The 67,943-nt window shown below is 36.0% G+C and overlaps 8 protein-coding genes and 1 long non-coding RNA gene across 14 annotated transcripts in view; 6 read left to right on the top strand and 3 right to left on the bottom strand.

The window, feature by feature from the left end:
* The first annotated feature begins 10,178 nt into the window (after window positions 1-10,178).
* Window positions 10,179-14,689, top strand: LOC137745848 (CDK5RAP3 protein homolog). The gene is made up of 10 exons (XM_068485879.2): window positions 10,179-10,350; window positions 10,433-10,567; window positions 10,687-10,781; window positions 10,882-10,976; window positions 11,126-11,261; window positions 11,367-11,516; window positions 11,617-12,153; window positions 12,349-12,557; window positions 13,193-13,325; window positions 14,318-14,689. The coding sequence occupies exons 1-10, from the start codon at window positions 10,290-10,292 to the stop codon at window positions 14,447-14,449; spliced, it is 1,683 nt and encodes a 560-aa protein (XP_068341980.2). The 5' UTR covers window positions 10,179-10,289; the 3' UTR covers window positions 14,450-14,689.
* LOC137744226 (protein STRUBBELIG-RECEPTOR FAMILY 2-like) lies at window positions 14,657-19,869 on the bottom strand. The gene is made up of 16 exons (XM_068484086.2): window positions 19,714-19,869; window positions 19,032-19,164; window positions 18,875-18,946; window positions 18,714-18,779; window positions 18,532-18,603; window positions 18,374-18,445; window positions 18,008-18,079; window positions 17,851-17,916; window positions 17,696-17,761; window positions 17,278-17,615; window positions 16,639-16,907; window positions 16,270-16,535; window positions 15,941-16,088; window positions 15,664-15,803; window positions 15,385-15,541; window positions 14,657-15,164 (listed from the first exon to the last, which is right to left on the bottom strand). The coding sequence occupies exons 1-16, from the start codon at window positions 19,808-19,810 to the stop codon at window positions 14,988-14,990; spliced, it is 2,211 nt and encodes a 736-aa protein (XP_068340187.2). The 5' UTR covers window positions 19,811-19,869; the 3' UTR covers window positions 14,657-14,987.
* A 3,582-nt stretch (window positions 19,870-23,451) lies between these two features.
* On the bottom strand, window positions 23,452-23,972 carry LOC148692466 (uncharacterized). Its single transcript, XR_015954111.1, has 2 exons — window positions 23,834-23,972; window positions 23,452-23,730 (listed from the first exon to the last, which is right to left on the bottom strand). It is a non-coding gene; the product is annotated as an uncharacterized LOC148692466 (long non-coding RNA).
* A 4,325-nt stretch (window positions 23,973-28,297) lies between these two features.
* Window positions 28,298-31,816, top strand: LOC148692464 (uncharacterized). The gene is made up of 3 exons (XM_088681077.1): window positions 28,298-28,343; window positions 30,740-31,059; window positions 31,138-31,816. Exons 2-3 carry the CDS (start codon window positions 30,745-30,747, stop codon window positions 31,648-31,650), a joined length of 828 nt encoding a protein of 275 aa, XP_088537203.1. The 5' UTR covers window positions 28,298-28,343; window positions 30,740-30,744; the 3' UTR covers window positions 31,651-31,816.
* On the top strand, window positions 28,495-30,328 carry LOC148692465 (protein ANTAGONIST OF LIKE HETEROCHROMATIN PROTEIN 1-like). Its single transcript, XM_088681076.1, has 3 exons — window positions 28,495-29,341; window positions 29,418-29,643; window positions 29,720-30,328. The coding sequence occupies exons 1-3, from the start codon at window positions 28,781-28,783 to the stop codon at window positions 30,184-30,186; spliced, it is 1,254 nt and encodes a 417-aa protein (XP_088537202.1). The 5' UTR covers window positions 28,495-28,780; the 3' UTR covers window positions 30,187-30,328.
* Window positions 31,817-40,016: 8,200 nt separating the features above from the next.
* On the top strand, window positions 40,017-43,355 carry LOC137745666 (outer envelope pore protein 16-3, chloroplastic/mitochondrial). Its single transcript, XM_068485661.2, has 3 exons — window positions 40,017-40,154; window positions 40,693-41,062; window positions 42,955-43,355. The coding sequence occupies exons 2-3, from the start codon at window positions 40,723-40,725 to the stop codon at window positions 43,101-43,103; spliced, it is 489 nt and encodes a 162-aa protein (XP_068341762.2). The 5' UTR covers window positions 40,017-40,154; window positions 40,693-40,722; the 3' UTR covers window positions 43,104-43,355.
* A 3,653-nt stretch (window positions 43,356-47,008) lies between these two features.
* Window positions 47,009-49,109, top strand: LOC137744816 (rhodanese-like domain-containing protein 9, chloroplastic). Its single transcript, XM_068484619.2, has 6 exons — window positions 47,009-47,168; window positions 47,808-48,067; window positions 48,232-48,382; window positions 48,491-48,576; window positions 48,668-48,772; window positions 48,857-49,109. Exons 1-6 carry the CDS (start codon window positions 47,125-47,127, stop codon window positions 48,925-48,927), a joined length of 717 nt encoding a protein of 238 aa, XP_068340720.2. The 5' UTR covers window positions 47,009-47,124; the 3' UTR covers window positions 48,928-49,109.
* Window positions 49,110-49,284: 175 nt separating this feature from the next.
* On the bottom strand, window positions 49,285-57,288 carry LOC137744815 (uncharacterized). Of its 6 annotated transcripts, none has more exons than XR_015954056.1 (10): window positions 56,449-57,050; window positions 54,924-55,064; window positions 53,967-54,347; window positions 53,147-53,251; window positions 51,718-51,858; window positions 50,771-50,974; window positions 50,590-50,671; window positions 50,384-50,476; window positions 50,133-50,244; window positions 49,285-49,714 (listed from the first exon to the last, which is right to left on the bottom strand). XR_015954056.1 is itself a non-coding variant. In XM_068484618.2 (9 exons), the coding sequence occupies exons 1-9, from the start codon at window positions 56,923-56,925 to the stop codon at window positions 49,671-49,673; spliced, it is 1,695 nt and encodes a 564-aa protein (XP_068340719.2). In that variant the 5' UTR covers window positions 56,926-57,288; the 3' UTR covers window positions 49,285-49,670. The 6 variants fall into 6 exon arrangements, 2 of the variants coding, with proteins under 2 accessions (XP_068340719.2, XP_068340718.2); XR_015954057.1 differs by having other exon boundaries at window positions 50,133-50,241; XR_015954055.1 differs by lacking the exon at window positions 50,590-50,671 and having other exon boundaries at window positions 49,285-49,941; window positions 49,990-50,241.
* Window positions 57,289-65,932: 8,644 nt separating this feature from the next.
* The window catches only part of LOC137745091 (FT-interacting protein 3), a 3,987-nt gene continuing 1,976 nt past the window's right edge, over window positions 65,933-67,943 (top strand). Inside the window, exons 1-3 of the mRNA XM_088681086.1 lie at window positions 65,933-66,436; window positions 66,830-66,863; window positions 67,134-67,943. The exon at window positions 67,134-67,943 is cut by the window's right edge and continues 1,976 nt beyond it. Coding sequence (XP_088537212.1) covers window positions 67,251-67,943 — 693 coding nt within the window. The 5' untranslated portion in view covers window positions 65,933-66,436; window positions 66,830-66,863; window positions 67,134-67,250. The remainder of the gene's footprint in view (window positions 66,437-66,829; window positions 66,864-67,133) is intronic.

Raw genomic sequence — 67,943 nt, 5'->3', positions numbered from 1 at the left:
GCTTTTGGAGAAACAATTGGGCTCGAAAAGTAACTTTTCCATCATCATTAACGGGATCATCGCCATCACCTTCCGGGAAAACTCTCACCACTTTGGATTGATTTATCTCTTGCATGAAATCAAAACCTATGAGAGGATAGTTTTCACAGCAACCCCATATGCGTTGTGGACGCCGTCTAGTATTGATTCCATACTAAATTGTTATGTTGCTGGATTCCATACTCGTATTGATTCCATATACTTGGTGGCAACATCAGCTTCCTCCTCCACCTGTGCAGTGCTATTCTGATTCTTAATTCGTAAAAAACAGCAAACCAAACCATTACTCCATCCCACTAACCTTAAAGGTTCATACCTCAAGCTTGTATAGTTGGGGAGGAACGACACATCCAAATTCAAAAGTGTTGTTTCTTCGTCAGCAAACAATGAGACTGCAAGGGTTTTATAATTATATTTCTCAGTGCTAATTCCCGAGACTAGGAGAGAACAAGGATTGTTTGCAGATCGAGAGCGACGAAGGTGTCTAGCAATGAAATAAGAACTTTTGGTAAGGGCATACCACCCTTTCGAGACACATGTAAACCTAATCACAGACTTGGCAGGTAGTTTTGAGACAATTCTACCAGGACCTCTTCGTGTAGCATACGGCCCTCGATCAAGGATTGTTTTTGACCTGTCTCTAACCATAGCAATTGATTGTTTCCTTTGTGAACCGCATCATGGACTGTGAATGATTCATCACGTTTCTTCATTGAAGCAGCTGGGAAAACTGATCGACAAAGGCAAATTGGTTTGCAGGTTATCCAATGCTCCAAAAACCTAGCCAAAACCCTTGTTTTGCAGGTTATCCAATGCTCCAAAAACCTAGCCAGCCAAAGGCAAATTGGTCTGCAGTACTGCACACATTAATATTTCAATAGGGGTCGTATTTTAACTAGGAACCAAATACAAACCATACTCGAGATAAATTCGGGAAGTAGGAATCCATATGTGAAAAGGAAATAGAAATTGATGGTAGGAGTAGGAATTTGAATGTGAAAAGGAAATGGAAATTGATAAAAAGGAAATACAAACCTTGCTGGAGACAAATTATGCATAAACTCAAAACTCAACAGAAGGCACTGTACATTAACAGTGTTTTGACGTAATTACCCTTCATTTGCTAACAATTCTCAACTTTTTTTTGTGTATTGTTTAGTAGAATCAGGAATTTACCATTTTGTACGCGTGTCCGTCATCGTAGAAAGGAAGGGGATGGGTGGCACTCTTCTTCTGCTTCTCTCGGGCGGATCTCTGGAATTCTCCTTAGGAGTTGAAGCTTTGGAAAATCAGCAACGAGCTCATATGGCTCTGCTGGAGGCTAAGAAGATTGCATCCCAGTATCAAAAGGAAGCAGACAAGTGCAATTCAGGGATGGAAACATGTGAAGAAGCAAGGGAGAAAGCTGAAGCAACATTAGAGGCACAACGGAAACAGACTGCACGTGCTGCCTCTTCCGTTTTAATTTGAAGAAGATTTCTCAAGCAGCTATAATTTCATGGCAGGTTGGTTTAAAGCAGTTCCAAAATTTGGCATCGTTTGGGATATATTTAGGTTTTTCTGATTCTTGAAAAAACCATATAATCTTAATATTCTTGAGGTGTTACATACAAATTTTTATCAACAAAATAGTGTTAGTTTTTACGTTGTTTCGAAAATTATGATCAAGTTTTTGCTACGCTTGCCTTAGATCAAGTTTTGTATGGTACTTTGGTCATTGAACAAAAAGTGCCACAAGTGTATGATCCTGCTGAGAATGAGAAGCTCTGCGTGTTTTTAATTGAGAAGGCGTTGGGTGCCTGTCCAGAAGGGAGCGCAGAAATACTAGGAATCTTCAATCTACATTGGGTCCAGCAAAGGTGATAGGCATACAAAAGATTTTTTTTTACTTACTTCGAAAATTATTTTTTAAGTAATGGATATGGACATTCTTTTAGATATTGAGGCTGCGGGTTTGTACTTACTCGAATCAGAGTCTCTAAGGAGGAGAAAGAGAAGGATCCGAATGGAAAGCAAGGCACAACATCGAACAAGCAATCTTCCATTTTGACATTTATTTAAACTTAACACGACTTCAATAGAAAAGTGAACTTTAATTAGAGAAAGTGGAAGAGGAAGCATAGGAGTTTGTCAGACCCAATTCTCAATTTTCAGTTTATTTATTTATTTTTTCCAGATCAATTAATTCTTTTTCACATCAATTAATTCCAGTAATGTTAGGGGTTGAATTTTTTAGGTTAGTGATTTGCGCACATAAATTTTCTTTCTAATCATTTTGGGTGAAATAAATAGATATGGGTCTTCAATAAGTTATTTTTATAGTATTATAGTTTTATTTCACAATTAAATGATATCTTGTTGTTTTTTGGTAGGTTTTTCTGTGAGTTTATTTGCATTGCATATTTTGTTTACAAATGTTCGGTTTAATGTGGTGGTAATATATGCTATGATTACCACCATGGTCCAACTGAGGGCTTATTAATTTGGTAAATTATTTCAAATTTAGTCTCTGCAAACCTCAGGAAGGCTAATATTAAAGGGATGTGCTATCCACATACCCCTTCTTACTTTTCACACACCTCTTGTTAATTTCTGTCTGTTGATCTTCTTTAATTCATCCGATCCGACGGCCGAAAACTGAAAAGGTGTGGGAGAAGTAAAGAATGATGTGTGGATATCATATCCCATATTAAATTGTGGAAGTTGGACTGTGGCTTAGTTGGTTCTATTTCTGCATTTCCTCTTCATTAAAGTGTTTATTTACCTGCTTTTAAGCGTTTTATTTATGTATCTATTTTTTAAAATTCAATTTATGTATCTATTTTTTAAAATGAATTTTAAAGATGTTATAGAAATTGGAAAGAGAAGCAGTTTGAGAACATAGTATGGGAACTTTGGGAAGGAATACTCGAAAGGAAGACCGACAATGTGTCAGCAGTAACTCTTTTTTTAAATCATATTCTATTCCGTAATATTAGACTTTAGTGTCTGGAATAGCAACATTTATTCGGTGTCATCTAGAAAGTTTGTTGATGTATCATGTCATGTTTTTTTTAAGTTGGAGATTTTGTAGGTAGCCAATTCGAGGAAATGGCCCTCAGTTTCTAATTACCGAGCTAAAGTTCATGCTCAATCACCAAAGTAGAAATGATTGCTTCTTTGTTCAAGCCTTTGTTGAATAAAAATGAAGTTATAATTAGGATAGCTTCTCTCACCACTTACATTTACTTTGCCACATTGATATTTTTGTATTCTATTATCTAATTATAAAAAATTTACTTTTGTTGTATTTGTTTTATGGAGAGAATAAAGTTGCATAATTCTTCCTACAATTTTTCATCTCGCAGCAACGCGCGGGTACAATTTCTAGTTTGTTTCTATTGGGGAATTTCATTTCAACCCAAACAATTATTGCTTGCACTTGCACAAAAATTAGATGGGGCATTGTTTCATTTTTATCCAATGAAGCAGATACGAATATAGTGATACGTTGTGACATGACACTACGATATGAAAAATCTTTAAATACTAAAGTACAATACGTAATAGTAGGACAATTAAAAATATATTGTAATATGTTAACAAAAAAAATTATAGGGAAATACCCTAAAATGGGACAATTTTTTAATTTTGGGACAAAAATAGGACAAACTGGTCATGCACAAGCCATTGCATCACTATTCTCATTTGGAAGAGAGGGTTGTGGAGAGATCTTTGTGAGCTCTAGGTTTCTGGGTTGAACTCTGATTTCGAAAAGAGGGAAGTCCAAAGAGAAGCAAGAAGAGTGAGCTGGGTTTTGGGTTGACCTCATACCTCTGATTTCAAACAAAAGGATGTGAGAGAGAGGTGAGAAGTGTGAGCTGGGTTTTGTACCATATTTTCTGTTTTGGCCGGAAAGTTCCATTTTTTTCGGGCTATTAAAGCTTCTGCAGACATAGTAAGGTAGGGTTTTTAGTTCCAAGTTCCTTCATCAATGATTTATGGAATAAATAGGTTGTTTGTAAGATGAATTAATACTTATAAGTTAAATTAGTGTTTGTGTTTCATGTTGGGCGTATGGGTTGTGGAATAAAATTTGAAGTTTTGATGTGCTAGAAAACTGGGATGAAAAAATTTATGGTTCAAGTGTCCAATTTTAGAAATTTGTGAAATTTTTTCCATAATATGCATGTGTTGTGCATGGCTACATCTTAATATGAGAAGAGAGAATGTTCACTAGTTATGATGCATATATGTTGTGCCCCGAAATTTAGCGAGTATGACCACAACCTAGTTGGCCTCAACGAAAAACAAAATTAAATAAATAAATAAAAAAGCTTAGAGGACATTAAGGGTCATGTGTGTTCATGAAATAACAACAACGAGTATCATGTTTTCCACATGCACGGTTAAGTGGTGGTTGATATACGTAAACTGTCACTGTAATCTTATACGTAACAATTATATTTTAATTGTATCCACTATACCAATATGTTGTCGTTAAAGTTTCTCTCGCTCTGTGCATATCATGTGCATGTATTGTACATATTATGTGCATGTGGTGTGCATATAGTGTATATGGTGCATATTTACATCTTTGATACTCTTTGCGTTGACATGGTTTACTACTTTTTCCTTTGATTTAGAGGCTAGCTCTGCAAATACGAAAAAAGCGAATGAGTTCGTGAAACAATTTCATTTGATTTAGTTGGGTTCTTTCGTGCCCATTCAAACTGCAATTTTCAAATGCTTGAAATATTTGAACCCAACCAAATTTGATACCAAATTCAAATTAATGGATTTCGATTCTTCATATAAAGTTAAGGGTCATTTATCTGATTGCGTCATTTTTTATTTTTTATTTTGAAGAGAGAGCTGTAAGCTATGGGTTTCTGGGTTGAACTCAGATTTGTGAGCATAAGATGTGCATGTCATGTACATGTCGTGTAAATACAGTACATGAGCGAACTTAATACAAAGAAAGCGAACGAGTACGCGAAACAATTTCGTCTATATCCTTCTCTCTTCCTTCTTTCCACTCTGATTTCTCTCTTCTCCCTCAAATTTATCTCTTCTCCAAAAGGCAACTGACGTTTCCTACGTTTTTTTTCATTTAATTGCAGCAAAAGCCGAACCCTATTTTAGTGCTTGTAAATTTGGACCGAGAGAGAGAGCAAAGGGAGGGAGAAGATAGAAGAAATGAAAACCCACTTATAAATCGAAGAAATGATAAAAAAAGAAAAAAGAAAAAATGAAGGATTTGGGTCTCCTACAAGAACACCAAACCAATTACTTCAACTCCAAAAATCCATCAAACAAAAAGAAAAATTAAGAAAACCCAGTTCACAAAACCTACAAGTGAAAAGGTAAAAATCAAAGAAGATGGGTGTGTTAGAGAGAGAGCTCTTGTGCATATTCGAAATATAGAGAAAGGAGCGAGAGAAAGGAAGAGAAGGATTTGGGTCTCCTCCAAGAAACACCCAACCAATTACTTCAACTCCAAAAATCCATCAATCAAAAAACAAAATTAAGCAAACCCAACTCACAAAACCTACAAATGAAAAGATAAAAATCAAAGAAGATGGGTGGGTTAGAAAGAGCTCTTGTGCATATTCGAAATATAGAGAGAGGAGAGAGAGAAAGAAAGAGAGAGCTTGGATGAAGAAGATGGGTGGGTTAGAGAGAGCTCTTGGATGAAGATGGGTGGGTTAGAGAGAGCTCTTGGATGAAAAAGATGAGTGGGTTAGGTTTCTTTAAAATGGAATTGGGCGAAAGAGATTTTCTGTCTCTCTTCTCTCTGTTTCTCTCTCTTCAAAATGAGAAATGAAGGCTGAAATTTTTGAATAACCTATTTATATGAGAAGACAATTTGGTCATTTCAAGGTGTAGGAAAAATCTTATTTTTGTCCGATTGTTGTGCATGGCGTGTGCATGGTGTATATCTTATTTCTGTCCCAAGATTAAGAAATTGTCTCATTTTTTAATATTTTCCAAAGATATATCGTAATATATAAAACAAAAATATATAAGTCTCATTGCGGAGAATTTATCATAATTTTTTATTCATCTTAAAAAATTATTTCGGAAAATAATGGTGGAGTTGCAGCTGAAAATAATGGTATATGTAGTTTTCTCATGGTCAAGACAAGGAAATTTCATTGGCAGTGCTATGGAAAACCGGCTCATGTAAATTGATAATTTGAAAGTCACACAAGGTACAACTCGTCTTGTTCCCCGGAAAACCTCCTCTACATTCTACATCTAAATTTTGAATATCAGCCGCCGAGAAAACTCTCACTACTTTGTATTGATTCTCGATAATGTAATAAATTTGTTAAATACAATGCATATACATACACATACGCATGTACTGTACATGCATGAAATTTTATTTTCCGATTACAATGCATGGTATTCCGTTGCTCTAATATATCTCGATAAGAGAATGCAGTTGCTTACATATTAGCCAATTTAGAGATTCTCTCGTCTTCACTTGTTCGTCATTATGCTTCTTCTATAGTTCTTTCTTTTCTGCACTCAGATTTTTTAGGCATGCCGGCCTACAGATCTATCTCCCCTTCCTTATGTGTGGTTTTCCTTTCTACCTAGTCTTTTTTGGATTTTTTTTTTGTTTTGCAGCTTGTCTTGCAGATTCTTACTTTTAAGTTTTATTTTAAAGGGGTTTAGTATGTCCATCCCTTCCTTGTCTTGTATTTTCTTTTTTCAAGAGAGGTAATGTCTATGTTCCTCCTCCTCTATTTTTCTTTTTCAAGGGGGATATAGGTGTATGTCACACCCACTGGTGAAGCTACAGAGGAGTAAGTAGGAGTCCTCGTCTGAAATTGCCATTGAAAGTGAGGATTCCGCCCCTCTGAAACTGCCAGAATCTGGGTTGGGTTTGGTCCTGGTTGCTTTGTTGCGTGATGCGCTGCTGCGCGTTATATATTTTTTCTGTAACCCCCAGGCCAAACGTTGCCATTTTGGACTTGGGATTTAAAACGAATAGTGAATAAAAAGATGCGCTCAATGGAGCAGTGCCAATCAGATGTGAGATTGTTGGGACCGCCGATGAATTCCATAAATATAGAGATGTGCTATTCACACAATCTATTTTACTTCTTACACACATTTGTTAATTTCTATCCGTTGATTTTCTTCAATTCATTCGATTCGATGATCAAAAATTAGAAAGGTTTGTGAAAAGTAAAATGAGGTGTGTGAATATCATACCCTAAAAATATATTGTTTTTGCATAGACGTAAAGCTAAGCATGATTTGTATTTTATGAATATAACCAATTTTTCTTCTGGTCTCATCTAAAAAGAAAACTATAAGAAAATAAATATAAAAATTTTATCGTAAAATCAAATAAAATTTTACAAGATATCAATTTTGTTTAAACTAGGAAAAATGTAAAATTTTATGTTTCATTTTTTATTTTCCTGTGCTAAGTGGCAAAGATTTTCGATGAAAATTGACTGTCGTATAAAATATGAGTGGAAAACTCAGGTGTTAGAGAAGGAATCTTTTCAAAGACAATAGTAACTCCTAAGAATAGAAATTAATATTGTAATTTGATTTTGATTGTACCTATATAGAATAAGATTCTTACTTGTATACCAAATATATACATTGTATAAATATAAGCCTTTGTGCAATGATTAAAATCATTAATAATATATTTTCTATAGGGGTTTTTTTTAAAATTTAATCATTCAAGAAGATTGAAATTTAAAATAAATCTGGTATTAGATTACATATTGATTATAATCCCTTGATGTGTCATTAATTCAAAATAATTAATGTGCATTTTATTTATGTCTCCCATTAAATATTTAAATTTATTAACATACAAATTTTAATTTATTTTTTGACCAAAAAAGAGTTTTTTAATTTATTAATTTTATTTAACATTCTTCAAACTTGAAATGTGACATCCCACATCGCCCAGGGGAGTGATCCTTAAATGTATATTCCCATCTCTACCTAGCACGAGGCCTTTTGGGAGCTCACTGGCTTCGGGTTCCGTAGGAACTCCGAAGTTAAGCGAGAAGGGGGCTAGAGCAATCCCATGATGGATGACCCACTGGGAAGTTGCTCGTGAGTTCCCAAAAACAAAACCGTGAGGGAATGGTAAGCCCAAAGTGGACAATATCGTGCTACGGTGGTGAAGCGGGCCTGGGAAGTGGTCCCCCCCCGGGCCGGGATGTGACATGAAAGACTCAATTAATTAGTACCAAAATATGTGTACCGAAATGTATGTACCGAAATATATGAACCGAAATGTATTATATTAAATTAATATATCTAAATGTGTGTACCGAAATGTTAGTACTGAAATGTGTTATATTGAATTAATGTACCTAAATGTTTGTATTGAAATGTATGTACCTAAATGTATGCACCGAAATGCATTATAATGAATTTAATGTACCTAAATGAAGAAGACAAAGTACATCGAAATATATTGTATAACAAAAATTAGTTTATCTAAATGTTTACAACAAAATATATTACGATAAATGAAATGAAAATGAAAATTATAATGAAATAAAATTAATACATTAAAAATTAGGAAAAAAAGAGAAATAATTAAAAAATAAAAATATAACTAATAAATGAGGTTATTAATGTATCAAGGGACTAAAATTAGATTTTGATATTCCTGAAGATTTTAATCTAAAAGTCATCTTTGCTAATGATTAAAATGAAGTTTTCTATTTTCTATAATAGGGTTAGAGTGTTAATTGAATGAGAAATTCTAAGTGGAATTTTGTTGGTGAAGTAATTCAGTAGAAGCTAACAGTGCATCACAAGATGGTTGTGGACTTGTGGTGTCATGCCTAAAAATATATAATTAGGGACTAATGATTGTGATTTTTTACATGGGTACTATACTATGTTTGATCTTCATGACCTCATACTTTTTGTGATCTCGGATTTTTTACATAGGTACCATACCATGTTTGCATGATATGAAACGTTATTGATAATAATTGTAACTTGTTTGTATATTTGGTTGTCTATTTTATTTATTTATAATCCTTTATGCTTTTAATTTCATCTCTTCCTTCGATAATTCTTGACTTCGTCACTGGTCACACCCCAAAAATTTTATCATAAGATTAATTTGCAATACAAACAACAAAAAAGAATATATTCTTTTTTAGTTACAAATAATAATGATTTCAGAAAGTGAAACTTGAACTTGGGACATTAGATGCAATGATAAATACTGTTAACCAACCACTAAAGAAAGCATAACTTGAATCGGGTAGGACTTTCCAAATCTCGACGAAGTACTCTTTAGTTGATAGATGTGCCTGAGCTCCTTTACGACAGAGCTATATCCCTTCCAGATCATTTGAAACTGAGCATACTCATCAAATGATCTAGACCATTGAAATTTGATCAAACGACTACAAACAGGAGATCCTTCTAAAAGTTATAATAATTGTAACTGTTAGTCAAATTTCAATGGTCCAGATCATTTGATGAGTAAGCTCAGTTCCAAATGATTTGGAGGGGATCCGGCTCCCTTTATGACTCCTAGCGTAAGGAAATCCCACTAGTCTATTGTATTTGACAAGTAATAGTTCTTACCTTCGAATATCAGTAATTTAAAATTTTCAACTGAAATCCTTGATGTTTGCAAGTGGTCTTTTACCACAGTGGTGGAAAGGAATTGAGCCATTGCATGACGTCGTGGATTCCAACCCAGTCAGTGATTAATCTAATATTTAAGGTTTTTTAGCCAAAATGGTTCCTAAGATTTACATAACTCATCACTTTGGTCCTTGAGATTTGAAGTCAATAGAGGTGGTCCATGAGATTATCCATTATCAATCATTTTGTTCATTCTACGAAAAATCTCCATTAAATAAGAATAAAATGATAAAAATAGTCTCAATTTTTTGTCAAATCATTTTGGCTTATTGTTTGTCAAATTGAGGATATTTTTGTTATTTTGATCCTTATTAATATAATTTTTTATAAAATGATAAAAAATAATTGATGGTTGACAATTTCAAAGATCCCATCTATTGATTTCAAATTTCACGGCCATTTTGGAGGACCAATATTTAATCCTTGATGTATTTCTTGGCGGGCCCTTGACTATGTTAATTAATACCAATTCGTTCACCATGGCCCGACCCGTTAATCCATAAAACCTCCTGCACCGTTTTCAGACTTTCAGTCCATCACTCCCTTCATTCTCAAATCACAAACAAACCTGAGATTCTGAGAAAACAAATTGCTTTTCCCGGAAAATGCTGACCCCCGACGACATTGGAAAGCTCCCAATCGACATCACCTTTTCTCGTCTCGGAGGTACACAAGACCATCACAATTCAATTTTTTTCAAAATTTTAATTTGGTTTTGATAATTTAATACGTTGGGATTGAATTGAAGAATGGCTCGTTGATCGGAAGAGAATACCCGGAGATTGGAGGAAACGATTGGCGGCGGTGAGAGCTCGAATTTCAAAGGAATTTGCTTCTCTTCCCAAAGATATCGATCCCTACTTCCATGGCTTGGAATCGGATGGTTGGTTTTTCCAACTTAATCCGTGTTAATTGTGATTTTAAATGATTTTAAATTTGAATTGGGTTCTGTAAAAATTTGTAATTTTCGGTTTAAGTTGTCAACTGGAATGGTATTTTCAGGAATTGGGTACTTAGAGGCCAAACAAATATATGACGTTCTTGTGAAGTCAGCTCCAGAAAGTCGGAATATTTTCGGCCGGCTATCGGGTGCTGCTGTGAGACCTCTGACTCTCTCTTTAAGTGTATATCCTATGTAAATTCACCTACTTTACTTGCAATGTTGAATCTTTTTGTTTTTATGTTTTGTTTGGGCAGGGTGCTTGGGAATCGATTGTACGTTCGTTTGAGAAGGATTATGTATATCTCGGCGAGGCTGCTCAAATAATGGTGCAAAATGTGAACTATGAGATGTAAGTAGGTGGTATTCGTATTGCCATTGGCTGCTTGGTTCATGATAAGAATAGTTTAATGATGTTTATTTATTTCTTGGATAGATATTAATAGTATTTCGTTGTTGTGAATGTGATTTGTATCGATTTCTTTTGCCTGTGTTATAAAGTCCATATCAGAAGAAGCAGGTGCAAAAGATTCAGCAACAATTAGCAGAACTAGACCACAAGGAAGCCGATATCAAGAGAAGTGCAGCTCTATCAGCAGCCAAGTATGTAGAGGCTTGCCAAGAGCTTGGACTGCAGGTTATATTGTAGACCCCACAACTCATGGTTTTCTGACTTGGTTTTCTAGTTTTCCCTCTTAAAGTTGATGTAAAATTGTATCTGCCTGTCGGATTCTTTCTTTAGGGAAAAAACGTGAGGTTGGAACTTTTAGAGACAGCAAAGTCACTTCCAAGCACATTTAGTAGGATCATGGAAGTGTTAAATGGTGATTCTGTGTCGAGAGCAATGGAGTATTATTCTAACTTTGTCAGAGATGCTCACACAGAAAAGGATGTAAGGAAATAATGATTTTTATCTGTTTGATGTTGATGAAGTTGAGATCAGCGTTACTAATATGATAAATCAATTCTCTTATTTGTGAATGTGATCACAGAAATCTTTGGCTGTGTTGACAAACTTGAAAAATTTACGTGAACATCCTCCATCATTGAATGTCCCTGTGGGCTCAGAGGTTGTTGATTCCGGGAATGTTCAATCAAGCAACAATGATATAAACAATGCGGCAGTGGATGTAGAAATAAATGAAGATAATATAGATTGGGATTTTTCTGTGGAAAGTTCTCAGATTGATTGGGATATTGGTACGGTGGATACGGTGGAGGAAACGGATGATACTGGTAATGGTTTGGGTCCGTACGAAATGGTTAATGCAAGTGAGGTGCAGAGTTCTTCAAACGAAGCTGTAAAGTCTGATCTGATCCCAGAGGCCTCTGTGTCAGAGATATCTTGGGATATTAGTGTTGAAACTCCTCAGGTTAATGTGATTGATGGTCTCAATTTGTCAAATGTAATAGTGGACAATCAAACATCTGCTCTTGATACTTCAACTCAAACAACTGAAATCCATGAAGGCAGGAGCCAACTTTTGGAGACGGAGTATAGGAACAAGATTCTTGATGATCTGAATGAGGTCTGTTTATAACAATTCGTCATATACCTGCGTTGGATTTATTTGCACCATTTTTTTTTTTTCTTCCTCCTTGTCTGTTGGGACTTTTGCAAAAATAGTGAGAAAGATCCTTTTACTTCTGGCTTGATATCTGTGGTCTCATCATGGAGCTTCCTTCCCATGAATTGATGTTCTCTATTGATATTCTACTATCAGGTCAAAGCCTTTTTAAATCAGCGGTTAGTTGAGTTAAAGAATGAGGATACTTTGTCCTTGCAACATCAAGTCCAGGCAGCTGCCCCCTTTGTGCTGCAACAATATGCTCATGATGCTATTGAGACAATGCTATCTGAAGTTTCCTTGGCTATTTCCCTGCTGACGAATAGGAAGACACGGGACTTGATTATGATTCTCAACTCCAAAAGGTAATACCAAATATTTTGACTGGATTTGTGGCTTTTCCGAACTTGTTAGGTATGTATACCTTGAGCTTCCAATAAAAAATCCAACTGTTTCGAAAAGCAGAAAGAGTGACGGTATTTAGTTGACTTGAACAAAGTTTCCTGCTAAGTTTGTGTGGCAAACAGACAATTTGTGTGGCAAAAAGACAATCTGTATATATTAGCATCTAGTATGTACGTTTTTGTCTAGCATGACATAATTAGGTGATAAATCGGGATAATGTACTTGTATGATCTTATTTTTATCCTTTCTTTGCATGGTTACCTCTAATTGTGTGTTACTTACATATGTAAGATCCTTTATACCCTCAGATATTTTTGCTGTTTCTTCTTAAGGTTTTAGTCTACTTGTTGCAATTTTATACAATTGGCTAGTTGTATTTGAGATACTTTTATTTTGTAAATGGTCTTAATGAGAAGGTACAGGTTACATTTCTCTTCTGCTGTAGCTATAATATTAAGCATGTTAATTTATACTTAAGTAGCCTTACCTTTATCCTTAAACTATAAATTGTAACTACTCAACTCCGGATTTTTTCTTGTGTTTCTGGTCGGTGAACTGAAGTAGAAGGATTAATTTATGTCAACCTCAATTTCAGGTTTCTAGACAGATTAGTGAGCTCATTGGAAGCAAAGAAGCACCATGAAGTTAAGTTGAAAGAGAGTTTGAATGGCATAGCTGGCAAACGCATGGAACTGCAGAACTCGTTATCTTCTTCCTGGCCTAAGCAGGTGACCTGTTTTTGATAGCTTTTGATAATCTCCGTGAGTTTTTACTTTTCAGGTTATACTCATATATATATTTTTGTCTGATGTTATAATTGTGATCTTTCTGTCTGTTTCCTCCTCCTCCCTTCTCCTTAATTTTGATGAAGGATAGCTTACACTACAATCTGTTGGTTTATGTTGTCTGACTTCTATGCCTCTTCCCCTATCAGAAGCCATGCTTCTCCCTGTGTGTGCGATCATGCACACGTATGGGCAGAGTTGTAGCTGTTTAGTTGAGTATTTACTTCTACGTTCTGAATATGTCCATACTCGAGAAGTTAAATGAAACAGAAGGCTTAAAGCTTTCGGCAGATAAATGTTTGCTTCAAGCTAGGTGTATTTTGAAATTTTGGGTTTTTTTGAGGTTTGACTCTTTGATGCAGAGTTCAAAAAAATACGCTTTTACTTTAAATCCTTGTTAACATTTAAAGGTTATCAAATTTGTTTCCGAAAAAGAAAAAAGGTTATCAAAATTTAGAAACTCTAGTTATTAGCTCCCACTATTTTAAATCACAATGGACTTGCATGCTTATTAGCATCATTAATTGACAAGTGGATCTTAGCACTTCATCGTATCACCACTGTTTAGGAAGTAAGTATTTAATGCAGATCACGCTGAATTCTGTTTTTCAATTTTCCCTTAAAATTTCCGTTATCCAGTTGCTGGTCCCAGGCAGTAGACTCGTGTTTTTGTGTTGTATCGCGTCATTTCAAGTTCATATCAAGACTAGTCAATCCTAACTACAAGACCGATTAAACAGGCTTAATTATCGTGTTTAATTACTGGTTGTATTCCTTTATGTTCTGCGTAAACTAACAATCAATACCTCTATCAAGTTCAGTTCATGTCATGTGGAAAAGTGTCAACTCTTCTCCCTTTGACTTGCTCAATTTGTTTGTTATTTTCGGTTTGAATTTTTTGCACAAAGTACTGACTCCCGGTGATTCAATGGCAGGAAGCTGCACTTACAAAAACCCGTGAACTGAAGAAACTGTGTGAAAGCACCCTTTCATCGATGTTTGATGGGAGACCTGTTAATATAATTGGAGAGATCAATACCCTTTTGACTAGCGGCCTTAGTGCATAAGGATTCACTTCTTCTCTTTCATTCATGGAACTTGATGGAAGGCCTGTTAATAGCTGGAGAGAGTCAATGCCCTTTTAACTGCTTCGTTGTTTTCATAGCCGTGCCTGCCCTTGTTCATAGTGCTTACAATATGACATGAGATTCAAATTCCCGATGCACCTGTCTCATATTATTAGTGTAATTTGTTGCGGTGAAACGTTTTAGGTGTGCAGAAAGGGAAATGAAATCTTATTTTCTCTCCGTCTTTGCCCAAATTGGAGTTCTCTTATCCTTGAAGCTAATACACAGGGTTATCCCCATCTCGGGTTACATTTTTCCGGTCATGGTTCCCTTTTTTTGCTTCAACGTCTTACAAACTTCAAAAGAAAATGTCTTTAGAAATCTCAAAGAATCATCGAACATGACAATATGCTTTCTCATGGTAAAGATTGCCATCCAAATATGCCAACCATGAAAAGAATGCCTTGGCAAACATCTCGATCGATGCTGTAGGTTTGGTTTGTGCGTGTGTACCGATCAGTACCACTGGCTGGCTTTGTCAAATGGACAAATAGCTCACTGTAGGTGAGCCCATGAACTGGCTGTTAGTTGAATGGAATGATCTTTCGAACGGGTCAGCTGCGCCATTGCCTTTCCCCATGGCATTGTGTTTCTCTACTAGTCTTGTTAGTGATCCCACAACTTCAGACATTGGCGGTCGGAATTCCTTCACAGGCTGTTCATGTTCACATACAAGTTAAGCTGCGTTCAGAGTTCGTAAGCAACTTAAAACAAAACCTCTTCTTCAAATCTGAATGATTAAACAGTTTCAGGAACACAGCTTTTAAGTGATAGTTCAAGTAATAATAAGAGCATTAGAATCCTTTGTTCTTTTCCGACTTCCCTAAGGCGACAGAGATTATCTCAATGCATACTTTAAGGTATATGCTTTCTACCTGGATACAGAGGGAGACAATGTCTGCAAACTGGGAGAGATTCTTGGAGGGAAATGTCCTTTTAATGCCTGGATCGATCATCACAGCCAGACTCTCAACGTCATGAAGCCGAAATGAAGCCCATTTCACCAGTGAATGCTCCTCCCTTGGTCTTGAACTATACAACGATAAACGAGCAGAATATGTTCATGATCAAGAAACATGACAATAATAACTTTAAGAACTGAGAAAAAAAAGGGGCATGAACTGAGAAAAAAAAGGGGCATGAACCATGCATACTTGTCAAAAGGTTTCCTTCCTGTTAATAGCTCCAAAAGCAACACTCCAAAGGCATAGATGTCACACTTTGTGTTATCAATTCCCGGTTGGCCATGCTCCGGTGCAATATAGCCAGAGTCACCAATAGCATCTTCCGAAGCCTGTTTGCATCAGATAATGAGAATTTAAAGCTGTCTTTTGGTTCCGGTTTATTACCAATTGTTTTATCAGTAGTAGATAACTTTCAATGATGGTCTCTAGTGGAAAATAGAACTGGTTTATGAAAGTATAGATATACCTTTAGCTTGAGTCTATTGCTTGTTAGTGGCCTCAAAATTGCAAGTCCGCAGTCACAGATTCGAGGAGCAAGTTCTTCATCAAGTAGGATATTGGCACTCTTCAAGTTTCTATGAGCAACTGGAGGTGAGAATGTAGAGTGCAGATGGCTGAAATGAAAAATAACCAATACAAATCACTAACGAGGATATCTACATTTTCCCTAACAGTGAAGGGATCAATTGTTCCCTTGGAATAAGGAAGTCTTTAAGTTTGTAGGTATATTGTGATTAAAATCCACTTTTCATTAGGACATATGAACTTGTTGGGAGAAAAATATAGAATACTTACTCCAAAGCTTGAGCAACACCAAGAGCAATCTGGAGACGGAGGCCCCAGGACAGAGGCTTGTAAACATCACTGTGAAGAGCATCATCAAGGGATAAATTTCTAACATACTCGTAGACAACAAGATGCTGTCCATGCTCTATGCAATAACCAACAAGTGGTACTATGTTTGGGTGTCTCAAACGCAAAGCAATCCATATGACATCCAAGAATTGTTCCTCTTCATTAAAAGACAATCCTACAATGTTGATGTGCTTCACAGCCAACGTCTGCAATAAAGAAATAACAGTCGAAGGATTTTCATGAGTTTCATAGGAATTTACTGTTTCTATAAGTGGAAATAACTATTCAAAGGTTATTTCAGGTTTATACCTGGCCATCAGGAAGCACAGCTTTGTAAACTGAACCAAGAGATCCTTCGCCCAGAAAGTTTTCTTCACTAAAGCTGTTTGTAGCTAATTGAAGCTCAGCCAGAGTGTAAAGTTTTGCTCTCATTGGGTATTTGTATTTATCAGAGAAACATTTTCTTCTAGTATTTTTCTCCAGTCTGCTATGGTAAACCGGAGGCAGTCGCCTTGGAAGTAGCATGGGTGACCTGAAGGGAAGCATTGATGGGCTTTCTTCTGCAATAGAAGAACCATCTTTATTCAAAGGAGGAAACAAAAATTAGAAGAACAAAAAGAAAGATTAAAACACAGGAAATGGATTAAAACAAGTTCAAATGAGAGTCTAATGTCTATTTTAACATTCAGATGAAAACACCATGTTGATTATACAGATGACACTGTCACCTAAGTTTTCACTTTTATAACTAAAATGATAACTAATCAGTGAGATGATACAATATGTTATCAGGTAAATATTGTGAACTTGGAAGATTGAGTCTTAACAGTTGAATTATTTCGTAAATTTGATGTTTCATCTACGTTTCTCTGTGGGTGTGTGTGCATACTTAAGTTGTTTACTTAAACATCATAATCATTATCACTATGGAAGCGAGTGAGAGTTTACCTCTGGCAGTGGTTCTTATTGAGAGAGAATTCCTTGAGCTGTTACTTCCCCCCAAGGTTATAAGCTTCTGTGCACGCAATTGATTAATGCGAACTGCCATGTAAAGTGCCACACATGATGCCACTAGAGTGCCTCCACCAACCAAAAATGCTATTCCTCCAGGGCTCATCCTTTTCTTCTTGTGTCCACCTAATTTCGTAGGGGGATTCTTCTCAATGGAACTTGAATGAGTGGCTGGGGCCGCAGGAATGTTTTGTATGACAGAACTTGCCTGGGTTTCCAGAGGAAAATCCCAAGGTGGAGAGTTACCCCCTACATGAAAACTATTACCCCCAATCCTGAAAGGAAATCAAACCAACAATGTTCAGTTTTTTTCCCTTGCAGGCAAATAAGGACGTTATCACAACTGATCACTTACCATAAATTTGGTATGGACTGAAAATGATTTGGAATGATGCCGCTGAAATAATTATCTTGTATGTTCCTGCCAACAGAAAATGTGCAAGCAAGAAATCAAGAAAAAAGATCAACTAAATGCAAAACGCTGCTAAAGGCAGGTAGGCAGAAACCTACAGATCAGTTAGTGGAAGCTCAGCTAGGAAAGCAACTGATCCGGTGAATTTGTTATTCTGCAAGAACCTGCAGATGCACCCATGGACATGTAACTATAGAAACACATTATACCAAGCCCTAAAACACTGCAAGCGGGGGGAAAGGAACGAAAACTCACAATCCAGTGAGATTAGTCATAGAACCAAAAGAACTTGGTAGATCTCCAGTGAAGTTATTGTATGACAAATCACTGCATAAACCAAACTTACAAATAAGAAACGGATATTGTCCAATGACAATATTTTAAATATCAAACAGATTACAATTTTATCCAATGAGAATTATGCTCTGATTCTCTTCATTTAAGATAAAAGAAAAGTCAAAACCTCTGATATGCCAATACAGAAAACAAAAAGTAGGGGAACTCTTGTATAATGTCATATTTTATTCCACCATTAACTCAGAGAATCAAAGGTAACCTTATCTCAACTTCACTTAGAAATTAGAATCCAACATTATAAGAACTATATGAAAAGAAACGTACAGTTCTCTTAAATTCTGTAGGCTTTCAAATACATTGCCAACAGGTCCCGATAACAAATTGTGGCTTAGATTCCTGGAAGAACGGAACATTTCAGCTTATCGCATAATAACCAAGAACCCATAAACCAGTAAGATAACAGTCTGGAAGAAGCTACTCACAAATGTTGGAGACTTTTCATGGTAGGTAAAGAATGGGGAAAATTTTGGGTCAAATAGTTGCATGCCAGATTTCTACAGGTGCAGAATTATAAAAATTAGAAGGAAGTGTAGAGATAAAACGATCCAAATTTGTGGAATTTTACTAAAAAAATGGTATGGCAATGAACTAACATCATACTTACATATGGGTGGCATTAGGGGGCAAGACATGGGGAATTTCACCCACAATGTTATTGGAACTGACATCCCTTTAAGAAGAAGAAACCAGATAAAAATTACGTTTCAGCAACAGTTGTGTACACAAAGTAAAAGGAGCACAAAATGATCAATCAGTATCACTTACAGTTGCTTTAAATTGAACAGATTATAGAGCTCCTCAGGAATATATCCAGAAAGGTTCAGACTACGAAGTTTGCTGCAATATTATTAAGGTGATCAAAGAAATATTAAGTTTTGTACACAGCTAATAATATAGTGAATGGAAGAGTTGCATTACATACAGGTATATCACAGAGGAACCAGAACATGAAACTCCATCCCATGACTCTTCACAAGGATCCCCACCATCCGATCGCCACCCCTTCAGCACCTGTGGGTTGTTAAGGGCCCGGTAAAAATCATGAAGAGCCGTGACTGCAATGCATAGAGTATAATTATAAGGTAAATTTCTTGTTTGGTTCCCTAGAAATTCTAGCTTAAGAACCATGATTCTATTCCGAAATAAATTTCATCATTTTCATAGCACCCAAACAGGAATTTCGATTTTTACTTTAGTGACCACACTACTCTGCAAAGAAGTAGAACAAAGACTGCTACTTTTTCTACAAGTATAAAAACGACAAGTCGTTTCCACAAACGACAAGTCGTTTCCACAAACGACGGTTCTATTTATTTTCCCGCCAAAACGTTGGCCCCAATTTTATATCCAGAAGAAATTACGGGAAAATGTAGAAATTTCCAGACCTTAATCTAATCGCCCTGAATAACAGAAAGCTTATAGGTTCGGATTCTTTCCTATCTCTCTAATCCTTTCTCCAATTTTCCTACACTTTCCCGGTAACGAAACATGAGATAACGCCCCCCAAAACAACAAACTTCATCAACTTTCACATTGAAAAGACTATATAACGCCAAGAAAATCAACAAGAAAAGAAACGATCGGAAGAGAAGATCAAGATTTACCGTCAGGCGGGTCGGTAAATGCTCCGGCGCCCGAAACCAGAACCAACGAGATGAAAACCACGGCGAAGCACACGCGCATACTCCGTTTGGCGGCCATATTCTCGAAGAATGCAACTGCAGCATTCAATCGTAAAGAAAATCGTCAGAGAAACGTGAACAAAGTGAAATGAACTTTCATTCGTTTTCCTGCATCTTCTCGGCAACCAAACGGAATGGAAAGTGTGAAGAGAAAGAAAGTAAAATTGACCGAAAAGCAAATCAAGTATACATATCTAGAGACGAAAACGACGTCGGAGCGGTGAATTGAAATACAGAAAAACTAGGTTTGTAGATGAACCGGCGGAGGAAGCAGCGGGCACAGAGAGAGAGAGCAGAGAGAGAGAGAATGCGTGCTCTGGAGGTTGCAGAGAGTGAGAGAGAGAGAGGGGGGAATGTCTTGACGAGTCGTTGAGTAGCCGGAGTCCACGTAGGCACAAAGCCGTTTGTTTCGTTTCTTCGCGGGAGCCACTTCTCGGGGTTTGTTAGAGTACTGGGCTAGGCCGAGCACAAGCCCACAGTCTTGGGTTCTAGAAAGATTAATTTTTCAGAGTGATCCTGAGTATCGAATATTTTAATTTTTTTAATTGTTACATTTTGGTTTTTTGTTTTCTATTATAAATCTCATGCGGTTAATTTTTTGGAATATTTTATAGTCTCGAACATTATAAAATTTTTTGAACGTCCAAAAGTGTTCATGAACATTATAGATTTTGTTTTTATATTGAGTCTCTCATAACATAATTCAGTAAAACCAAATTCAAAAGTGTTCCCATTAATGCACAATCTTAACATTATGACCCAAATTTGTTTTAGCGTCAACAACATAATTTGTTTCTCTAAACACGTTCCTTGTGAAACAGAGTTGGACTTAGAGCATCTCCAATAGACGCTGTAAAATGACCAAATATCTATTTTAAAGAGAAAAATTCAAAATTCAAAATTCAAAATTCAAAATTCAAAATTCAAAAAAAAAAAATCCCTTTCTAACATACTCTATAAAAGAGTTTTTTTTGTTCGTAAAATGAACAACCACTTTTAAATTTACCGAACAACTATTCATGCTAAATATTAAAAAGCATAATAAAATTCAAGGGTAACGAGGACAGTCTGCACATAAGGAGTATTATGTGTGCAATCATATTTTGTGGGCGTGCGGGATAAGCGCTTTTATTCATCAGTCTTCCCATAAAATAATACTTTAATTTGATATCTTGAGTAGAGATCAAAATTTAAAAGATGTTAAAATACAACGTAGGGTGTCAAATTTTAAATTTATGTTAAAGTTTGATGTCTCGTTTGGAGATGGTTTTAAGAGTCTTAGAAAGTGATATGGCAAGATGGTGGTAGACAATCCTATGGAGATAGGCCTTGGCATAATCATAAGTCTGAGAATGATGCAATCCGTGGGATTGTTTGAGAATATTATTTCTGGCAAAAAGTTACTAACGGGAAGAAAAACTCTACAACATGGAAAATGCATTACTACTATAAATATAAGGTGTTCTACAACTGATAGAGAGGACCTTCAACTTAACACACAAAACTACATTGTACAAATTATTACTCTACGTGAAACCCACTTAAACCTTTAAAAAAACACTAACATCCCCAACTTCGTCAACACACTTTCAATTTGGATTAACAGCACTATGTTAACAACCAACCACATCTTCATTTTGGATTAATAGTACTTGAGCCGTAGAGTCAGACAATTGAAGACCACCTTCAGCTTGGAGTAACAACATTGCTTCGAGCTTGCTTGTCTATATGTCCAAATCTCTGTCAATAAGGAGTCCTTGTTGGAAGATGCCATCTCATTAGCCTCTTGGTGAGTTGAGGTGTTACCAAGTTACCTGAGAGTTCGGCATAAGCCAAACTTTATATGATCAGATATTCTTAAATACATTTTAAAGTTCGGAATTCCGACGACCGAACAACATTTACCAACAAGGCACTTATCCCTTTCGAGTATTTGTATCCTTACAGTTTGATATCAATTCGGCGCACCTATATTCTCACGAATGTAGTTGAGGTAGCCGAACATGGTGCAGAAGATCCTGAACTTCGCAGTGAATTAACCAACCTTGTCTTCAGGTTATAGAATCCAGAGGCCAAAACGAGTTCCTTCATTGGTCGTGATCGCTCAGACAACAAGAGTCAATAACACATTTGACACCACCACCACATTCATTCTACTCATCGACCGAGTTCGGTCGTTGAGTTGGCACACCCACATTCACCAGAAAGATGTATTAGCTTACTAATTATTCGGCCCGAGCCACGTAGGCTAAGTAGTTTTTAGGGTCAGTAAGTTTTTAAGAGAACATTTGAACTTGAAAAATCTTTTTGAAACCTCTTTTCTTGTGTTGTCCAAAAATTTAATTAAAATCACATGATGCATGAAAGTTTGAAAATCATGATACTTCAAGATAGTAAAGTGAGACTTACCCAAATTTCTTTAATAGATTTCTACGAAAGATGGCTCAAGCCGTTTTTGTTGAAAATTTGAGTTGCTACAGCAGAGCTCTTGTATTACTTCTTCTTTTCTTCTTGTCTTATTACAAAATAATACGCCATAGGCTATATAAAGAGAAGGATAATGGTAGAGAGACTAAATTTGTCGATAAAATTTGCAAACTAAATAATATGTTACCAATACTTAAGTAATAACCTAATCATCAATTTTCATGTTATTTAGTTTACAAAATTTTGTCCACAATTTTGTCTACCTAGCATTAACATAAAAAGAATACAAAAGGGTAATACTAGGGAGATTAAATTTGTAAACAAAATTTGCAAACTAAATGATGTGTCATCAATAGGAATGAACACATTTATCAACACTTAAGTAATAATTCAATCATCAACTTCCATGTCATTTAGTTTTCAAAATTTTGTCTACAAATTTAATCTCTTTAGCATAAATCAATACAAAATACGAGAGAGTTCTTTCAAGGCAACTTAACAGACTAGGCTAGCTAGGAACTCTAATACAGTAACTTTGGAATAATTGTTGTTGGGAATGTTTAGAACATTAAAATTCTTGGTAATAAAGAGGCATTAATTCCAACAGGTAGAACCCTACAGATCAATCAGTGGAAGCTCAACTAAATCCAAAAAAGATTAGGTAAAAGGGAAATTAAATCACATCAAGAAGGGAGATAGATCAGTAGGCCGGAATGCCCAAGAAATTTGAGTGCAAAAAGCGACATGCCAAACAAGTGAAGATGAGAGAAGCCTAAATTGGCTAATATGTCAGCATTCCGTGTCTACTTCATTGGGTAGATGAAAAAAGCATGACGATCCTCTTAGTGAGGATCCTAAGGATCCTCATATCTTCCATTCATCGTGCATCGTATGGTCATTTTTCATTAGGTACTATTTTTGTTTAATTTTAAATAAAAAATTCAAATGATTTATGACCACACGATGTACGATGAACGGTTAGGATGTGAGGATCTTTAAGATCCCCATAATTTGGATCCAGATGGGAATAGAAACAAACTAGTCAGTAGTAAAACATCAACATTGTTTATAGCACAAAGGTTTCAAAATTTTAGTAAGAAAAAGGTTTAACTTATGTGTTCAACATAGAAAAGATTGGGGCATTCTTGTTTATGCACTTGTTAAATTCAGTACAGTCATCCATTCCATTCAAGAAGCTACATATACTCTTCCACTGGGACCAGCACTTGAACAAAAAAGATTACAAAATGCTGGCATATATACAGGCAAAAAATGTTACAGTTATCAATTCTATTTTAGCAGTTCTATCTAGCCTTTGATTAGGACCAGCAGCTGGACACAAAATATAACCAAATGCTGGAGTACGTACATGCAAAAAATACCATAGAGTTTAGACCAGAGAGAACTATATACATCCCAAAAAATATTAGAGACATTGTATGATAAGCATTAAAAAGGCAGGAATTTTTTTTTAAGTTTTGATGCAGCATTCTTCAGTGCCAACAAAGCAACCTAAGCAAAAAAAAAAAGAAGTTGTGACTTTTAGATATGTGTTAAATATATGTTTTAATAAACTTAAGTCAGAAGGAGAAAAGTGATGATAAAGTATTGTGACCTATTCATTTTGTGCAAGGCCGGAATCCGCCTTCACACCAATTGGAGATGATTTTTTTTTTTTTATATTTTTTTCAGCAATTCGATCGGAATTTGATCGACATCTTCACCACTTGGTTCAAACATCTCTTCTACATCACTGTTTTAAATATGTGACAGATATGAGGAAAAAGAAATACATCATAGTTTAAAAGCTTGATACAGGATAAAAGGTAGGATTGAAAATAGATAGCTTCTGTTTGAACTGTAGTATGATAAACCATAGAAAAAAAAATAGATAGCTTCTGTTTGAAATTGTAGGATTGAAAATTGAAACAAAACATGTTAAGTATTTACCAAGGTGTTGGAATCCGAGTGGGGTGTTTTTGACAAACCAGTTGCCTGCTTGCCGGATCCTACTGCATTTGCTTGACACAATTTGGGTAGGCACTGTACCACCAATCATATCGTGTGTCAAAACACTTGATGGATATTCTGCACAAAAATATCTTATCCTGTAAAAATATTTTAAAACCATTTGTACAAGGATTAATCATCATGTATATGGATTTCACTAAAGATGTAAAAATTGTAGTTGTGGATTTTAACTCAAATATAAGAAGTTCTAATAAACCTTCATACTTTATTTAACTCTGGTTCCAAAAAAGCTAATTCATCAACTGTCACTCTCATGGCAGTCTGCAAAATTTGAGCTTCATTCACTTGTCTTGAAGATGGTGCCAATATTTTTACAGCTTCTGTGTTGTTAGAAAACCTGCAGGATTTAAAACACAATATTATTTGAATAGCTTTATAAAAATAACATCTGTTTTATTGTAAAAATAATAAATACATCTTGATTTTTTTTTAAATTGTCAATGCACTCACACTAATTTGTATGAATTTAGTTCCGGGATGTCTGGATCAAGGAAGAAAAGTGATGAGGCAGTGCTGCTCAACACAATCTTGTGTGTGCATCGAAAAATAATGGAAAGAACATATGCAAAATATTAATAAACAAGTACTCTCCCGTTTTGGTGAGAGAACTTTTCTATCTTTGAGAGTTCTTCCGCCGTTTGTGTGAGTTTAGCTTCAGAATCCGGTCTCCTTTTTGTCCCCGGCCTTAGCTATGGCTAGGGTCGGTGGCAACCCCTTGTTATTTTTTTTTCTTCTCTTCTACTTGCGTTTTTCCCTACTTTCGTTCCCGATCTCTCGTCCTCCATCCCCTCTTCCTGTCCATTTTACCAATCTGAGCCCCAAACTCCGATTCTTCCATCTCCGTATCTCATCACTTCGTTTATTCCATTTTCGTCTTCCACTATTTCGTTTCCTTCCATACTCTTTAGACCAATTTGCTCCATCCCCTCACGATTCCACGTTCTACAATCACATCTCTTAACCACGTTTTATCGCGGGTTTATCGGAAGGTGAGTAGAGTTATGGCTTGGGTGTTCACACCACCTCCTTCCTCATGTTTGCCTTTATTGGCTCTGTCTCTGGTGGTTTGTGTTTCCCATTGGATTCCTTGGTTTTGTGGGTGTGGATTTTGTGGTGTTGTTTGCAGGCCGATGGAGCACTGGTTTCCTTTATTCCAGGGGCTTTGATTGGTTGGATCGATGGGCGGACTGTGATGGTGGCATTCGAGAATTCGGGCAATGGTGGGGACTGCTAGGTTCTAGGGTTTTCTTGTTTTGTTTTTGTTTGTGTTGGGCTCCAAAACTTGTTTTGGTCTCTTTTTGTGTGCTTTTGAGGTCCAATTTTTCGTTCTGTACTTAAAAAGAAGAAGTTTTAATGAAAAAACTCACGGTATTGTTCATTTTAACAAAAAATCATATTTTTATACTAAAAAGTCAATCCTGGTACTATTTATTTTACCCTCTATTTTGTCGTTATTATTAAAACTCAAATTTTTTAAGCCATTTTTATTAGTTTTCTTAAAAAGAAAGGAAGCATGCGATTTCAAATTAGAACAATACTTTTATTCAAAAGCAGCTAAAAATTAATAAACAAACAAACGATTGTGTTTCCAAATATAGATTTGTAAATAAAAAACAGAAACACACATTTTATCATTGATAATAAATTATGTGAAAAAAAAGAAAGAAAAAGTCTCTGCAACATCTCCCCGTAATGTAATTTTGGAAATTTGAAATGGATGTTCAAAAGCCAGGAAGAAATTTGTTTAATTTGTTATGAATAAAGTAAGCAGTCAACATGATAAGTATTATATAATTGTTTAACAATTTTGATTTGACAGATTACATTTAAATTTTTTGTAAAGTAGATATAACAGATACATAAAATAATTTAGAATCACAGAAAACACAGAAGAAATAACCTGATGGTCAATGACATCTTGCAATTTAACAAACAAAAATAGTGGAATTGACAAAAGTCTTTTACTGCATACACACACACACACACATGTATTGTTACCCGTAAGGATATCAACTCTGTTGAGGCGAAGCTAAAGTGTGTTATAGTCTTGCAAAAAGAACCAGTTTTGAGGGATAGGTAGAAACACATTGGACAATTTTTTAAAAATTGTTTTCCCAGTGAACACAATTTGAGTATCATATGGCACAACTCTGTATTGACCCCTCGTTATGTTTGTACGGAAATCCATAATCTCATAGCAGCTTCCGGCTTCTATTTTCGAAGCAACGATTTCATAGTCAATGTCCGTTGTGCAAGCTTCAACCGTGTGTTGCTTTGCAATTGATCACGGAGAAAAAAAAAAAAAAAAAAAACGTTACAAATGCAATTGACAAATAAATCAAAATATGGATTATATTTTGTATAAGATAAATAAATACGTATGCAGTTACAACACACTGTATTGACGGGAAAAAAAATTAAAGTTTATTATCCGACAAGTAACAAAATATCAGAAACAAAAGTAATATATTCGCTGTTAATTATCTTTGTAAGCAGTTGTAATTAAATTACTGAAATAATGGTTTCTCACCATTTCATCAAGTAATATAGAATGCACAACTATATATTTCTGAAGAGTTGTTAATTATCTTTGCAAACAGTTGTAATTAAAATACTGAAATAATGCTTTCTCACCATTTCGTCAAGTAATATAGAATGTAGAGTTGTATATTTCTGAACAGTTCCAGGGATTGTCAACTCCATATCCTACAAATTCGAACTTTTATCTTTTCTGCTTTTACATATGGTTTCAATTTATCAATAGGAGTTGGAGCTACGTTTTCCATTTGACCTGCTCAAATAAAGGATACATTTTATAAATTTAGAAATTCTTACGATGCAAAGATTAAACATAGGAAGGGAAAAAACTGACGCAATGACAAAATTCTTAACAAAATTATCTTGTACTGAGAGTGAAACAATGCAGAGCACAAAATTGTCGACCATTGCCAAATATCTATTTGTCTCTATTTACAATGCATAGCCATTGGTTAATCCATAATGAAAACAATAACATACACTAATTTTAGCAAAGCAGCTAAGACTTTTTTTTCAATTATATTTAACAGCACGAGACCAAGACTTATCAGGCGTTAGGTCTTTTTTCAGGCCTTGTAGAGTTGTTATGTAATTGCATATGGATTGAAACCGGTTAATTCTGTGATTATGTTGCTTGACATTACTCGGGAAAGTTGACTTATTAGTTATCCTTGCTCTGTGCTCGCTGCAGGATTTTTTTGCACAAGATATTGACGAAACTGAGAGATGAACATGGATACTGCCTCTTTTGTGGATGCCGGGTAAGCGTATTTATAATTTGCATTCCAAGAAAAAATTTATGCTGACCATCAACTTTACTTCACAAGAAAAAACCAGTAATAATCCAAAATGTGCTAAATCACTTTCCACTTTGCAATATATATATATATATATATATATATATGAAACATATACATGTATATATGAAATTTCACCCATACAGCTAACAGATTAATACATATGGATATAGTAACCCTTTTACTGGTAATTGCCCCTTCTGCTCTAATCAAATGAACCATAACCCGAAAAAATAAACTCATTTTCTTTCCAACAAATTACACAAACTCTTTAGTTTCTGGAAATGTTTCCTTTGAACCAAGAACCTCTTTTGTTAACACAAACTCCACAAAGCTGGTTGACTATACTCTGTCTTTCTTTTCAAAATTGTTAAAAAGGAATTGGTATTGAAGACACTTTTAAGGGAAGATGATTACCATTAAACCGTAATATTATGTGACTACTGAAAAGAAAAGAAAAACTAAAAAAACAAAATGAAAAAATGACTTGATGCCTCACACCTAATAAACAACATATTGAGACATTATGTGGCTCTAAGTAACACTAAATGAGTGCTTGAAATGGACAAATATATATATATTTTTGTAGCGTTTTTTGTTTTTTCCTAACCCCATGATCTCTTGTCAACCAATATCTCATGTCAACTATTTTTTTATGCAATAAATATCTTATTTGTTCTAAAAAATTTAAGGTTTGTTATCTATAACAGGCTTATCAAGAGTCAACCAAAGAAAAGCGGCGTGCTCAAATTGCTCAAGGTTTCACTCCATCTCCCTTCTATTTTTCTTCCTTCCCATTTCTTGTGGAAGTTCTCAAAATTTTATTATTGGTTTTATGTGTTCATAATTCTTTAGATGGATGGAAAAGTGAATAGAATTTGAAGTTAGAGAAAATTTGATATGTTGTTGAGTAGACCATTACCCTTGCAAAAAGTGTGGGACCTTGTTGTCATATTTCTCACTCAGCATTTGAGTTCATGATGATCATATGGCTCAATGGTTTCAGGCTAAGAAAGCAACGTCCATAAACATTATATATTATTACTTCCTTTTAATTTCAATGACTTACTTCATTAGTCTAAACCAAACCCTCCAAGTGAACTATTTTGCGTTGTATAGGTTGTTGGGCCTTGCTTTTTATTATACATTATATTATCATTATTACCAAGTCCAAGTATCTAAAATGAATTTAGCATATGTTGATGCTCCACTCATTCATGTGTTGTTTTTTTGCATGTGAAGGTATGGATGAATATGAGACTCAATTCTTTGTTCTTTTGAATGTTTGGATTATAATGGCACAAGTCTTTACTATGAATGCACAATTGTTGAGGTATAAACAACAACAAAGGAGACAACGGGAAATAGCTAGTTTAGAGCAAAGGACATTTGTTAGACTTCATGTTAGGAGAGAGGAAATAAATCGTATCACGCGATTGAGTGATACTAACTGTTTGTGGGAGCTACGAATGGATAGGAATGCATTTGCAATTTTATATGATTTACTACAAACTCGTGGTGGATTGGTAGATGATGGTCATGTTACAATAGAGGAGCAAGTAGCTACTTTTGTTAACATATTAGCCCGCCACAATAAAAATAGGTCAATACAAGTTAGATTTATTAGGTCTGGTGAAACTATTAGTCGATATGTCCGTAGAGTATTGCGTGCATTGCTCAGTTTGCAAGATGTGTTGTTTGCAAAACCAACCCCTATCCCAGAGGATTGCACGGAATCGAGATGGAAATGCTTTAAGGTAATAATCATAGTAAAATCATTAATAACATAATTATTTGTAATTGCTAATTAATATAAGTTTTTCTTTTGTCTAGGGTTGCTTAGGAGCGCTAGATGGAACATACATAGGGGTCACTGTGCCTGATGTCGATAGACCAAGATATAGAACAAGGAAGGGTCATATAGCAACTAATGTGTTAGGCGTATGCACGCACGACCTCAAATTCGTATATGTGTTATCCGGTTGGGAGGGATCAGCTACTGATTCGAGAGTTCTTGGTGACGCTGTTACTAGAGCTAATGGCCTCAAGGTCCCAACTGGTAAGATAGACAAGCACCTAGTATTTTTCCTTACCTTTGTTGGCCAACAACTAAAATTTATTATCAACTAATATAGGTACATATTATTTGGTTGATTCCGGATATACGAATGGTGAGGGTTTTCTGACACCGTATAAAGGCACTAGATACCATTTGCAAGAGTGGGAAGACAATTCACGTGCACTTAGGAATCATGAAGAATATTTTAATATGAAACACTCACGTGCTAGGAATGTCATTGAGAGATGTTTTGGCCTCCTCAAACGACGTTGGGCTATCTTACGAAGTCCTTCCCACTATCCAATCAAGATTCAGGGACGAATGATCACCGCATGTAGTTTACTTCATAATTTTATCAGAATGTATATGGCAGTTGATCCTGAAGAAAATGCAAGGCTTGCATTTGATGAATTACCTATAGGGGAAGATTTACCAGAAGTATTAGCCTACATTGAAACCGTTGAGTCAAGCCAAATATGGACTCAATGGAGGGATGATCTTGCAAGAGAAATATATGATGAGTGGAGAGGAAGGAGGGCTTGAAAATTGGTTAACATGGTAGTTGTTGTAATTGTCTTTTATTGAGATGTGGACTCAATGTAGTTGTTGTAATTGGCTTGAAAATTTGTAACATCAAGACTATTGAGATGTTTGTTATTGTAATATGGTAATTGGGAGTTATCTAGATTTTATGGCTTATTTGATATGTTTATTTGTGTTACTAAATTTTAATAAATTTTAAAATTAGGGTGTAGTTAGTTAGGATTTTGAAAGAGGATTTTATAAGACCTCTGAGGATTTTATGGCTTCTTGCATTCCTATTGTTGTTCTCTTCCACATAGGGAAATTTGACTCATCTTAGAAGCTTTTCTGCAAAACCCCATTCGTTAATTTGGTGGCTTTCAATTTGTACAGCTAATAAATAATTTTGATTTGGTAATTGATTAGTACAACTAATATAAATTTAGTCATTGTCATTTGATTGTGTTTCTAATTTAAAGATTTCAATGGAAACAACATCACATGAATGTGGTTTTCTATTCATTATATCTATGTTTATTTGTGTTACTTATGTAATATATGGCTTCTTTGATAGATTATATGGTCACCTCACGTAATTGGATTGATCATGAGGAGGATGTACTACTTACCATCCTCGAGGAGATGGTTGCTGATGGTGTTAGGTGTGAGACCGGCAGTTTTAAGGCTGGTACTTTTGTAACGGTTGCCTCCAAGATGAGGGAACAGATTCCTGGCATTAATATAGAGCCGAAGCATATACAAAACAAATTGAAGCGTCTGAAAGAAAAGTATTTGTCTGCATATGACATGATGAATACATCTGGATTTGGTTGGGATGATGAGAAAAAATGTGTTGTTGTGGATAGTGACGAAATACTACATGAGTGGGTGAAGGTAAATTTTTTTTCTTATTCTTTATTAATTAGTTGCTTTGAAAGTCTTAACCTTGATTTCTTTGGGTTCTTATTGTAGAAACATCCCAATGCATCTTGCAAACCAAATAAGCCATTCCCGTTGTATCCACGACTATGTACGGTGTTTGGGAGAGACCGAGCCACGGGTAACATTGCTGAATCAGCAGCAGATGCAATTGAAAATATGGGTTTGGAAAGTGAGGATTGTGAGACTTCTGAGATGCCTCCGCTTTCACCTACCCCATCTCCTTCTGTTGCTACATCTAGTGCTTCTCAACCTGTTAGGAAGAGGAAGAGGAGCAGGAATGATGGTGATGCAAATATTGTATCTGTTATCAGTGAAGGTTGGAATAAAGCTGTTACTAAAATGAAGAAATTAGGTGAAAGTTTTACTTTTAGAGAAGCAAAAGCTAGACTACCTTCTGAGCTTCAGGCCATGGGTCTCCCATACGATCAGGTGTTAAGAATTTCAATGAAGTTAGTGAAAGATACCGATCTGATGGGTATTTGGACCACATTGGATGACTCACAGAAGCCAGATTTCATTAAAGTGTTTATGGAGAGCCTTTGAGCATTTGGGTTTTTAGTATTTGTGGTTTTAGTATGGGGAACTTTATCAACTTCTAGTGTTTTCATTATCGCTTTAGCAAGACATTATTTGTTTTTTAAGTCAGGACGAATGTTTGATTTCGGATATTTCATGTTTAAGTTATGCATATTTCATTTTCTTTGTTTAAGTTCTAAATGTTTAAACCCTAAAACGTTTACGATATGCATGATCATTAAACTTATATATTTTTCAACATTTGTCATGTGCTCTTATGTGGTTTGCCTTGTTCCTGCAATGGGGAATATTTAGAGGGGTGTCCTTCTAAACAAGGCCAATTCTAATGTTTGTAGAACCTGAACTCCCTGAACAACAACCCACAATTGAAAGGACCAAAATTAGGGACTAAAAATTGAATTGGGGTGTGGGTTTTGCAATTTGCACAATAAAATTTGATGGGTTTGTGGTGAAAATTCGAATGGAGGTGTAGAAAACGGGAAAAATTACAAAATTTAAAGGGGTTTGCATGTGAAACACAACATATACCTATTAAAATTTGGACCAAGAAAAACAAATAATGGATAATAGTGTTCAAATTTGAACAACTTATTAAAAAAAAAAAAAAAAAAAAAAAAAAAGAGTCCTGTCCCGTTCCGCCCATAAAATTGTACCAAACAACAGACGGAACATGGGTATTTTAGTCATTTTAATCTTTTGGTTCCGTTCCGTCCATGTGCTACCAAACGCAGGATGGAACAATAGTCTTGTTCCGTCCAGCGCGTACCAAACATAACACAGAACATCTGTTCCTTCCCATCCTGTTCCGTTCCGTCCCGTCCCGTCTGCGTACCAAACGCTACCTAATTTAAAACATCATAGAATTAATCCAAATTCTCAACCCCACACAAAATTGAAAGCTCGAAAATTCGGAAATCTCAAAGATTGAATCTGAGGAGGGTAAAATGTGGAAAAAAAAAAATACCTGGATGTTTGTTGAAGGAGGATAGGAACCTAAGCAGCTCAGTGACTCTGCTCACAGCGATTTTCAAAACCTGCAGAGTTTCTCTCTTGTGATTTTTTTTTAAATAATCTTGCTGGTTTCTTTGGAGGTTTGGAGGCTTTTTTATGTTCGTATACTATAAAAAACAACAAACATAGGTTAGTAAAAAGCAAATAGCATTGACAATTGAATTGAAAAACAAATTGAAACATGAAAAAAAAATAAAAAAATAGTAGTGCCTTCTAATACTCCCCCGCACGTGAGACCTTATTTTATGGGTCACACGTGAAGTTCTATACATTCGCAACCACGTAGAGGCAAGCTAGGGCTCACCCGTTCACGCATCTTTTGGCCTACGTGGAGCCATGTCAGGGCTCACTCATTTGCGTGGGGCCAAAGGGAATCCACTCATTCACGTGGATGTACGAACTCATCCCCGGCTCTGATACCATCTTAAATTTCAGGTAGACAGGTTATGGGCCCACTTTAACAAGACCGATAGTGTCCCCACTTGGCCACATGTTCAATCCGTCAGGTGTGGGGTTTTTATCCAAAAGGCCTCGGTGTTAGTTAGAGTGGAGTAATTCTATTTAAAGGGCTTGTTCTCAAGCTCTGTGGCTGATGTGGGACAGAGGAATTCTAACAATAACTGCTACACACATTTTTATTCATATTCATTTTCTCTCATCTCTTATTTAGTTTTTTTTTCATTTAATAGACAAAAAAGAAGGATTTTCCTTTTTGTACTGTCCTGAACTGTAACAAAGTGGTAAATTGCTAACGGATCCCCTCATGATCCTTTTTTGGATTTAGATTCAGGAAGGAAAAGTCTTTTGACACGGAACATTTGGTTTATGTTCATGAAAGCAACAATAACCAATTTGGCGATTATTGCTCCTTGCTTGTGTTCTTTGTGATTTTATTATTTAATAATATCGTGCATCCATGATAAAAAATTTCTAGCCTCCCCCGACCCAATGCCAAACAAAGTTTTGTATATTTTTACAATGATGTAATCTGGACGGTATCCTAAAATTCAACAACATTGCTTTTATTAATCGTGTGGTTGCTCTTAAATTGCATCTTTTGTGTTGAGTATTTTGGTTTTTTTCCCCCCCTTATTTGTTGTTGGAAACACTGTTCTACTTATGCTGATTTTGACGACAAGAAATTATGTTAAACTGCAGAACTAACTATATATCAAACAAGACATAGTATACCATAATACATGTGTACATGTAATTGAAGAGGAATGTATACATTATTATGACATAAAATTGCATGAATACTATTTAGCTAAATAGTTTTCATGAGTTATAGTTTTTACTTTTTTGACTGAAGAGACTTTTTTTTTTTTGTTTTTTTTTTTTTTTTTTTAAACCATGAAATCAGAATATTTTAGTTATTGGTTTTCGCCTCCTGAACCATCTGATCGATTGGATTACATTAATGTGTGTAGTACAGTGTTTTTAAGCCTGAGAAATATTAAAGTATAAAACTTTTCTTAAAAGAAAATTTTCTTTATGTTTTCTCAGTCTTCTTAGTTTATGATTGAATTTTATACTCCATTCCTGTATTTCATCAATTTATCAAGTGGGTTGTTTTTCTTTTGTCATTTCAAGAATTGTGTTATTCTTCTTTGTGATTTCAGTAATTGAGTCTTTAGTGATTGCACAAATTCATGGTTTTTTCACGCTTTTCAGAAGCAGTTGATTGAGTTGGATGCAATTCTGTTCAAGTTGAAAATCTTTGGATGACAGTTTTAGTCTTAAGATCATTGACCTCCATTTCTTATGCACGGTCAATAAATATACAATGCGTGAAGGCAACCTAGCTGTTATTGTTCCTCCATGCGACTTTATATTATCTGCACTCAAAATATGTTGTGCAACATATTTTCTGTTTCATTTTGTCAACATACGCACTGTTTATATTATCTGCACTATTTATATGCAGTGGAGTGGATTAGAATTACCTCATTTTGAAAAGTTTTTCAAAATTTAAAGTGTGGTTTTGCATTTTATTAGTTAGGCGACAGCCGGGTTGGAGAGGTAGTGGGAGAAGAAATGTATTGCCACCGAAGAAAATTGTCTGGCTTTCTATAAATCACAGATATGACAAATCAAAAGGTAATGATTTTTACACTCAAGTTGTAACATCCCACATCGCCCATGAGAGTGATTCTTATATGTATATTATCATCCCTACCTAGCACGAGGCCTTTTGGGAGTTCACTGGCTTCAGGTTTCATCGGAACTCCGAAGTTAAGCAAGTAGCGCGCGAGAGCATTCCCATGATGGGTGACCCACTGGGAAGTTCTCGTGTGAGTTCCTAGAAATAAAACCGTGAGGGTGTGGTAGGAGCACAAAATAGACAATATCATACTACGGTGGTGGAGCGGGCCTGGGATGTGGTGGGGATTCCGGGCCAGGATGTGACACAAGTTGTCTATTATATTGTATCTCTCGATTCTCCTCTAATCTATTCAATCCAAAACCTAATTCAATTAAGATATTGTATGAAAGTATGGTTGATTTTATTCTCTTTTAAATTGGAAGATTTTTTTTTGGGTGAGTTCAATTCAAAGAAAGTTTTTGGTCTATCTTATTTTCTTTTTATTAGTTTTTCTTTTCTATGAATAATATTAGTAAGACCGCTTTGGTAAGCAAAATTTGATTGTATAGGCATGGTTGCTTACAAGACAAAAGATCTGTTCTTTGCTTTATGATTTCTAGGCTTTTTGATTAGAAATGTTAGCTTCTAACACCATGGTATATGGTCAAGTACAAGATTGGGGTAATGACACTTATAAAATCTAGGGTTGTAATAAGTAACTTTTTCTTCGTTCTCTACCATAGCACTATGGATTCGAATTGCATTGGGTGTTGTTTCTGGTGTTGTACTCTCCATGGATATTTTGGAGGCATTGCGTGATTTATTACGTCTAGGTCGGCCTTGCTCGTGGAGATCTTCGTGATGGTAAGCTATTAATCTCTGAGATCTGTTTCTTTTTGTTTGTTTCACATGTGTGGCTATTTATTGAAATTTGATATGCCAAGGACTGGAGATGGTCTCGGTTTTTAGGTTAAAATTGAATCATCCATGATTTTGAAAATATGGTATTCTGATTAAACCTATAAGGATGGACGCATAGGTTATACATGTAGATTGTCACATTATTTGTAGTTCTCAATTGATTTATGGAAACTAGTCTTAACTCTTCATCTATGTACCAATTTTCTTATTTTAGTGCTTAGGCAGAAATTACAGAGGACCTTATTCGTTGGAGATTTGAAGAGTAAAACTTAGCAGTGTGGTACCGCTGGAAGTGGTAATTACTAATCAGGTTTCTACTCTTTTTTCCTCTTACTTTGGTTCAAAAGCAATATCATTTGAATGATGAAACATTAAGTTAGCATCTCAAGTGAACGGTATTTGCCACTTCCCTTTTAAATGAATTTTAAGATTAGCTCCAGTCTATGTTTGTTTAACAATGTTGTATCATTCATTATATAGTTTCACAAAGATCGTGCATAATTCTTGCTAAACTTGGTTTGGTTTTCTTGTGTTTAGGTATGGAGTGAGCGAATCACAGTTCGACCAAGTCTTGAATGATGAATTGAGGTAGATCATTGAGGTCTCTCTATCAAGTTAAATTTTCACTCTACTTTTTATTTGTAATGCTCAGTTCTTCACTCATGAATTTGCATAAGATTAGATAAATTTTCAATCTCGCGGCAACACGCGGGCACTGTTGCTAGTGCTAACTATAAAACCATCTCCAGTTAAGTTACTCTCTATAGGCTCTTCGTCACTTTATATTTTTTGCACAATATTTTATCATGTTGACACAAGAATGATGCCAAAAACATAAGATGACAGAGAGTTCATGGAAAGTCTCATTTTTTAGAGTATCTCCTTAGCATTTTCCTCCCTAATTGGAGTTCGCCTATTTGATCTAGTAAGGGGAGGTAAAGGTCACAAAGAAATGTTCTTGGAATCTCATTTTGTTGCCTTAGCATTCGCATCCCACTCCCAATTAGAGAAATGAAGAATTCATAATTGCACTGCTATCGTTTGTAACGAGTGTGTGGGTGATCCCTGCAAGTGTACTGAGAAGTGATGCATTCATTCTCTCTCATTTGGAGTCGGAGAGCATCCGAAGCAGACTCTATACAAGAGTATTTAATACAATATGAAACATTTACTCTTTATATTTACGGAGCAACTGTTCATTTGCTAAATATTAAAAAATAATAAAACTCAATAGTGAAGCCTTAAGCAACAAGAAAGGTAGGAGATGAAAAATGCTGTTTTAGGAGTTAAGTTTGAATTGTTGATGATAAAATACTCAAATTTTGCTATAACACGGAATGGTGTTGAAAATAAAAAGTTAACTGAATAGCTAAAGTAGTTTTTTTTAACACTGTTCACTTACTAGTTGAACAAAAATTTAGAGCTTGCTCCGATCAGATCACCACCTTTAGTTTTTGAAAGTTACGGCAGCTAAACCCCCGTAACTAGGTCCCGGGGTCGTGGATGATCTCGGCGACAACGCCCTTGAGGTGCCTTTGCACTCTCTGAAGTTAAGGCTCCGGAGCGGACCGGACAGTTGCGCTCGCTGATTTCTCTCTTTAAAGAGTCCTTTTATACAACCAAACCGTAACTTAACATTTAAAAAATCCTCCGTTGGGTTGATCATATTGTCAAACGGCCGAATTTCGACTGCTCTCCGACGATTTGGCTTTTGCATTGTATCCATTATAATAGTCTGCATAAGGTCATCTGGTCATTCATTCTCAACCGTTAGATGACCATTGACAAAATCCAACGGTCCATGGTCTGGTGAGCTTTATACTCGTGCGACATTAGTCATAAGTCCGCCCTAAATATGCACATAAGTAAACTTAAAGGTTATTTAACAGGATACATAGAAACAAACCAAAACGAAGTGAATATTGAGTTTGAAGGGCTAAAGTGACGACTTTTGACTTTCAGAGATAAATGTGAGATCAAAATCGAGTTACATGGAGCAAGGTGAAGACTTTTGAGTTTTAGAGAATAAAGTGAGGATTGTTAAGCTTCGATGGGCAAAATGGGATCGAAATCGAATTTCAAGTTGCGTGGCTAAAAGTAAGCCTTGAACCAAAACAAAATCTCCATCTTTCCAAAATTTGCAGATCTGAAATCGCACCCCGACAACCCAACTAGCTTTAATAAGTAATTAGTTATTTTACTTAATGCATGTAACATCACAAACCTGAATATGTGGGAGCTGTGTGGCACATAATCAAAACTAACAAAAATTTTGACGGAAGCTGATGCAAGAGACTAAGGATTTGTTTGAAAATACTTTTAACTCAAAGCGCTTCTGGTGAAATTGATTTTGAGTTTCAAAAGTTTACCTCTATTAAAGTAAATGACACGTATCAAATAAATAGATAGTAGACACGGAGGGAGACACTATTTTGGGGGACAACAGATCCTTGGCCACTAGTCATAAATTCGGTCTTTATGCTTCAAATTCATTAGTTTGGTCCTTTTATTGCATTGGTTAACAAAGTAGTATACTTATGTTAGAAAATTTGCTAGTGTGGTGATATTGCAGTCATGTGGAGCCCACAAAACCAATCACTTGATGCCATGCGTGTTAAATAAAAATAATGAAAATGGTGCCGATATATGTAAGGAGAAAATGGTGTCGTTGCTCACCACCTCTGCAACCAGGGTTTTAATGTCATTATTCTCGAAAGTGGTAATGACTCAAGGACTGGTTGGGTGCAAGCCAAGGGCTCTCGGACAGTCAAGTTAATAAACAAATCTTTTTTATCAAAAGTATAATGATCAATACAATCGTTTTGCTGGCACAACCAGGTCTCACTTGCTTCAACTCAAGAGCAAGCTCATAGCGTAAAGAAGGGCACTCTCAGCATGCAATCTAATCACCTCTTGATGATATTGATTTAATTGCTCTTGTCCTCGGTGGTCTCCCAAGTGACTTTGATGCTTTCGCAACCTCCATTAGGGTCCGTTCTAAGCCTGTCACTCGTGAGGAACTCCATGACCTCTTGATTAGTGAAGAGATGACTTGGAATGTCGCAATGCCAACCTTAGTGATTCACCATTCCAATTTCCATACATAACTTATATAATATGAAGTAGGATGAGTAATATGCGTATGAACGAAGCTTAAGCAAGCAAGACAGCAACCTAACCCACTAAATGATAGGGTTGAGATTGGGTTGGGTTTGGGTATGTTTTTTTCTTCGTTTTGACCCGCCCGATTGGATTTGAAATCTAATTGAACATGGGCGAATTCGGATTGACCCACCCAAGTTGTATTCCTAGTGGGAAGCTGCCATGACTGAGGAAATAGCAGCTCTCCAAGCTATCAATACTTGGACCCTTGTCCCACCTTCTCCCTCCAATAACATCATCGGTTGCAAATGGGTTTTTGGTTAAATGTAAACTCGATGGCAGTCTGGACAGATATAAAGCTTGACTTATTGCCAAAGACCTTCTTCAACAACATGACATTAATTATTATGAAACCTTTACTCCTGTTGCTTATTAATGGTAATTGTGTAAATGACTCAGTCGGATAATACTTCAGAGTGAGTTAGTTTGTTGAGGTAGTTGAGGTTTGTAGTTTATTTGTTAAGAGTGCTTGGTAATTACATGTGTAAATAAGTTGTATATAAACAACTATCTTGTAATCTTATTATTCATTTTTCAATGAAAGATACACTGTTCAATATGGTATCATCCACTTTGTCTAAAGACTGGATCCAAAGTCCACGTTTCCTTCCTTTTTCTCTTCGTCTTTGCTGATACGCTTCGTCACTAAGCTTCCTCTCTCTTGAAGCTTTCTCATCTGCAAAACCTAATTTCTTATGCAGATTTCAATGGTGACTTCAGCTTCTCCGTCTTCTAACTCAGGTTCTCAGATTCATACTACTCTGATCCCAATCCAAGCCCTAATTAATCTCTCTGATACTTCTCCTATTTCTTCAATTACGATCCGAAACATTGGATCTATGGTGCTAATTAAGCTGCCAAGGGTGAATACTCTTGACAAACGATAATACAAGCAGTTTGCTCGATAAATTTGAAACAAGCTCAATTTATCATTATGTTAGATATTCGGCTTGGCTCGATAAGTTAACACCCTTTGATCTCGTTTGTAAATGTTTTTAAAATAACTAAAAGTTTTTTTTATGAAAATTTTTTTGTGCCGAATCTTAGTAAAAATGTAAGTAAATCTTGAAAAAACACTTTAAGTGTTTTTGAAATCCAAAATATTTTGCCTAAACATACTTTCAAATATTTTAAAAACACTTTCAAACGAGACATTTACCAACTATTAAATACAAGAGCCAGGAGGGGCAAAATGGTCAGTGCAAGTAATGAATAATCTGGTGTAACAAGGTGCAGATAGCTAAACTTTCATTTCCTTCGGTAGTCTTTGTTCCTCTGTTCGTAGTGAGAACTGAGTAGAAATCGCCGACTTCTTATTTTCCCCTCGAAGGTAATTTACATTTTCTGATGAGGTACTGTTTTCTGATTGGTCTCTCATGGAATCAAATCCTCCTCGATCATTTTTTTTTTTTTTTTGCAAATTTAGGGCTTCGGCTTGTTGATTAATTTGTTTTTTTTTTATTGATGCTTGGATCTTCGTCTTCGGCGTTAGAATTTGCTCGAATTTTGGTCACGAAATATTGGGGCTTTTGGTGAATTTGAGTTTAATTGCATCTACATCGATGGGGTTTGAAAGAACTAAAATTTGGGATTTATTTGTGCAAGTTTTGATGTTACGGGGTTGATTGTTTTTTTCTTCTCCAAATGCTTAGTATGCTAATGTGGATGGATTTTGTTAAGAAATGAAAAATGTGATTAGCAGTAGTGATAAATTTGTAAGATTTGAACCCAGTAAAGCTTAAATCAAAATTACCGATAGCGGAAAATGAAATGTAGTTTCTTCTTTCTCTTCCGTTGTATAAGCTGAAAGATCGCCTATCAGAAAAAGGGCGAACGGGGGTGAGTGCTGATATCTGTGTCGCTTGCAGGTTTTGTTTGTACCAGTTTAGTAGACAGTCATGGACTCCTTGGACCCCGCAGAGCGTAGGTATTTGGAGGATGAGGATACTCCTCTGATGAAGACACTTAAGGGTGCAACAAATGGATTTGTAACTGGAACTATCTTTGGGACCATAGTTGCTACTTGGTATGATGTGCCTCGTGTTGAGAGAAATGTCGCTCTTCCTGGGCTGATAAGGACCCTGAGGATGATGGGAAACTACGGGGTAACATTTGCTGCAATCGGGGGAGTGTACATTGGCGTTGAACAGCTTGTGCAAAATTATCGGATGAAGAGAGACTTTGTCAATGGAGCTGTTGGTGGTTTTGTTGCTGGGTCTACTATTCTAGGTTACAGAGGTGAGGATTTCTTGTGATCCTTGATTTCTTACTTGAACTTTGTATTCCTGCTATCATGAGTGGTAATCTGTAGTAACGTGATCTTATAATGTTTGGTATTTTTACAAACCAAATTGGATTTTAGTTTCCGAAAAAGGGTTTATTTTTTAGGGGATAGATTTCTTGTCAGTGTTCATTAAGAAAGTAAGTGTCACCTTATGACATATGAGGTTTTCTTTCGTTGAATAATTTCATTAGTTTCATATTTAATCTTTCACAAATGTTTAGTTTGGACTTTTGACTGATAAAACTAAAGGATTGAGTTGGTAAATTTCACACCTATGCTGGCTAGAAAGGAGTGTGCTCTATTTTAGGGTACTTATCCAAGATTTATTGAATACTGCTAAAACTTCCGGTTAGATATATGAGAGAGAGAGAGAGAGAGAGAGAGAGTGTGTTTTGGTGTACGGTAGATGTATGGAATATGGATAGATATTTAAAAATGGTAATGGTAATATGTGTTTCGGTTGTGTATAGTTTTTGAACTAATGTTCAGAGAGAGAGAGAGAGAGAGAGAGAGAGAGAGAGTTTTTCTGCAAGCATACAAATATATGAAATACGGTAATTTGGTATTTCATGTCATTCAAATGTCAGCAGAGAACAGGAACTCTCTATTTATTCCTTTGAGCCTGGCATGAAACAAGACGTTTGTATTGTCTAGAAGAATAAATTTCTTGCAGAAATGCATCGCATAGTTTTTGTTCATATATTGTGTGAATCCTGGAATCATTAAAAGCAGTATGGCTGTGGTGTCACTGTATGTTTAATACATGGATACAGAATCTAAGCGAGTTAGAGAATGTCAGTGGTGAAAAGTTTATGTGTAACTAAGAGAGACTGCGACTAATCACTAGGCCCCCCCTCCTGACCCCCCAACATTTGGAGAGTGAGAAACTCTACAATTTCCTAGGTGGGTACCGTGGGAGAGAGTCGAACCCCAGACTACTTTGGATCAAACCAAGGACCTGACCGCTAGACCAACAACTCTTAGGTGACTGTCTGAGTAATTAGATTGTCAAGGTTTAGGATTGTCCAAGGAAAGAAACCTTTTTGAAATGAGTTTTCACTTTCACGTGAACCTAATTAGTTGGTCTACAATTAGTACATTTCTTCTTATCCTTAAATTTTTCATCCTTAAACCGATATCACTTTGTAAATATTTTTTTTCTTCACAATAAATATCCATTTATGTGTAAAATCTGACTTTAGGATAACAGCTCCTTTGATTACACAAATGGTAATAGATTGAAATGCATTGAATGGCTAAGTTTAGCTATGCTAATAAGCTTTGAACTTGGTGTTCCAATGAACAATGATACTCTCTTCGTCTCTCGTATGCCAGAGCTAGTTTGAGACCTCATGTGCAAAGTTTTATGTTGATTAGTATATGAGTTTAAGAGGCTGTTGATCCTGTCCCTAAAGTTTGAAGAGAATACGTCACTTTATGTTCGAATTAGAAGCAGAGTAAGTACTTGGGAATTTGCAATCCACCAAGATGGATCTAAGAACAAAGCATCCCTGTGTCTGAAAACCACACTATAAGCGTTTCTCATATACTTTCAGCTTATACAGAAATGCATAATTGACACTAGGTCTCCATGCACATGATCAAACTTGCACTTGATTTTCTGATTCTTGTTTACTGCGTTTGTGTGCGTGCTTCCCAATTATTTTTTCCACTCAATAGCCGCCGCAAGCATTATTGGTTTGATTTGTATGCGTATTGATTATTGAGTGGGTACTATTATTTCACAGGGGAAATAAATTGGGACTTAGACTCCATTTCTAGTTGATATTTTTGCTAGCGGGTACTTGTTCTCAATTACATTAATCATTTGCTGTCCTTTTTACAGGAAAGAGCATTTCAACTGCAATTTCTGCTGGAGCAGCCCTGGCAGTCACTTCGTCGCTCATTGATGCTGGGGGCCAGACCACGAGAATTGATAATGGCAAGGAATACTATCCTTACACCACCAAGAAAAGATCCACTGCCGATTCATGAACTTAACTGATGAAAAGGTGGAACACTTGTTTCTTGAATTGGCTGGATTTCCGGAGATGCAATCATACTCTTAGTTCGCTTTCTCTGATGTCCAAATTTATGTTTTTGACCTTGAATGGATGTCTTGAATAAGTTTTCTATTTCGTGCTGTTGAAGTGTTACGAAAATATATATCATTTTGTACATGAGTTTTTCAATATTCTTGCGAGTTAGTAAAAATCGCAACGAGAATAAAACATGTTTACACTCTGATTACTAGCATTTAGTGAATATCTCAACGCTTCATTCAAATTTCGTTCCGAGCTCGTGTTCAAATAAACACATCAAATCATTATACTAAACCCCTTTTAATTTTCCGAACAAGTGTTTAGTTCTGTGTGCGAAAGAGTCACTTTTGTAATTGCAATGCATTACAGAATGTGAGATATTGGTTCATATCCTTTAACTTTGAAAAAAAAATGCTTCTGTGAATCTTTCCGAAAGAATATATTGTGGCAAAACCACTAGTTGGTTCCCTTTTTGAAAATAATAATAATAATAAATCAGCCGCTTGCAACATACTGTGATCAAAACCTAATACTCATTAAATAGGACAACCGCAAGGTCATGTAACAAGTACTATTAGCTTCTCAAAAGAGTGCAAATGCAATGTCATCACATTCTCGAATGTCGTTTAGACGCACAAAATTAACCGAAATGTCATTACATTTTAATACAAGTTAGCTTTGTCATTGTACGTGGAGCTCACTTGTATTATATAGTACTTCAACAGTATGATCAGTTTTATATGTCTAAACAACATTACTCGATTGGTGCTAAGCTTTGTTCTAGAGTTGAAAAATAAATTGAAAGGCTTGAGGAGACAAAGGAAGAAATGGTCCGAATGCGCTACTCATGGAGATTCAAATGGAAAAGGAACATGCAGCAGACCTTTTAGAGCAAGGAAGGTTCGAGTTTGAGGCAATGAAGGAGGACCTCAACATATATACTCCAAGGAGGAAGAATTCTTCCGTGATAAGCAAGCAAAAATTATAAGACCCCATGCCAAGGAGTGTTTGTGATTCATCTAATGATCAAAATAATGATCCATCTAGACCAAGTCCACCATATCCTTATGAATGGAAGGTCTTAAAACTCCTAGAACAACCCTTTCTCCCTGTGAGAGACCTTCCCTTTGGTTGAGGGTGATTCTCACCGTTCTGTGTGAGTGGTTCCCAATCGAGTCCCTTTCTGTTGCCGCCGATCCTAGCTACAGCTGGGATCGGTGGGTTTTCTTTTGTTTTTTTTTCTTCCTCTCTTTCTCTTCTTCCATCCACTTTTTTCTTCTTTGGGTTTCTTGGATGATCTACCTTCCTTTCTTCCCTCTGCTGTCTCTCATCCATCTTCATCCAATTTTCAAGCATCAGTCACCTTTGACCGTGATTTGTTGCAGTGTTTTGAGTGGGTGTGTATCGATCTAGTGCTTCCACTGGGTCGGGTGTTCCTTGCACCGTCACCCTCTCTTTACTGTCTGCCTTTGTTAGCAGTGTTGCTCATGGACTCCCACGAGCTTCTTTCAATTGGCTGCACGTTCTTGGTGGTCTGTAGCTGTGTTCAGAGTGAAGCTTGGATTTGGATGCGGGTATCGATGAGGCGCGGTTTATTTTGGGGCAAGATTTTGGATGGATCGACATGCACGGGTGCTGTTTTGGTGGTTGCAGTGGCGGTGGTGGCAGACGATGTAGCGGAAGCAAAAGTTTTTGGGTTTTCTTTTGTTTTGGTCTCAACTTTTGGTTGGGCTACTGTTCTTTGTTTATGTGTTTCGATTTTGGGGCCTTTGTGTTGTATATTTTGGCCCTTTGTGTTGTAATGTTTGTGGTTGAATATATGTTGCCTTTGTTCCAAAAAAAAAATCCCTGTGAATGTATTAGTAATTGTTGTAATTTTTATTTGCTAATGTCTATTGTTTTAATTATTGTGTTTTAATTTTTTATATAGTATTTCATTTATCGTTTGTATTAGTAATTGTTGTAAGATTGAATTATGAATTTGTGTTTAAGAATGAGGTAAGTTGTGTGATTTTTTAGTATTTATCAGAATTGAAGAAATGTTCATAAAAATAAATTAGAATAATTTACCATAACTTTAATTTTTTTTTAAAAGCTACTGGAAAAAAAAAATTAGAATAATTATTTAATAATTTCGAACTAAAATTTTAAGTCATACTATTGAAGCAAGAAAGCAGTTTTTAGGTCATGACTTAAAATTCTCTATTTTTAAGCTTTATCCCCAACCATTGAAGTTGGTCTAAAAAGAGGAAAATGGTTTGAATCTGAGATCCGGTGAATTGAAAAGAAAGATTGTAACTAACAATTCAACGCTTACAAACGGTTTTCTTTTGTCAATTTTGCCTTCTTCCTGGGAATGAGAGTGAAATTAAATATATAAACCAAATACTTAAAGGGCAGGAGAATCTTCCATTCACCTTCTTATCCTCACCGATCTTAAGTTGTACATAATAATAACCTCAAAATCTCAGCCGCCACTTTACACAGGATTTAAAAAAGCATGCAGGAAAAACTAAAAGTTGCCCCATTAAATAAAAAGGTGAATTGTAAATTTAATTTCTGAATTATTATTTGAATAAAAATTATGTCTTTAAACTTTCTATTTTTCAAAATAATCAGTTCTTGAATTATAAAAATTTGTTAATTACATCTATAATATTATATATTCAAAGTTACTATGTTTAATTTTTAATCAATTTAAGTCACACTACTTGCATGTGATACAAATTAAAAGGTAGATTGATAATTTTATATAAAGAAATAATGGATGGAGTTAACTTTGGAGGATAAATTAGACGTTAGGTTCGCAACCTATATTAAATGTTAAGGGTTTATATGCAAGAAAAGAACGGTATTATACTCTAAAGTGTGTCAAGTGACTTAAGCTGACAAAGAATTGGATAAAATAGCTTTGAATATAATAGTAAGGATGAAATTAGCATTTTTTAATGAATTTAGGATCTTATTTTATCGAAAAATAATTCATGGACCAAATTTTCAATAAGGTGATAATTCATGAACTAAATCGACATTTCTTTCTAAATAAAATAATTTACAAACAAGAGATGCTAGGGTTGACGGGGAAGTGTGGAACCAGAATTGGCACCACCGGAGATTCAGAATTCAGAGGCTGCCTCAGGCAGCTCATTTTGCCACCTCCTCCTCTGCTGCTGCTGATCCTTCGCTGCAGACACGAGAACGATGATGAAAGCAGCAACAGATGAAAGACAGAAACCCCATTATATCCTCCTGATGGACCTCATCTCTCTCTCTCTACAATTTTATACATGTGCAATAGCAATAGGATCATCATTTTAACATTTATATTTGGATAATATCTTGTGTTAATAACAAAGATAACTTTTCTTTGTTGGTCGGAGAAATTCTTCAGTCTGGAGGCCGGACAGGTGGCTCATATGGCCCACACACAAAAATCATCCCCTACTTCACCTTTCTGAGTTCTCCATGATAACTCGGCTCATTTGTGTCTCACTTCTCTCTCACACAACACTCATGGTTCATCTTTAACGGTGACCTCACACGATAACTTCTCTTTTTTTATATTGTTGAGAGTTGATGATGTGAGGACAAAATGCCCCACAATCAGTGCGAGATAGACCAATGCAAGGGATTATAAGATGTTGAGCTACTTTCTATATTGTTAATTAATTTTATGATAAAATTCGAAATCTTTTTATGATATCAGAGTCGAATTGTCTCACACAGAACTAATTTTGTTTGTGTATATGTAAAAGGGCTAGTAAGCCTAATTTCCGTAAAATGTATTCCCATAAAGGGAGAAAAGACAACGAGCAAAAAGGTTGGGAAAATATATCTACTATCCAACACCATTTGCCACGTGGTAGAAACCCATTGCCGCATCCAAATTTCTTGGGCCATCATTGGCTGTTGATTGCGTTCACAAGTAACGGAGGAGAGAAGTCGGAAGTTTGAGGATTCCAGAAACTCCTTCGATGGCAGGGATTGGCTGTTGCTGTACAACTCTCTCGTCCTCAAGGTACCCACCCTGTCTTTGTTTTTATGTTGGAAGGACTGCATTTTTACTAGGACAAGTTCCTATTCTGAATACTCTCAGGTTCTCGATGGTGAGTTTTCTTGTTTGGTTGCTGAGAATTGTTTAGCATGTTTTCAGACGAGGTCTAAAAGCGTTTTCAGATAATCAAAAACATTTATGATGGTGTTTAGAAGGAAAAGTTAAAAGTGGCTACGGAATTCTGGAGAATCACCTAGTTCCAAGTGTTTTTCGGAGAAGCGCATGTTGAAGAACAGATTTCCCATCGGAAACTTCACATAGTAAATTACAAATTACATTGTATGGTTTCATTTCTAATTGCACCGAGGCCAACAGCTGCCCAACCGTGTAGTGGTTCAGTTTGGATAATATCGCATGATTAGTAGTTGGCCGCTACTAAGTGCTTTCTGAGAAGCACTTTGAAATTTTACTAGAAACTTAGCACTTGTTTAGTTTCACATTCTCATATACATTACAAAATTTATCTTCATTTTGTTACATATTGTTTCTTTTTAGATCATTTTGAACTCGATTGAAATCATGATAATATATCTCAGTGAATCTAGTGAAATTGTTACACACATATATGAAAGTGAAAGTAAGGGGTGAGAATTTTTTTGACAGCAATCTCTACACATCTTGGTTGAAATTTGAGACTCGTACTCATGGTGGAGGAACCATCTTAGGGCAACCAACCCGTCGTCGTCGGAATTTCTCAATCAGAGCAGAAGTGAATTTTGTAAGTGCAGAAGAAGCAAAAGAACTTATTGCAGTCGAGGGATATACTGTCATTGATGTCCGGGACAAATCTCAGTACGAACGAGCTCATATCAAATCTTGCCATCATATGCCTCTCTTCATTGAAAACCAAGACAATGATTTTGGTAAGCAAGTCTTTCTTTGACAACTCATTCTGACTAACGTGGCATCATTTCACCGTAAAGTAAGAATAATCGAAACTGCTCATTCTATTTATCATCATTTAAAGATCATCTCTAGAAGAAAAAAAAAAAAAGGAATTTTGATTTTTTTGATGAATTATGGGCAGGAACAATCATAAAGAGGACTCTCCACAACAATTTTTCTGGTCTCTTCTATGGGTTGCCTTTTACCAAACCGAACCCTGAATTTGTAGAGTCAGTAAAAAACCGGTTCTCACCTGAAAGCAAACTGTTACTGGTGTGTCAGGAAGGATTGAGGTTGGTTTTTTACCAAGTAATGCTAAGGGATTTCGATAGCCAAAACTGCTTCTGGCGGTGTTTTGTAAACCATTTGACAAGGTTCTTTTGTTTCCTTTTAATTTGAAGGTCTACTGCTGCTGCCGATAAGTTGGAGCAAGCGGGTTTCGAAAACATAGCGTGTGTAACTTCGGGTCTTCAAAGCGTAAAACCAGGTTAGGGTTTTTGCTCCAACATCTTCGCTTTCTCCGGGATTATCTGCTGTTTAAGATTGATCGATGACGTTGCTACTCTCTGCTACACCAGGAGCATTTGATTCTGTTGGTTCGACGGAGTTGCAAAATGCCGGCAAAGCCGGATTAGTCACTATTCAGGGAAAGATCTCAGCTGTACTTGGAACTGTGCTAATCTGTAAGTCCTTTTGTATACTCTTAAAAGCACTTATGTTGCCATGGTCCATGAGATATCATATCTTCTTTTTTGATCAAATGCCAGGTGCATATTTGTTCATCACCTTCTTCCCCGATCAAGCAGAGAAGCTACTCGCAACTTTCCCGACCACGTAGCCCGAATACGATGCTGATATTTAGGGTTTAGGGTTGAAGGAAAGAGGAAGAAAATAGAGTTCTCTGTAAATTGTACTACCCCCGACATTGTAGCGCGTTTTTGCAGCGGCAAACCTTGGCTTAAAAATTCATTTCAAAGGGAACTTCAATGGAAATCCACCGGAGAAAACGATTCATTCAAACTCCGGTCGATATAGTCAAACAACGAAATCTAACCGGACGTGGTTTATGTCAAAACAGTAATGCAAAAACAACATTGTACAAGTTTTTGCTACCTTATTCAGGTTCCAAACCAGTAGATCATGAGGACAATCTACAACAATACACGATGACGTTCCGACTATAAAAAAATTAATATAGAGAGCTAAATCGGTATAGAATTATAATCTAAAAACAAAACCTCGCGATAAAGTATAGAAACTCGAAGGTTAGAGTCGAGATCCAACATTCTAGACCCACAAAAGAGAGAAAGGAAAATTCACAAGGCTGTGAACCTAGGTTAACAAAATATTACAGTAAGATTATTTTTTTACCCAAAAAAAATATTACAATGAGATTAGCAAATGTTTTTCTGATTCCATCTGTGCACCATATAAATGCAACAATTATGCAGGGTACCATTCCAGAGTACCTGGGGTTGATCGGCAGCTGCCAACGGCACCACGAGCATGATAGGATTGAAGAATAAAACAGCAAGCTTCTTTCTGCACCGCTCTTGTTCTACGGCAGATGATGCAAAAAAATCATTCTCCTTGTAGGCAATAGAGTTGACGGATGTTTCCAGAAGCTGTCACATGGATCAAATTAGATAAACAGGGATCAAATCGATAAGCTTTTCAATGACATCCTACTCATCTTCTATAAAAGCTCATGAAATTACATGTAATGGTATGTCTTTGGCACAATTTCAACTCAATAATATGCAGTGATAGTTCACATAAAGCCACATAAAAGAGGTTATTAACAACTATATACTATTAAGAACACCAAACAGCCGTATGTCGCCTGAAAATGCTGAGGATAGCTAGTTGTTAAGTTGCGAAGTAAGTCGAGTAAATTTACCTTCTAGAAAACAACTATTGATGGATCAAAATAAAGGATATGCTGATTAACTTTGTTTTGCAAAGTGCTGATGATGTTCCAAAATACAATATTCTAGCACGTGTATGTCAACATGAGGAAACCATTGTAATAATGAGCATTACCATACAACCAGTCTTTAAAGTATACGTGGAGAGCAGTTGATAATTCCCGCTTTCTATTTTCTTCAAGAGGTGCTTCCTTCAATAATTGCTTTACCTCCCCAAGATTGTTCTGCTGCAGAAAAAGTTTAGAATAATTAAAAGAACAATCAAACATCAAGGGATTCTTAGTAAAACTGCAAGAAAATATCTACTAACTTCCCCAAATATATACATAAAAAATCTACACTAATATTAAGCCGGAGTAAACATACGTTTCTATGCTGGGAAGCCATATAAGCATCTGGTAATGGAAATGGGTTGTCTTTAGTGGAGCCCTGCGATTCACCTCCATACCAGTTTGGAATCTGAACATAAAAGAAACATAAAGGATGTAACTAGATAATTCAGAAAGAAAATGAGTAACTCTACAGCCATGGCCATCTCAACCACCCTCCCCCAACCAAATGAAGAAACATACTCATAAAATACAACTGTTATGCCCCGAAAATGCATGACTTTGTCCAGAGACTTTGTTGGTAGAGCCCTTCAGAGGCTTTTCTCTATTTAATTTCCGATAAAATTACTTCAGAAAATTAAGGAAACCCCTTTAATGCGCTATCCAAATCTAAATTAACAGTTTGTAGTAAAAATTATAATACCAAGAAATTTGTGAACTGGTCAGGGTCTAAGTGTGCAGCGGACTCGGCCTGAGCCTCAGAGACACCTGCTGGATGAGATAATGAATCATGTGGGTCAACCGCTCCAAGTGGCAGGGGCTCATCCCATCTGTTGATAGTAGTGTCAACCCCAACTTCCTTCATGTGCTCCTCCAACTGACTGTAAAATGTATTGTATGGTGCCACCTGATAAAAGTTGGGAGGAGAAAACAAAGATCTGAACATGTTAAATCTTCATTAGAACTTGAAGAATAAAACACAGAAAACTATGATCATAACAAATACTTATTATGATCAAAGAATTTAATGCTACATTTCAGTAAAAACAATTTAATTTTGTTAAAGTCATAGTGTATTCAATTTGACCCCAAATATTCAACATAACAAAACCATGCATACAAACCACTATACCACAGCAACTAAATGCGTCAAGACTGTCAGCAAACATCAGTTTGAAAGGAGTGCATGTGTGTAACAAAAACATGTTGACTATAAGTTGGTAAGTTTCGCATGACATTTCTTTCTTTTTTTACTCAGCAATTTAAAGAGTACAGGAAACCCTCTCAAATCTGAAAACAGATGTCAAAAACAACTATTACATCTGGGGGCATGCTATCAAATGTAGAATGGAAAGAAAGTTCATTTCTGATGATACGAATCACAATAGAACTAGAAGAGTGGCCAATAACATGCCAGTGGAACATATTATTGTTTTAAGTTCAATGCATATATGAGATAACAGAAAGAAAGTCATGGAGGTTTACAAAAAACAAAACAGGTCAAACCAATATACCAGCAAACCCACATTAAGATTAGTTGTAACAAAAAGAAATCGACGTTAAGATATACTGCAGTAGATTATATTGTGAAAATTAATCTGCCCTAGTACTGGCTAGAAACAAAATGCAATCAACTCTTGGGGGCAAGACCTGCAACTTATGGTTATCACCAACAATAAGTGGTCGCTGGTTGACCCCAAGGAAAAACATGCATTCGCGGCAGTTAGCAATGCAGATTCGATTTGCTGCTGTAATCACATGAACTCGCTCACAGTGTTCGATTCTCACAGCCTGCAAGAGACATCAGATCATCCAAGCTCTAAGATTCAAATTAACCAGGTGACACAACGATCCACGTTCATTGCATATAAAACAGTAATTACCAGGTGGGCCACTCCACATGACAGTAATAACTAATAAGTCATTATACAGAGGTAAGGGATCAAAACATGATTTTCCAGCATCATAAAAGCTCAAGACGTGCTAAAATTAAGACTGGCCATTTAAATATTAGTGCATAGTTGGGCAGATGTATTTACAGGGAGTCTTTTGTTTTCACATAATATTATAAAGTAATCACCAGACTATCAAAGCAAATAATGATATATAGTATTTACAGAATAAGGCTTTCCAGTAGAAAGCAAATATAAACATACATTGAAACAGAGAATGTTTGAATTTTCACATTGAAACAGAGAATGTTTGAATTTTCTAAAGGCCGGTTTAGTGTAATATACAGACATTGGACTACTTCCAATGTTCACTAAAGGGCAAAACGTCAGGCCTAACAATTAGATGTCACAAAAGTTATTACATTTGATTAACTAAACCATTATGCAAGAACTGTAACTTAAAAACAAGTTGTGCAAAAACTTCCAACCAAAATTGAATGAACTTACAAGAAGATAAAAACTTTGCATTAACCACCACATAAGAAGCATATGAGGTAACTCACAGAAACACCATTCAAATTATGATTTCACAAACAGAGATAAAGAGTAATCATCCGTCATGGTTCGATTGTGATCCAACCCAGTAATTTACACAATCATTCTATTATACAAACTACCAGACAAACAAAATTCAAAAGCCTTCTTTTTCAGTGTGTTATATACTTACATGCTAATTTCATTGACTTTAAAAAGTCGACTGCAAACTAACTTTGTATTCGTAATAGGAAGGGGTAAATGAGTGCCAAAAGAAAGTAACTGGGCAGGCAAAGCTTAGTGGGAATGAAATGCAACGTGCCTACTTGCAAAGTCACTCTGAAGATATCAGTTATTAGCATTATTGCAAAACATCAAGTAACCAAACTCAACCAACTTATCTAATACTAAATTTTCAGAGATGAAGGATAAACAAATCCAGAGACCTTTACAGACCACAAGCTAATCATTCTGATACTATGTTTAAATTTACTAGAGCGAGAAAACTATTTCCAATTCAACTATAAACTTCACCACAGAAATAACCTTTTTTCGATATCCAACTATATATTAGGGAATAAGTACAACCAAAGTAGTCATGTCACTCAACAGTCAATAAGCCACAGCATAAATACAAATGCCTTTCCTATTACCTTTCCAACAGCTCCAAGAACAATTGTAGCATCAGAGCATCCATAAACTGTGGCATATCTCAGAGGTGCTAATATGTAGATAACTGAATCGTGGCAATTTAAAACCTGAAATTGCAAACAAGTTACTACCAAACCAATATACCTCTTAGAAGGAACAATCCAATTTTAGTTCACTGCTTTTACGCACAAAGCATGTAAAGAAACATGTTGAGAAAAGATAACAAGAAAGCTGACAATCTTGACAAGTTTCATTAACCAAGTGCATTATTAGTTCAATGGTCAATGATCTTTATAACTAAGATTAGGATCAAACTGAATGAGCAGCTACCTCCCTTCCTTATGCATAATAGCAGGACCCAACAGACTTGAAACTTGAATAAGTAAATGATAATTAAAAGTGAAAAAAATGCATTTATGAAATAATTTAAAATAAGTTAGCCAATTCAGAAACCAAAATATAGCATAGCAAAACCTTCAATCCATCACAAACACAACACAACAGGTGCATTCTCACAGCCCCAAGAGCAAATCCCCAACGTGACATGCAATCACTCACATATTCATAATCATTTCATGTCTATAACATGTAGCTATTAAGTTATTAGAACCCCAATAGAAATAATGACTTGATTCTTGTGCCTTATTAAGAATTGAGTTCTCTTCATTTTATTCTTTCTGATTCTAGATCCTGAACATCTAGAAGTGTTGAATTTTGAAACATCCCGTAAATGTAGGACACAGAGGAAAAAAGAATGGATATTACATTTTTATAAACTAGTTACAAGAAAACATAAAAATGTCTTATGATTCATGAACAAACCTTTACAGAAGAACCTTTAAGATCAGATGATTGCTTTACAAGAGATGACTTAGAGATCCCCTCAATAAAACTTGGGCCTCTGACACTAGATGAGCCCTTGTTTGAACTCGTGCAGGCATCAGCCATAGGAACATCTTGGTCTGAGGAACTGGGTGGCCCATTTTCTTTTGGAGAAATCCTTTCTGAAATATGTTCCAAAGAAGAACCTATATTCTGTAGAACCCAATCGTGAACTTGTGCTGCAGGAACAGGAACATCAGGCATATCAGGATCTGAATTTGCAAAAAAGGGAGCACGTTGGCTGAATAGATTTCCTTCAGATCCTTTGTCACCAAAGTGAAGCAGAAACCCAAGGTGCTCAAATTTCTCCATGGTCAAAACCTATGAAGGGTTAAATCAGATCATTAAGTGGGCTTGGGAGATACCAACAAAAAAGATACAACTATAAATTCCATAACATAAATAGAAAAAAAAAATCAGCACTGGATGTCTATGATAAAAACACTAGGATACATAAATTCTATGGCGCAACTTATTGTCATCCAGATGAACTGTTCCACCAGAACCATGTGTTGGATTTATTGAACTGCATTTCCATTCCATTCCTGTCCTACTTGACCTTTTTTAAGATTAATAATAAGCAAACTTCAGTAAATATCGTGCAATTGGAATGTAGAATGTAAGGTTCATTATTCAAACTTCAAACTTATCATGAAGAAATCACTTCCCACAAATACAAATTTTCACAAGTGATGATAATTGGTGTTGCACTTATGACCCAACCAAAGCACGAATCAAGGATTTGGGTGGTGCTCACAGTACAAGTACTGTTTTTCTATCGAATTGGAAAAAAGTACCAGCAATCATTATCTTTAAATGCACACAATTTACTTTTTGGTAGCCAAAAAGGTGAATAATCGACTAAACCAGAGAAGATTAAGTAGTAATTTCACATACCAGAGATTCTTCGCCATCACCCTCCACAGGTTCTGCTAAAAGAGAGACAAGATTGGCCAAATGCTTTTGCAGATATGATAACTGGTGTGCTTCTTCATCAGCCTGTGATGGCATAAACCGCCGACTATTGCTACGCACAAGCTGTCATGTGTTGGAATTCCAAGTTTAATATTAGTTTAATCCAACAAAATAAATGTCTCAAATCAAAGTCCGAGCAATTAAATATAAAATACGAAATGTTTCAGGACACAAATGATGCAACAAGTTATATAGTATTGCCCAAATCTTGATACTGAAAATGCTTTAGTATAGCCCTAAACCCTATGTACTACAAAAATCATCCAAATGAAACCAAATCAACAAAACCCTTTCCTAAAAGTTTATAATCAACCTCGTGATTAACATTTGCACACTATGAGTACATAAAGCTAATCAAACTGGGGCAGATACAATGTAGTACCATTCCAAAGGAATCTAAGCATGCACATCCTGGAAGATAAAACTAAGAGTCCACTCACAACAGGCTGAGGTTGGTACCTGAGCATTCTAACAGTGCAGTTCAATCCAACAGTGTGGTAGACAAGGTAATGAATTGTTACAACTCCACCCTAAAGTTTATAATCAACCTCATGATTACTATTTTGCAACGCTATGAGTACATATAGCTAATTAAACCAGGGCAAACACAATGCAGCACTGCCATTCCAAAGGAATTAAACATACACATCCTGGAAGATAAAACTAGGAGGTCCACTCACTACAAGCCCAGATTAGGTGCTTGAGCATTTTACTTCAGTGCAGTTCAGTCCAACGACATGGTAGACAAGGAAATGACTTGTTATAAACCCACCCTAAAAGTTTATAATCAACCTCGTGATTACCACTTTGCAACACTGTTGAGTACATAAAGCTAATTAAACCAGGGTAGGCACAATGTAGCACTGCCATTCCAAGGGGATCTAAACATACACATCCTGGAAGACAAACTAGGAGGCCCACTCACTACAAGCCAAGATTTGGTAATTGAGCATTTTACGTTCAGTGCATTCAATCCAATGACGTGGTTGACAATGCAACAAGTTGTTACAACCCCCACCCCAAGCACGCAATTGATCAAAACTCTAACCAGAACACAATGAATAGTACGATTAGCCAAATACTAACCAAAATAATTTCCAATAATCAATAGATCAATAAAACTAGATTCCATTTTAATCCACATTGTATTCCAATACCAATAACTTTTACGCCCCAATGAACGAACACACACAAAGTTAAAAAAATTACCTGAATAAACCAATTTTCAACATGGCAGCAATCCCATGTCAACAAAACCAACGTCTTGAATGAAATTACCAACCTTTTCGACTTAATTAACCAAAATTTACCCGAAATATGAAAACTAACCCCAAAAAGAAAGCAATTAATCGCAGTACACCAATTCCTAATCCCACGCATTGCACAATGCACCACCGATTAACTAAAGAAAGGAAAAAAAAAGATCAATTCAGGAACAGCTTCTCACCTGCAAAGGCGACAAAGCGGACAAATACCCATCGAAAGCGGACGTCGAGGGCCAGACATCGGCGACGGCAGCCGAGTCCTTGTGCGTCCGCGGCAGCAACTTCTTGTACGACTGAATGTAGAGGAACAGAACCAGATCATGCACATCGGCTCCGGCCTCGTCAATCCCGTCCGGCTTGGCTTTAACGAGCGGGTCGGACTCCGAGTGCAGAACCGAGGCTAGAGTATCGAGGACGAGCTTTGCCTGATCAATGGAGATCTGGAGCGCCTCGGAGATCGCGGCCGAGTCGACCCGGTGACTCGGCGACTTCTCGATCAGCTTCTGCTTGAGCGGAATTAGGGTTTGGGTCGGGTCGGTGAAGATGAGCTTGGGGATGGGCAGCAGCCCGTGCTCGAACGGCTCGCGGCGCGGGTGAATCAGGAGGGCCGGATCCTTGGCCGAAGACGACGTCGTTGCGGGCTCGATTGGGTCGCTCATGGCTTCTTTTCACAGGAGGCAGCAAAACGCAGAGTTTTTGTGTAGACACAGATTTGTGAGTTGCAGATCTTCCAGAAATGAATAGAGAGAGAGGTTGAGGAGAGAGTGAGGGAATGATCCGGTGCGGTTTGGTGCATGGCGTGGACGTGTTTGATTGGGGGTTTGGGTTGTTAGGACCCGTAATACGTTGAATTTTGGCTAATTTCAAGAGGGTAGTGGAGAACAAGTGCATTAGAGGGCGTGGGTCCGTGAACCGGACATTTGTACAAGTAATTGATAACAATTATCAAGTATGAACTTCTTTTAAGCTTTTGACCATAAAGTTGCAAGAATTTTAAAGTGATGTTAGAGAAGTCATGTTTTGAAGACCGTATGTCAATTGTATGTCCCATTTATTGGGGAGAGCTTTTCAAAGTGTTCGGAATACACAACGGTACATCACATGTCATTATATAAGAGGGACACTTGAAAAAAGAAAGTTTTATTCACTTGTAGAATGACATGAAGCATACTACCTCGTGTTCCACATTGAAAAATTTATCCTCTATTGGACGATTGGCCACCTTTATTATGTCGGCCGATACACCGGTGGTTAGCCAATCAACGTGCACCTACCGTGAAGCGTGGGAGACTTGTTGGTTTAAGGGATTTGTATCCCTCAAAAAAGGAAACACACGACACAAGCTAGTCAAATCCAATCGTTGTCTCATCCAATCCACCGCATGAGGTTACTCTAGATCACGATAGTGTTTTGGAAGAGAAATAGTCACCTCTCAAGAATTAAGAGATTTTGGTCTATTATGCTAGCTTGGATATGGTTTGGAATCGCAATGAGATTATCGTCGATGATGCATTTGTAGTAGCTACTGAGATTTTGATTAGCGATGACATCGGACCTCGTTTTGTTGATAAATGTCGATGTAAAACTGATTGGTCAAAATAGAAGGAAGCAATCTAGGTTGAACTTGATTCCTTAACTAAGCGTAAAGTATTTGGACATGTAACTCCAACACCATCTGCTGTGAAACCCATTGGCTGTAAGTGGGTGTTCGTAAAGAAGCGTAATGGGAATAAGAAAATGGTGCGTAATAAAGCACGCCTTGTGGCACATCTCTCAACACCCTAGACTTGACTACAAGGACACTTATTCCCTGTAATGTCATAATGTTCTGCTACCTTATCAGTCTGTTAACTTTCAAAATTTTAAATATGTAGCTCATGGACGTGGTCACAACATATCTTTATGGGGACCTAGATACATATATTTATATGAAAGTTCATAAAGGACTTCCGAGTGACTACTCAAATAGATCCCGGCCATGGAACATTTTCTCTATAAGATTGAGAAGTCTGCATTACAGATTGATGCAATCTAGAGAGATGTGGTATAATCGTCTTAGCGAGTATTTGATCAATTGGTGATATGAGAATAACAAGTTATGACCTTGCGTGTTTATTAAGAAGTCATATTCTGGATTTGCGATTGTTGCAATCTATGTTGATGATATGAATCTCAATGGGACTCTGAAGAGGTTGGGAAAATTGTCTCGCACCTGAAGCCGGATTTGAGATAGAAGATCTTGGGAAAACTCGATATTGTCTTGGCCTGAAGATCGAGCATTGTTCGGATGGTACTCTGGTCCATCAATCGAACTACACCTAGAAGGTATTATCCACTTTATTGAAGATAAAGCAAAACCTTCGAGTACTCTCATGATTGTTCGAATACTAGATGTACAACAAGATCAATTATGTCCTAAAAATGACGATGAAGAGGTCTTGAAACCTGAATTTTTTGTCAAGATATAGCAATATTCCGACAAGCATTCATTGGACATGTATTAAAAGACATCATGTGTTACCTTAAAAGTACAATGGATATGAGCTTATTCTATCCCTATGCATCTCCGAGTGGATCCAACCTCCTAATCCTCGAAATGTTGTCTGTCTTATTGATTGTACTTACGCTGATTATTTATCTAACTAGCATATAGCGCATTCTCAAGTGGGTTATGTCTTTACCATTGGAGATACTGCAATATCTTGGAAATCGACCAAACATAATTTATTTGTGACGTTTTCAAATCAAACTGAGATTCTAGCCCTAAACGAAACAACGACATGAGATATTTTGTAAACTGCTCATGGATTTTGAATTGAGGGGATTTTTAATATGTTGCACAACATGGTTTTGAGTCCCATCTCCTCCATCTGAAGCCATCTTCATCATCATCTCATCATTATCATCATCATCATCATCTTCTTCTTCTTCTCTCTCTTTTCCCCATCTAGAATTACCATCATCTTCCCTATCTCTCTTTCCCATTAAAAAAAAAAATTGTAGGAAATATTTTCTTGATGTTGGTTTTGTGTTCGGATGGATAACGATCAAATTCAGGTCCATAATTGAAGCAACGAGAATTTCAATTTGATTTCATGTTTGTTCAATTTTTTTTTATTTCATATTTCATTTATTTATTTCTAGATTTCTTTCAATTTTTTTTTTCCACAATCGAGTTTAGCTTCCAAATATCGTTCAATTTATTTTTCAAACTTTTCTTCTTTTTTAATTTTTTTTTTGTGTGTGGGAGACGAGAAGCTCGAAATTATTTCATCAATATATTTTTGGTTTTGAATCCTAACCTAGTTGAGTTATCTACACCACACACTGAACAAATATCCCAAACCTATCCATACCAATTTTTTAGCCTAACCAATGGGCCCTTAGGGTTGAAGTTGTATTCTGCTCACACCATCAAAGGTATTCTCGTCATACTGAACTCATAATTCACAAAGCATGCTTTGATTGGGCTTAAATTCCCTAAACCCTATCGTTATTTTTCATAAACAACATGAAAGCAATTGAGATGTCTTAAATTTCTTCATCATTCCCTTCATGCCCTTAATACGTGATTAGTGGATAAAACATAAAAGCTAGACTATTGATCTACGGTAAAGATTTATTAGGCATTGCAAACGGTACGACTGCCATTTGCAAGGCCATGAATGCCCTCTACGTAGAGAAAAGAAATCCCATAAACACACAAACCCCATTAAATAAAGGGATTTGAGTTTCCATACTTCATAGATCTTATGTGCAATTTAGTTATTTGATAGAGACGTACATGGCTTAGGAGTGTATCAGTATTGGGCTTTTGTGGCCAACTTTGATAGAGAAGGGGCTCCAACATGCTTGCACTAAAAACAAAAAAATGGTCTTTGTGTACAAAATTAATAACACAAATGAGAAGTTTGTGTCTTTGTGAACACTAATAGAGCGAAACAATGCACATTCAATATAAGGCACCAATATAAAAAATAATGGACACAAGCACATTATTGGATACAGAAAGTGAAACAATGCACATTCAATATAGGGCACCAATGTAAAAAAATAAGGGATACAAACACATTATTAGGCACGAAAACCAAGCAAAGTGGGACATTAACCTTTGGTCTGACAACTTTTTGACTGAACATCGACACGAAAGGACTTTTTGTCTATACATAGGCTTCATATACATAATTGTATGTGTCCTACTTTATAATTGTAGACACAAAACCTTATTTTGTGTGTACACATGTGAACGGCACATGCCAAATAAATATTATTAATTAAATATATATAAATGTGTGGTCAGAATGGCTTTCGTGCGTTTACACAAGCTACCAACTTCTATTTAACATGTATGTTTCTCAAAGGTTAATACACTAGCACGAACCTTTCTTCTATCTTCAAATTCTCTACATTTTTTTTAAGAAATAATGAAGCCCCATTTTTTTTTTTTCTGTAATCAATTATTCAATCACAAGTTAAAAAACCCAAAGTCATCTATTGGTTTAACCAGTTCAAATAGTAGAACGATATGTGAACTTTTAGCTCAAAACAATGGTTTTGCCCTTGACGTCATTACCAGACCACACTTGACTTTCAAGGGCTAAAATGTTTGCCTGCGCTATATGTCCTAGGCCTTTAGGCTCATACATATATCAAGGCATCCTTCAGGCCCATGATATCTCATTCTTGCCACTGTGACTTCCCCGGCTCAAGGAGGCCTCCTTGGATGTCATTCCGCTAGCTTCTTGCGAAGTGTGATCTGCAATACGCTTGTAATACCCAGAAAATTTAAATATATGAATTATATATTCATAATTATGAATATGTGGGAAAAATCGAAAATAAATCGATTTACAGTTATGAAGAATTTAATTGAGAACTTTTAAAGTTTTGTTTCCAGAATTATTATAATTTACAGGTTTATATTATTGAGATTTTATTTTATTTTTGGAAAATTTTTATTAATTCATTTGAGTTTAGTTTTAAATTAAATTAGTGATGAAGTTTGAAGTTTGGGAATTAATTATTTACAATCTGAAGACTGTTCGAAGTCACAATTTATATTTTTGAATAGGGCTCGATCTCACGAACTCGTAGGTGCAAACCGTTCGTGAAACGAAGTTATAATCAAGAAGTTATTAACGTTTAAAGTCAAGGACAAAATGGTCAATTTATTTTTGAGAAGGCTCCAGACTTCTTTGAGCCAAATTTGGGGAAAGCCAAGTATGTGGCTAAGATTTAGGGAAGAAAAGAAGGGACGGTTGTGATGAGAAGGGGAGAAGAGAAAGGAGAGAAAGGAGAGAAAGGAAGGAAAGGATGGGGGGAGGGGGCCAATGAGAAAGAGGAGAAATGAGGGGAAAGGAAATAAAAAAAAGGAAAGGGAAACGAATCCCCTTGAGGAACCCTAGCCGGACTCGGTTCTATCTCCTAACTCCGGCCACCAAGGACGGCGAGATTGGTGTCAAAATGATCCTTACCTCGAGGCCAATCGATCCCTCCATCAATTCCACCATAACTTTGATTTTACAAAACCCACATCGGAGGGTGCGACGATTTTATCTTCGAATCAACAAAACCTAAAACAATTTTCTTCAACCACCACCACCACCAATAGGCTCCCCTCAACCTCAGGAACAAAGCCCATGTATTGGTTGGGGCATCAGAGATATTTTGGAGTTGAATAAAAAACCCCCCAAAATCAAGGGTTTCCGACGGTTTGAGTGTGATTTGAGCTGTTTTCCGGCCAAATTGGACTTGACCGCAGGTATAAAACTTGCTCCACTCATTGAGATCTACTTTAGTGTAAAATTTGGTAATTTTTAGAAATAGTTGAATCTTCCGGCGAGCCGGGATGGCCGGCAGCGGAAGGTGCGGCAACGCACGGCCAGGGAGCCGATGTTGCTATTTTCATGTAAATTTCGATATTCTGAATCTATAATTGGTAGCCATTTGATATGAATTGGATTATAAAGGTTAGTGTTGAATATGGTGGTTACTAGAATACGTTTGGGAATTAGTAAATAATGAATTGTGAACTACGAATGACTTGATCCCTGTTTAGGGTACGTAGGCAATCTAACGAGATGTTAGATGCAGCCATAAAACAAGTAAGATTAAATAATCAAGAATTAATTTCTGTTAAGAAGTTGAGTTATTAGAAGTAAATTTTGAATTAATAGAAAGCCTAGGCACATGCCTTATAAATTAATTATGTTTATGTTTATGTTTATTGAGAGGGAGTTAAGGAATTTAAATAAAGAATCGTGATTTAAAATTTTGCGAAATAAAGCAAAGTTTTTGGGCTGTCACCAATATCATTTCCCGAAATTAATATTTTCGGGCCAGGGGCGTGACAACGCTAGCATAACATATCAGTCTACTTAACATGGAATGTGGCTTCACCCTTTAGTTACCTCTGAGAAGTCTCTCCTATAAATAGCCAAGTCAAATAAGGAGATTGGTAATCGGCATTTACTACTTAGAATTCTCTTTGTTCTTGTTTCTCTCAAAATATTTCTAACATAGGCATCGAATGCCTTTGATAGACACCCTTCTATTTTTTTCTCGAGTGTTCATCAATTAGGCTAACGACATCATTTGTTTTGTATGTGTTATTTTGTCAATCCAACATTGGACGGAATTTGCATCCACAATAAGCTATACCATTTATACATGTAAATTCATCAGTTAGAGATGTGAGTTTTTGGAAGCAAACATAATGTATTTCATGTTTGACCCACTCTAAGGGTAAGCGACTATATTTAGGTGTTTAGATACTTACTGAAAGTGCTTAGGAAAAATGAGTTCAAGAGTCCTTGATTCCTTTCGAGCTTCAAACTCCAGATGGGAAAATGTAACATTTTAAGAGAAATGTTTTAGATAATTAATAATCAACCCAAATTTTAGAGTTGAGTTTTGATTTCTTTGTGCTTCTAAATAGGTGAGCAAGGAGTGTTATTTATTACTCAAACTTTGGTTCGAAATGAACTAGAAATTGCTTGTTGGGAGTCAAGTTTGGTTGAGTTGATAGGTTATGACTTAAAACAAGGGGTGTGCTATCCACACACCCCATTTTACTTCTCACACACCCTTTGATAATTTCTGTCCGTTGAACTTCTTCAATTCATTCGATTTGACGGCCGAAAATTAAAAAGGTGTGTGAGAAGTAAAATGGGGTGTGTGGATATCACACTCCTAAAACAATTAAGGCAAAGAATGCAGCTGGCCATGCTTAAGCAGATATTTTATTTGTTAATCTCATTACAAAATCGATCTTATAATCTCCTAATTTAATTTAGGGATGAAACTAGCAAGGGCGTTTTAGTAAAAAATCCTAAAACTTTCCAAAATGGCTAATAATAATTTCTTGACAACAAAAGCAAATTCTTAGATAGATAAGAGGCATGTTCTAAGAAAATTTTAATTACAAAAAATACGTAAATCAAATAAAATAAAAAAAATTAGAACATGCTGAAGGCATTTTGGTTTTTTTTTTTTCCTCTAAAGTTCATTTTTCCACTTCTTTAACGCTTCGAACTTTAACAGAATATGTAGAGTAATCATAAGAAGACTAAATTTGTAGACAAAGTTTTGGAAACTAAAGGATATGGAAGTTAATAATTGATTTATTACTTAAACGTTGATAAACGTACTTATTTCTATTGGTGATACATAATTTAGTTTGTAAATTTAGTCTTCTTAGCATTATCCTAATATGTAATATGATTTTAAAACTAACAATGGTTTCTAAAAGTATAATTAAAACTAGGGTAAATTACACAAAACTACCTCAACTATGGGTCGAACCACAATCTCATACCTCATATTTTAATAATTACAATGTCATACCTTATTTTACGAATTTATTATAATGTCAGACCTACATTAGTTTTTCTATCAATTTCTTTGTTAAATAAATTGGATTAAAAAATTAATCAAATATTAAAAATAAAAATAAAATCATTTAAATATTTTTATAAAAAAGTGGGACTCACCCCTACAAACACATCACCCTCACCATTCTTTCTCAGTTCATTCTACAAAATTTAGTCTCCTTAACATTACAGTACTACTATATATTTATATTAAGGGACAAAGATTTGAGCTAAATAATAAAATAGGATAGTCATAATATTTAATAGCAGACTATCTACATAAGCCAAACTTAAAATGTCCAACGTATAAATAAATAAAAAAGAATATCATTAAATTAGAATTGTATAATAAAGGATATTTTATTAACTTCAATTAACAAGCTTGTTGATCTATGTAAACAACCACCTTATTCTATGGTCTTGTTAAACGGTAAAAGCCCATAGAAAGTTCCTAACTAGGTCTTGTGATCGGGCCCAAACAAAGCCACCTGAACTTAACCCACCAATTGACAACTAATCAGAACGCATAGAAAGATCCCACCATGACCACCACCTCCACATGCTTAAATAGTCCGACAGGGAATCCAAAGGGCACATTCTGAAAAGACATCTCATCAATTCTTTCACTCCTACCATTGTTTTCATATATAATATATTATAATAATAACATGTAAATATTATAGACAAGGATTGTCTACCTTCCCACTTCCAATACCCTCATGTTTTGTGTGATCATGGTTAAACCACGTCAACATTTTATATTATTTTTTTAATAAAGATAATAAGACAAAAATGAACAATAATATAAAATGTTAACGTGACTTAACCGTGACCACACAAACAGAGGACACCAGAAGTGGGAGGATAGACAATCCTTGTCCAAATATTATTCATCCAACCAATCAAAGTAGCATTTTAATTGTTTTAATTACATAAAGTTTTTTTATTCAAAAAGAAAAACTTTACCAAAGTTGTGAAAAAACACAACACCACAAATTAAGATTCAAAATTTTGGGATTTTATCCTGGGTGTTGTATTTTACTATTTTAAAAAGAATACTATGCAAGAATATTAATTTGAGGTTTGAGAATAACGGGATAATTGTATACATTGGTTAAGCCGATTGGTAAGACTAGTGTGTTCATTCCTGTGCTAGAGTCCTTTTTGTTGGTGATAGTTATCTCACATTGACAATAGAACTTTTGCTTTAATAACCTAAATAATAGTTATCTTAGAAAAAGAATCCGACGATGATCTTTTTCCCTCACTCTATCCCACCTGTGATCCCATCTTTTGTGTGCATTATCACACCCATTCTGTCGTAATAAAAATTAAAAATTACTCAATATTGACATTTAATGTTATCGATTATTACTACGGGTTAGAATTAAATGACCTCTTACGTTATGCATGCACATTATTTTTACATTCTGTTGAATTTCATCTCAAATCATCTTGTAAACCCCAAAAAAAAAAAAAAAAAAAAAAAACCTATTGTTCTGTAAAAAGGAAAAGAAAAAACAGTATTCGTAATTCCTATCACAAAACCATATGCGGACACACGTGAGAGGTCCGACAGCAGTCCTACACACGCTTGATCCGTCCGTTTTCCAACCTGAACCCGAAACCGGGTCATCTGTACGAGGATTTCTAAAATCTATTCATTGTACATCGTATGATTAAGAATTATTTTTTAAATATTTTTATTTAAAATTAAATATAAACAACATTTGATAAAGACTTACTGTACAATATATAATGAATAAATAATTCACAAAACTTTAGAATCTTTACAAAAAGAACTCGATGATGACCTGTAAGCCTCGCTCCCACCACTATGAACACCAACGGAGAGAGAAAGAGGAGAGAGAAAGAGGAGAGGGGAGACCCACAAACACACAGAGTGAGTAAAAGCATTAAAGAAGAGAAAAAAAAGAGAGACTGACTGCTCTCTCTCTCTCTCTCTCTCTCTGTATCTCTTCTCACATATTCAACCGATCCCACCCAAAAGCAAAAGCTCTCTGTCTGCTTTGCTTCTCTCACCTTTTCTCTCTCTACCCCTTCAGCGGTTCTCTCTCTAGAATGGAAGAGATTGCTTCTTCTACTTCTTCCTCCTTATCTCTTTTTGATTTCTCACTCTCACCAAACCCAATGAAACCCTCCTCCACCGCTTCCATCTGAGAAGCATTTTTATATTTATTTTCCATTTTTTTTGTTTTTTTTTTTGAAAGATGAATGCTTTTGGGTTTTTGGTTTTTTCTGTGAAGCCCTGCTGATTCATCTTCTTCCTTCTCAAGAGGTAAACTTTCTCTCTCTCTTACCGTTCCCCTCCGCCGACATTGTTAGTTTTTTATCTGACGCTCTTTGTTGTGCTCTCGCTTCTGTATATTTTTCTTTTTTCTCCATCTTTTTACTCTATTTTATTTATTGGGAAATCTGAGGAAAACAAAAGAGAAAATTTTGGAAACTGAAAAGCTAAGTTCCTAATAGGAAAGTAATGTTCTGGATTTAGTCATAAATATTTTTGCTTTTCTGGGTTCACTGTAAAGGAAAATTTAATTTGGTATCACAGCATGCTTTGTTTTTCACTTTTCGTCATTTTCTCGGCAGCCAAACACATTATATGAAAAGCATTTTCGATTTTCTCACTGTTCTGTTTATGCTTTCTGACTCTGGGTTGTTGTGGTTTCAGATCTGAAGCTTGAATTTCTCCGCTGCTTCGGAAGGTTACTCTTTAAACCCCAATTTAAAGATCTAAGTTCTTCTAATTTAGTTTCAATTAATTTAATTAATGATTTCAGATGTCTATGCGTTTTGTTTGCATATGTTTTCCGTTTTGAGTTCTTAACATGGTAATTTGTAGTCTTTTATTTGTTTAGGTCAGATAATGCGGTTGGTGTTTTGAATATTCCGGGAATTTTGGTCGCTTTCCTTGACTAGGCTTTTGGTTTTCCTTATACCTAACGGCTACTTAATTTTGTTTTTCCATGTTTTAGGTTTCTGGAACATTTGAATTAATTCAAAACTAGTTCCTTAACCTCATTTAATCCAACCGTTCAACGTCAACTTCAACTTCATTTTTGCCTGGGCATCTCTGGTATTGAACCCGAAAGATGCAGAGACCTCCCCCGGAAGACTTTGCTTTGAAGGAGACCAAACCCCACCTCGGTGGGGGGAGGATCTCCGGTGACAAGCTAACGAGCACGTATGACCTCGTTGAGCAGATGCAGTACCTCTATGTCCGGGTTGTTAAGGCAAGGGACTTGCCCGCGAAAGATGCTACTGGTAGCTGTGACCCTTATGTCGAAGTTAAGCTTGGGAATTACAAAGGCGCGACTCGACATTTTGAGAAGAAGTCAAATCCGGAGTGGAACCAAGTTTTCGCCTTCTCAAAAGATCGTATTCAGGCTACGGTTCTTGAGGTCATTGTGAAGGACAAGGATCTTATGAAGGATGATTTCATGGGCCGTGTTTCTTTTGATCTGAACGAGGTTCCAAAACGTGTTCCTCCTGATAGTCCTCTGGCACCACAGTGGTATAGATTGGAAGATCATAAGGGGAACAAGGCAAGGGGAGAGTTGATGTTGGCTGTATGGATGGGCACCCAAGCTGATGAAGCTTTTCCTGAAGCATGGCATTCTGATGCTGCCACAATTAGCGGAGCTGACAGTCTTGCAAATATCCGATCAAAGGTGTATCTCTCTCCTAAGCTTTGGTATTTGAGGGTTAATGTGATTGAAGCTCAGGATTTGATACCGAGTGATAAGGGTCGGTATCCTGAAGTTTATGTGAAAGCTATACTTGGA

This window comes from Pyrus communis, chromosome 12 (assembly GCF_041283825.1).
Source record: "Pyrus communis isolate YQ-2024b chromosome 12, ASM4128382v1, whole genome shotgun sequence".
Taxonomy (NCBI): Eukaryota; Viridiplantae; Streptophyta; class Magnoliopsida; order Rosales; family Rosaceae; genus Pyrus; species Pyrus communis.
Note: the sequence above shows the minus strand (reverse complement) of the source record. Positions and strands in the feature narration are given on the sequence as shown.

What these genes read in the sequence shown, in the direction of transcription:
- LOC137745666 (XM_068485661.2), top strand. Translation starts at nt 40,723, where the DNA reads ATGGACTCCTTGGACCCCGCAGAGCGTAGGTATTTGGAGGATGAGGAT. An exon ending in TACTATTCTAGGTTACAGAG is followed by an intron (nt 41,063 to 42,954) that starts GTGAGGATTTCT and finishes TCCTTTTTACAG; the next exon opens with GAAAGAGCATTTCAACTGCA.
- LOC137744816 (XM_068484619.2), top strand. Translation starts at nt 47,125, where the DNA reads ATGGCAGGGATTGGCTGTTGCTGTACAACTCTCTCGTCCTCAAG. An exon ending in GTGTGTCAGGAAGGATTGAG is followed by an intron (nt 48,383 to 48,490) that starts GTTGGTTTTTTA and finishes TTTAATTTGAAG; the next exon opens with GTCTACTGCTGCTGCCGATA. An exon ending in ACTTGGAACTGTGCTAATCT is followed by an intron (nt 48,773 to 48,856) that starts GTAAGTCCTTTT and finishes ATCAAATGCCAG; the next exon opens with GTGCATATTTGTTCATCACC.
- LOC137745848 (XM_068485879.2), top strand. Translation starts at nt 10,290, where the DNA reads ATGCTGACCCCCGACGACATTGGAAAGCTCCCAATCGACATCACCTTT. An exon ending in CACCTTTTCTCGTCTCGGAG is followed by an intron (nt 10,351 to 10,432) that starts GTACACAAGACC and finishes ATTGAATTGAAG; the next exon opens with AATGGCTCGTTGATCGGAAG. An exon ending in CCATGGCTTGGAATCGGATG is followed by an intron (nt 10,568 to 10,686) that starts GTTGGTTTTTCC and finishes TGGTATTTTCAG; the next exon opens with GAATTGGGTACTTAGAGGCC.
- LOC148692464 (XM_088681077.1), top strand. Translation starts at nt 30,745, where the DNA reads ATGGTCACCTCACGTAATTGGATTGATCATGAGGAGGATGTACTACTT. An exon ending in TACTACATGAGTGGGTGAAG is followed by an intron (nt 31,060 to 31,137) that starts GTAAATTTTTTT and finishes TTCTTATTGTAG; the next exon opens with AAACATCCCAATGCATCTTG.
- LOC137744815 (XM_068484617.2), bottom strand. Translation starts at nt 56,925, where the DNA reads ATGAGCGACCCAATCGAGCCCGCAACGACGTCGTCTTCGGCCAAGGAT. An exon ending in GTGATGGCGAAGAATCTCTG is followed by an intron (nt 54,348 to 54,923) that starts GTATGTGAAATT and finishes AACCCTTCATAG; the next exon opens with GTTTTGACCATGGAGAAATT. An exon ending in TTAAAGGTTCTTCTGTAAAG is followed by an intron (nt 53,252 to 53,966) that starts GTTTGTTCATGA and finishes TTGCAATTTCAG; the next exon opens with GTTTTAAATTGCCACGATTC.
- LOC137744226 (XM_068484086.2), bottom strand. Translation starts at nt 19,810, where the DNA reads ATGGCCGCCAAACGGAGTATGCGCGTGTGCTTCGCCGTGGTTTTCATC. An exon ending in CTGTTCAATTTAAAGCAACT is followed by an intron (nt 18,780 to 18,874) that starts GTAAGTGATACT and finishes TTCTTCTTAAAG; the next exon opens with GGATGTCAGTTCCAATAACA. An exon ending in AATAAGAACCACTGCCAGAG is followed by an intron (nt 16,908 to 17,277) that starts GTAAACTCTCAC and finishes CTTTGAATAAAG; the next exon opens with ATGGTTCTTCTATTGCAGAA.
- LOC148692465 (XM_088681076.1), top strand. Translation starts at nt 28,781, where the DNA reads ATGTTGATGCTCCACTCATTCATGTGTTGTTTTTTTGCATGTGAAGGT. An exon ending in CGAGATGGAAATGCTTTAAG is followed by an intron (nt 29,342 to 29,417) that starts GTAATAATCATA and finishes TCTTTTGTCTAG; the next exon opens with GGTTGCTTAGGAGCGCTAGA. An exon ending in TGGCCTCAAGGTCCCAACTG is followed by an intron (nt 29,644 to 29,719) that starts GTAAGATAGACA and finishes CAACTAATATAG; the next exon opens with GTACATATTATTTGGTTGAT.